This window comes from Panicum hallii, chromosome 5 (genome assembly GCF_002211085.1).
Source record: "Panicum hallii strain FIL2 chromosome 5, PHallii_v3.1, whole genome shotgun sequence".
NCBI classification, from domain to species: domain Eukaryota; kingdom Viridiplantae; phylum Streptophyta; class Magnoliopsida; order Poales; family Poaceae; genus Panicum; species Panicum hallii.
This window is the reverse complement of record NC_038046.1, coordinates 16,125,175-16,177,183: the sequence shown is the minus strand read 5'-3', so window position 1 is coordinate 16,177,183 and position 52,009 is coordinate 16,125,175. Positions and strand designations below refer to the sequence as shown.

The 52,009-nt window shown below is 46.6% G+C and overlaps 3 protein-coding genes and 2 pseudogenes across 3 annotated transcripts; 3 read left to right on the top strand and 2 right to left on the bottom strand.

The window, feature by feature from the left end:
• Window positions 1–4,998: 4,998 nt before the first annotated feature.
• On the bottom strand, window positions 4,999–5,771 carry LOC112892487 (annotated as a pseudogene).
• A 249-nt stretch (window positions 5,772–6,020) lies between these two features.
• Window positions 6,021–8,639, top strand: LOC112892486 (annotated as a pseudogene).
• Window positions 8,640–10,300: 1,661 nt separating this feature from the next.
• Window positions 10,301–13,416, top strand: LOC112894662 (receptor-like protein EIX2). The gene has a single exon (XM_025962435.1). The coding sequence runs from the start codon at window positions 10,344–10,346 to the stop codon at window positions 13,137–13,139; it is 2,796 nt and encodes a 931-aa protein (XP_025818220.1). The 5' UTR covers window positions 10,301–10,343; the 3' UTR covers window positions 13,140–13,416.
• Window positions 13,417–22,540: 9,124 nt separating this feature from the next.
• LOC112894979 (receptor-like protein EIX2) lies at window positions 22,541–25,531 on the bottom strand. Its single transcript, XM_025962832.1, has one exon. It carries the CDS (start codon window positions 25,463–25,465, stop codon window positions 22,586–22,588), a length of 2,880 nt encoding a protein of 959 aa, XP_025818617.1. The 5' UTR covers window positions 25,466–25,531; the 3' UTR covers window positions 22,541–22,585.
• Window positions 25,532–38,322: 12,791 nt separating this feature from the next.
• On the top strand, window positions 38,323–43,444 carry LOC112894067 (inactive protein kinase SELMODRAFT_444075-like). Its single transcript, XM_025961650.1, has 10 exons — window positions 38,323–38,520; window positions 39,465–39,711; window positions 39,970–40,109; window positions 40,184–40,278; window positions 40,369–41,393; window positions 41,617–41,777; window positions 42,159–42,235; window positions 42,328–42,475; window positions 42,662–42,811; window positions 42,904–43,444. Exons 2-10 carry the CDS (start codon window positions 39,492–39,494, stop codon window positions 43,129–43,131), a joined length of 2,244 nt encoding a protein of 747 aa, XP_025817435.1. The 5' UTR covers window positions 38,323–38,520; window positions 39,465–39,491; the 3' UTR covers window positions 43,132–43,444.
• Window positions 43,445–52,009: the final 8,565 nt, after the last annotated feature.

Below are 52,009 nucleotides of genomic sequence, written 5' to 3'. Positions count from 1 at the left end.
CGGAGGCTGTCTTTGGGTATTTCTACCCCGCGGATGGAGGTACGGGTGAGGAGTAGATGGCCGCTGGCTATGAGAAGGGCACTACCGGCATATAGTGTTATCCTTTTTATTTTGTGCTATGTCGTATGAGCGCGATGATAGACAATTCCGCTGCAAAACTCTAAGACTTGTGTTATGTACTTTGAACTTCTTTATTTAATGTGAACTCTATGTATGGATGTACTTGTGTGTGATGATGTTCAATTTGTTGTGCTTGTGGAGTGTGTATAAATCCTGGGCATTGCTCATGACACATTCCAAGAACTATCGGGATTGGTTCTCTTTAATAGAGTTGATCAATGGAGGATGACTCAATTAAATAGAATCAATTTGGGCTAGTTCCTCACACAATAAATCATTCAGATAAAAAAGAGCAGTAAATTAATCCTGACTTTTAAAAAAAATGCAAACCGAACTATTTCTCAATGCAAGATGGTGCAAAAACTGCGATTAGTGCTTATATTATGTATATTTTATAACACAGTTTACACATGGTCCACAGTCAGGAACAATGCATTCTAACTTTCATTGGGGAGTCATGAAATAGTAAATCAACTTTGTCGTAAATGAGTTCAGGGGCTCTCAGAGACAAGTCACTCCTTTAAGACCCCTTCACTCACCTTGGCGTGTGTCTAGGCCTCGTGCTGGAACATTGATACTAGCTACTGGAGCTCTAACTTTCTTACCTGAACATTTCTTTTGGGCTGTTTGGATTCTCTCATTTTGAAGGAATTAAAATCTACTTAATAAACTAGGCTATTTGGCTTAGAATTTGATATCCCACCACGTTCCAACCACTTTCCAAAATTTAGATATAAGTCTATCCTAAATTCATAGGATGAGAGATGAAAATTGATTTTATACACGATCAAATTATATTTCTATTCCGTAACTTATAGCACGCTCTTTGCCTCACTCCTCAATAGTAGAGATATAGTACATAAATATCTCCCTCATATGGTTAACAATAGTATATAATCATATTTCTTAATAGATATTATGATTATTAGAATGGAATGCAATTATAAGGTTCCAAACAGGGCTGGAAAACTACGGCAACCCGGGGTTGCATGAACTTTATTGCCAAAGAGACAAATTACATTGGTAATTAATTACTTCTATCCTAGTAGGAAAAAATTACTCCATCAAACAATCTTGGTCTTATCAGCTTGTTTGTTGCACGTGAACTTGATGATCACTGATTGGTTTTTGAAACCCCAAATAGACGATCCTGATAATAATCAACAGAAATTCTACTAAGGATACATGACCAAAGGGTATATACCGAATACGATTAGTAAATAGCTAACTTCAAAATTAGAAAAATAAGAAAATTAGTACTTAACCGAAGAGTCCATATCGAGTACAATTAGTAAATAGCTATATTCAAAAATAAAAAAATAAAAAAATTAGCATTAGCACTTTATAAACAGGAGTTACCATTAGCATACCATTAGCAGAATAGCTAAATTCAAAACTAAAAATATAAGAAAATTACGGAAGCATGGCGATCACCACTAGCAACAACGAGAAGAACCAAGACAGTGATATTTTGTGATGTAGCATTGTCATTTGTTGATGGTCGCGAGCTAAAAAAATTTAGAAGAGAAGGAACGATAGATGATACAACCACTATGGAGTGATGATGCCAGATATAGAATAAAGCAACTTGAAAATTGATATTTGACATGCACACCCGTCCATAGCAAGCCACGGGTAGTGTTTAAAAGTAATGGCATGCACTATCAATGATGCATCTTCGATTACCATGGTATAGCAGACAAATATTCTTGGGAGCATAATGAAGATAGCTATACCTAAGACAATATAACAGCATGCATTGGGGGATAATGAAAAGAATGTATATTACACTTCTGGTGGTATCTATATTGAACCACTTATCTAAATCTTTTTCTACAAGTCTGAGAATAATTTATTTATCATGCACGGTAACTAGAACACTCAAGAAAAATTGCACATCGTAAGTATTTTTAAAAAAAAGTAATATTGATGTCAAAATAAAATATATAAGTGAAAATTTCTATATAAGCATTCTTTTTTCTAAACTATTATCCAAAGATGTATTTCTATATAAGCATTCATTTTTTTCTAACTATTATCCAAAAGTACACCACAAAATATAATAAAGAAAAACATAAAGATTGCACCTATGTCTGGACCATGACCATCAGGACAAAACAATTATAAAGATACAACTAAATAAAACTATTTGCATTCAACTATTTTGTTGTAAAAAAAGGCAAAATAGATGTTTTAGTCTCTCAACTTTGAACCGAGGGTCATATTTATCCCTTAACTTTCAGATTGGCCAATATAGTTCTTGAATTTTCGTCTTGGGCCAAACTCATCCTTATGTTAATTTTATACTCTACGATAATATGAGTTTTATGAAAAAATCCTCTTTACCTTAGCTCCTTCACCTTCTAAATTCATTTAAGAGCTGAACATCACAAGCAAATATTTAATTTGGAGTATAGAATTTTATTTACCCATATATTGTATTGTACTGTGGACGCATGTAGAGTAAAATTAAAGGTACTTATTGCATAACTACATACCACCTTATAAAATGTTGCGGAAAGTTGAGCGAACAGTTACACAACCAGCGAAAATTAAGGAGTGGAAAAAGAAACAAAGGGTAAAAAGGACTTTTTGCATTTATCTCATGTTATTCTGGAGTATAATATCACTACAAGGACGAGTTTGACCTCAAAATAAAAGTTGATTGATTATATTTGCCAATTTAAAAGTTAAGGGACGAACTTGACCCTTGGGATAAAGTTGAGGGACCAAAATACCTATTTTGCCCAAAAAATCTAAAAGTTTGGAAAAAAAACTAGGTATCCGTGCTATTTGCACGGGGCACCTTGCTAGTGCATACTACCATTTTATTGTGAACTTGTAACAAACTTGATGTCAATACCATCATTTTATTGTAAACTTTCCATAAACTTGATTTTAATACCACCATTTTTATTGTGAACTTAATAAACTTGATATTAATACCATTGCCACTTAAAGTACTAAACTTGCCACATGTAATGTTATTCCCTCTAGTATCTTTATACAATAAATTATAAACTTGTTGTTCATTCTATATTTATATAAACTATGGCTTATTATTTAGATAAATGTATTGTCTCTCTTAAGTGTGTTTAAATTGAAGTATAATTGATAATAAGAAGAATATGCGCGTATTAATCATTGATAAGTTTCTATCATGCCAAGGGTGCAACCAATATGTAGAGAAATTTATCGGTCATGGATGACCCGTGGGTACCTTTTAATTTGATGGGTTCGGATTTGAACAAATTTTATACTTGTTATAGATATGGATCTACCTAATAGTTTTCACAGATACGGGTTTGGGATGGCAAAATCCAATATGCCATCCTAGCCCGGTGTCTGTCAAGGTGCGCATGCCCTCCACGGACGCCACAGAACGCTCTAAGTCTCAACGCTACTGCTTGCTCCCCTGCTTGGCCTCGCCTCCTCAGGAAGCACGTACGACACCTGAACTACCTTCCTTCTGGAACATTCCTTCGATGCCATTTCCGGTTGTAGTGCATCGTGTAGTTAACTGTTGCAAGTCTGCGGGTACCTCTCCGGAGGAGACATTTGGCGCTAGCAATATTCCTATCTTTCCGCTGCGATTCGTTGCAGGATGGGGGCGTTGAGCGTTTGAACCTCGCTAGCTGATCTGAGTGGCCAGCTAGAGACCAACTTAGGGGCCCGTTCGTTTCCGGCCTCTAAAGCCCGAAACCTCTAAAGTTTAGAGGGTCGGTACCGAACGGCCCACTAACCGAGCGAGTACGGTGCCTTTAGAGGTCGCATTTCTTTAGAGCCACCGAGCACTCTAATCCGGTCGCGATTCCCAGCGCTGCCCCCCACCCCCGCGCCGCCCCTCTCTCTCCCCCCACCCCCTGCGCCGCCGCCGCCCCCTCTCTCTCCCCCCACCCCCCACGCCGCCGCCCCCTGCTCCTCCCCGCGCGCCACCGCCCCTGCTCCCCCCCCCCGCGCCGCCGCCGCCCCCTCTCTCCCCCCCCACCCCCCCCCCCCCCGCGCCGCCGCCCCCTGGTCCTCCCCACGCCGCGCCGCCGCCCCTCTCTCCCCCCACTCCCCCGCGCCGCAGCCCCCTGGTCCTCCCCGCCGCCGCCGCCCCCTCTCTCCCCCCGCACCGCCGCCCCCTGGTCCTCCCCGCGCCGCGCCGCCGCCCCTGGTCCTCCCCTGCGCCGCGGCGGAGGCCGCCGAGGCCGCGGCCGGCAGCCTGTCGAGCGCCACCTAGAAGCAGAGCTCGAGGGCGCGGCACTGCAGCGGGTGCGCGCCGGCGGCGGCGGCGGTGCCAGGCCCCGCGGCGGCCGCGCGGTCGCAGGCCTGGAGGCTTGGAGGGGAGCGGAGGCGGGAGAGGCGGAGGTATCGAGAGGTGTAAGGAGCAGGAAGGAGGAGTCAGGTGAGGGCAGAGAGAGAAGGTGAGAAGGGGGGTAAAAGTGTAAATTTACTCACATTAGAGGGCTGTAACGAACAGCCCTCTAAATATTAGAGGTCTAAAATGTTTAGACCTCTAATTTATAGGAGTGTTTTTTAGAGGTCTCTGGAGAGAAACGAACACACCCTTAGTAGGGGTGCTCAAGTCTGCAATCTGATCACACGGCGATCCTCCCTCTGATTGTCTCCAGGTACGCCCGCTGCTCGGATTTATCTCTCACCGAAATTTTAATGTACTGCCGCTGTAGAAACGGGAAAATAGGGTAGTAAGCGCAGAGCCCCTATCTATGATAATAAAATCAACACCTGAATATGCTAAAGATCACTTGTATTCATGAGTAGTACAAGTACTGCAAAATTGATACATACTAAAGTCCCCAAATTGCAAAGGGAGAACTTTCAGGAGCAACTGGTTCTGATTCAGTTCCTACTTCCTAGTATCCATTTTTCTTGTCAGCTAGGACAGCCAAGCCACAGCCACGCATAAACCCAGTCATATGATGTATCGTAGAATGTGAAGCAAACATTTCTCCATTTTGTCTTGAACAAGAAGATGCAGAAGACTGACCAGAGGCCCATCACAAATCCGGAACTCATGCCGAGGAAAAGGAAAATGTTATCGCTTCCATCCTTGTGATCTTCTGGAGCTGCGGGGGTCAAGTTCATTTCAGGACATTTCTTTGTGAGAGGAGGACCGCGAAGGCCTAGGTTGCCAATATAGATTGATGCCTGATCATCGAGTACTTGCAGTTGATTGCTAGATGGTATCTTTCCTGATAGATTGTTATACGACAGGTTCAAGTGGCTTAAATATGTGAGAGCTGATAAGCTTGTGGGGATTTCACTGGATAACTCATTGTGTGATAGATCGAGGGATTCTACTTGTACCAAGTCACCAATTTTTCCAGGAATTTTTCCACTGAAGGCATTCCATGACAAGTTCAAGTTGTTCAGTGCAACAAGTTCAAGTTGTTACAAGATAAATAATCCAGATTTACCATATAGACTATTTCTCCTGTATATGGCTGTTCTTGACCCTTTTTGACTGCAGTGAAATTGTCATTATATTCCACCATTGCATTTGTAACAAATGAGATCCCATAATCCATTGCATCATCTTTTTCGTCTCTTAGAGCCATCCCCTTCCAGTTAACAATAGATTTTGGTACGATGCCTGATAAGTTATTGTAGGCAAGGTCCATATATTGAAGATTAATCAGATTCATGAGCCCCAACGGAATGTGACCGCAAAACTTACTGTGTCTTAACCGCATGAATGCCAAAGATGGTAGCTTATTCCCAATCCCTGGGTCTAAAGTCCAGAAAAATCGATTGTATGATAGATCGAGGAATATGAGTTGCTGGTAGTGTTGGAGGAATAAAGGGAATTCACCAGAGAGGCTGTTGTTTCTCGGGGGTGTTTGGCGGCAAAGAGATGTTGTTTTCAGTGGCTACCAGCAAAAGCCACATTTGAAGGATGTCCTCCAGCCAATTTTGCGTGTTCCCAAGGCCCAAGCGGATTGCAAGTGCTGCAGCTTCGTGGGTCGAGGCGTTGATCCAGCTCGCCCACGAGAAGCTCGGTGAGTCTGCTACGGCGGCGGCGAACTGTTGTTGTTCGAGCTTAGCGAGGCGTGCGGACTCCTCGACGTATTTCTCGGCGTCGTCGTCATCGCGGCGAAGACGAGCTGCTGTGGTGCTCGAACTTGGCGAGGCAGACGTTCTCGGTGCGGCAGTGCCCAATCAAACCTCCTGAGCACAAATCGATTTTGCCAAATCAAGTTCCATGAGGATGCCAAAGGAAGGATCCTGGCGCCGTGCGAGGTGAGCAGCGGGTCCGCCCCTCGAGAGGCGTGTGCGGCTCCAGCAGCCCGTGCGTGCGAGGCTGCGGCCCCCCGAGGCGAGCGCGGCTCCGGCAGCCCGCGCGTGCGAGCTGAGGCCCCCGCGGAGGGGCGCGAGTTGAGCGCGGCGCTGGTAGCCCATGCGTTCGAGCTGCACCCCCCTCGCACGCCCGCGCGGCTTCGGCTTCCCCGAGCGTGCAAGGCGAGCGGCGGCTCTGGTGCCAGCACGCGGGGCCGCGCTGGCTCCGGCGGCAGCCCGCGTGCGTGGTCGCTCCGCGGCGGATGACAACGGGCGCAGCGCCGAGCCGGCCGACGTCCTTCTGGACTGCAAGCGGCTGGACGGGCTGATGAAGTCCGGGAGGCTGGCGGACGCCCTAGACCTGTTCGACCGGATGCCCCGCAATAACGTCGTGTCCTGGACCACGGACATCTCCGGGTGCACGCGGAACGGGCGCCCCGACGCGGCCGCGGCGATGTTCGTGGCCATGCTGGAGTCCGGCGTCGTGCCCAACGACTTTGCGTGCAACGCGGCGCTGGCGGCGTGCGCGGCCGCGGGCGCGCTCGGCCTCGGGGAGCAGGTGCACTCGCTCGCCGTGCGGGCGGGGCTCGCGAGGGACGCCTGGATCGGGAGCTGCCTCGTCGAGCTCTACTCGAGGTGCGGTTCTCTGCGGGCGGCCGAGGAGGTGTTCCGCCGGATGGAGTCGCCGGACGTCGTGGGGTACACTTCGCTCGTCTCGGCGCTCTGCAGGAACGGTGAGTTCGCACGGGCTGTGGAGCTGCTCTGTCAGATGATGAGGCGGGGTTGCAGCCGAACGAGCACACGATGACGAGCATTCTGGCAGCGTGCCCGCGAGTTCTCGGTGAGCAGATTCATGGGTACATGGTCAAGGCAATGGGTTTGCAGAGTGTGTATGCATCAAGTGCACTGATCGATCTCTATTCAAGGAATGGTGACTCTGACATGGCAAAGTTGGTGTTTCAAAAACTCAACTCCAAGAACGTGGTGGCATGGTGTTCCATGATGCAGCTGTGCGTTAGGGATGGACGGTTGGAAGATGCACTGCGAGTGTTCAGCGAGATGAGTTCAGAGGGCGTGGAGCCAACTGAGTATGCATTCTCAATTGCTCTTGGTGCTTGTGGATCCGTTGGTCTGGGGCGTCAAATTCACTGCTCAGCCATCAAGCGCAACTTAATGACAGATATTCGAGTATCAAATGCTTTACTCTCTATGTATGGTAGAAGTGGTCTTGCAGAAGAACTCGAGGCTGTGCTTGACAAGATTGAAAATCCTGACCTTGTTAGCTGGACGGCTGCTATTTCTGCCAACTTCCAGAATGGTTTTGGTGAGAAGGCTGTAGAATTGCTGTCTAAGATGCATTCACAAAGTTTCACACCGAATGACTATGCCTTCTCTAGCGGTCTGAGTTCTTGTGCAGACCTGGCATTGCTGGATCAAGGAATGCAGTTTCATTGCTGGCACTGAAAGTGGGGTTTGGCTCCAAAATTTGTACTGGGAATGCACTGATCAACATGTACTCCAAGTGTGGTCAAATTGGATCAGCAAAGCTTGCATTTGATGTCATGAATCTTCATGATGTCACCTCTTGGAACTCACTGATTCATGGTTTCGCGCAGCATGGAGATGCAAACGTGGCACTGGAGGTATTCAGCGTGAGATGTGTTCCAGCGGTTGCAAGCCAGACGATTCAACATTTCTCGGAGTCTTGGTAGGGTGCAATCATGCAGTTCTGGTGAAGGAAGGGGAGATGTTCTTCAGACTAATGACCAATCAATACGGTATCATACCGACCGCCTCCCATGATTGACATGTTGGGTCGAAATGGCAGATTCGATGAGGCACTGGGCGTGATTGAGAAGATGCCGTTCGAGCCTGATGTGTTGATTTGGAAGACAATATTAGCATCGTGCAAGCTGCACATGAATCTGGATATGGGAAAGCTCGCCGCAGACAGGCTCATGGAGCTCTCGGAACGAGACCCTGCGAGCTACGTGCTGATGTCGAACATCTACGCGATGCACGGATAATGGCGGGACGCTGGGAGGGTGCGGCGGAGGATGGACGAAGCGGGGGTGAAGGAGGAAGCCGGTGAGAGCTGGATTGAGGTCAAGAACGAGGTCCACGCCTTCGTTGCAAGAGACATGTCTCATCCAGACTCGTTGTCTATCTATCAGATGCTTGCAGAGCTCGTGAATGTGATGCAAGATACAGGCTCAGGTGTCCGTATGCAGATGTAGTTGTCAATGATTAACTAATCAGTACCAGAAATTTCTGTGTAATAGCACGTAGTAGCATGTCATAGTAAAAATGGCGGTCACGACTGTTTTGCCAGCCAGCATGTTGGCCTTTACCTCCTTTGAGAAGATGTTTTATAGTCTTCACGGAGGAATGCCTTTGAACTTTTGTAGTAACATGTGTATCACTTCTACTCCCTAGCTTGAATTGCCTTGCAATGCTAATGAAGAGATAGGCTCTGTTTGTTCATCCTGTCATGATCTGAACCTCTCATAGTTTATCTTTTTTTTTTTCTTGCGCAACTTAAACATCGTGGGGTGAGAAGCCGAAGGGTGGTTGTGGTGAAGTTGGATTCTGGGGAGGATGATGCTTTGCCCTCGCGACTAGTCACCCAATGCAATTATTCTCCATGTGTAGTCTGTGCCATGACCATGAATTTATTGTGACGAGGAGAGGAAAAGAGAGGAGAGGAGAAGAGAGCCTGGTACTGGGGCGCCGGCCAAGCTGCCACCGGCCACACCACACAGGGGACGTGTGGTGGCCGGCGAGACGACGAAGTGATCGATCGATGGAGAACACACGAGCCTCGTCCTCTAGTACAAGTGCAGTATTGAGCTGAGCACACTACAAGTACACTAGCTAGTAGCGCCACACTCGCAACCTCATGCACGCCATTGATTGTTAGGCAAAGATACTTGATAGTCACTCGACTAAACGTAGGACGGTCCATGGCATGCATCCACGGCGGTCGCCGGCGGCCAGGTCCTGGACGCCTCAACCCCAGCGGTGGCCCGCGTGCGGCAGCTCATAGGCGGCCCGGAATATTCCAAAGGCACATCGCCGCTTGCCATCTGCGCATCGATGCAAACCATTTCCGACTCGTGCGCGCTCGTGTCGTGCGCAGATGGGTGGAGCCCGTGCTGGGAGTAAGGCGTGACGCCGTGGGACCTGGGCCAGCCCACGGCGGCCGTCGTCGAGCTCGCCAAGTCCGGGACGCTGCCCGGGCGACGCCGCCACCATCCTCGTCCCAGGATGCGGCGCGGTCAGTCCGTCTCCGTCAGTACATGTACATGCACGTGCTTGCATCGCTCGCACGCTCCACCACTCCTCGTCTCGTCTCCATGCATCTTGACTTGAATCTTGATCTCGTATTCTCGTGTGAATCGAGTGCAGGGGTTTCCTGTAGTATAACCGGTTTCGTGGAGTTATATAGTTTGGGTGCTAGGAGGCCAAAAAATACCTGGGCTGTTAGACATACAACTTTTTTTCTTTCTTTTCGGGTGTGTAGCTAGCTAGCTATGGATGTTTCCTAAACGCACGGGCCTTGAAAATGCGAGAGCCTCCCGGCCCACTGCCTTTGGCACACTCCGCGAGCACGGTCACTGGTGGCCCACAACCAGGCATACACGGCGGATCTGAAAGTCAAGGTCGTGATGCACTCGAAGTCTAAAAGAGGGCCGCTCGCTTCACTTTCTTGGGCTTATAATTAAATTGTTCAGTCATGCGTGTACACGAAAGCGCAGATTTGTACCAAGAAAATTAGCTACAAGGCGGAAGCTCGATAACGAATGGGTCAAGAGACGACTTGGCTTGCGTACTCATCATTCAAGCATAAATAGCGATCTACTAGGTTCCATTTCGCGTACAGAATATAGTCAAGCAATAAAAACCAAGAAAAAGAAGAAGGAAAGAACAAGGCTACCAAAATGGCCGCTCCCCTTCTGCTCCTTCTCCAAGGAGAAGCTGCTGCGATATTCGTGTTCGTCCTTTTTGTGACCCAGGCACTGTCGTCGCTCCCTGTTCATGGAAGGGCGATCTCCGGCGGTGGCTGTGTCGCAAGCGAGCGCGACGCGCTCCTCGGCTTCAAGGAAAGCCTCTTGGACCCTGCTGGCCGTCTTTCCTCATGGCGGGGCGAAGACTGCTGCCAGTGGAAGGGAGTCAGGTGCAGGGACCGAATCGGCCATGTCGTCAGGCTTGACCTCAGGTGCCAGAACTCTTCTGAAATGATGATGCTGAGAAGTGGGATGAGCTCCTCCCTGGCCACCTTACACCATCTGATATACTTAGACCTGAGCTCCAATTACTTCAACTTCATAAACATTCCTCTGTTTCTGGGCAGCCTCAGCAACCTAAGGTACCTCGATCTCTCAGACGCGGGGTTTTCGGGGAGCGTACCCCCGCAGCTCGGTAACCTCTCTCGCTTGCAGTACCTTAACCTGAGTGGATATTATGATCTGAAAGTGTCAGGGCTCTCATGGCTGCGGCATCTCTCATCATTAGAGAGTCTCGACATGGGAGGGGTGGACCTCAGTCTTGCAGGGGATTGGGTTCGCATGGTTAACATGCTGCCTAATCTGAAAATCATCTCCCTGATTGAGTGTGGTCTCAATAGCACAGTATCTGCTCTACCCCACTTGAACTTGACACATCTTGAGGTCCTTGATTTATCCAGAAATCCATTTTACTCTTTGCTGCAACACAACTGGTTTTGGAAGGTTACTACCCTCAAGGAGCTACGTCTCAGTGCTTGTGACTGGTTTGGGCCCATCCCTAATGAACTGGGAAACATGTCCTCCCTTGAGGTCTTATACTTGGATATCAATGAACTGTCAGGTATCATGCCGATGACCTTGAAAAATCTATGTAATTTGCAGCTACTGACATTAAGTTTCAACGACATCAAAGGGGACATGCTGGAGAGATTACCAGCGTGCTCATGGAGCAAGTTGCGTGAGCTACACTTGAGTCGTGCAAATTTGACTGGGCAGCTGCCAGTTTGGATAGGAAATCTAACCAATCTCAGCTACCTTGACATCTCTCAGAATATGCTAGTGGGTCCTGTACCTTTTGGGATGGGTAACATGAGGAGTCTAAGTTATCTTGATCTCTCTCAGAATATGCTGACTGGTGATGTACCGCGTGGGCTTGGAGCACTTAGTAATTTGACTTACTTCAGCCTTGGCCTGAATAACTTCAGCGGTGTGCTTTCAAAAGATCTTTTTGCAGGTCTGGTGAACCTTGAATATCTAAAGCTTTCACACAATTCACTGAAATTGGACTTCGGTGAAGGTTGGGTGCCTCCATTCAGATTAACGGAAGGACATTTTGGGTCATGTGACATGGGGCCTCGATTTCCAGCGTGGCTGAGATGCCAAACCGGCATACGCAACCTTGATATTTCAAGCACAAGGATAAATGATGTGTTGCCACACTGGTTTTGGGTTGTGGTTTCTAATGCTTTCAGCTTGGACTTATCAAGAAATCAACTCAGTGGTGATTTGCCGGCAAATTTGGAGCTGCCATTCATAAGAGAAATGGATCTCTCCAGAAACTCTTTAACGGGGAAGTTACCAGCAAATTTGACAGCTCCCTACCTAATGAATTTGCTTCTTTACAACAACAATTTCACAGGCGCCATCCCAACATATGTATGTTATAATTTCTTCGAAATAAACCTGTCAAACAATCAGCTAACAGGGGATTCTCCACAATGTTCAGGAGACACTTCTTTATTGCAAATGGTCGACTTGAAAAATAACAATCTTTCTGGTGAATTCCCTCGTTTCGTTCAAAATGCCAGAGATTTAAGATTTCTTGACCTCTCGCACAACAAGTTCTTTGGAGTCGTGCCGACATGGATAGCAGATAAAATGCCAAACCTAGAGGTGTTGATTCTAAGATCAAATATGTTTCATGGTCACCTTCCTAAACAGTTAACAATGCTTGTTGGACTTCATTATCTGGACATAGCGCACAACAACATATCAGGTAGTCTACCTTCATCCCTAGCAAGGCTGACAGCCATGGTACATTCGTATGGCACAGGTGAAAACAATTATAGTACTGACAGCATATCAACATTCATAAAAGATCGAGAGCTTAACTATACACATCAACTTATTCAACATGTAGTGTTGATTGACATGTCAAGTAACAGTTTCACCGGATACATTCCGAAGGAACTATCTTTACTCAAGGGACTTCGGAGTTTGAATCTCTCTAACAACCAAATAAGTGGACCAATTCCAGATGATATTGGTGTTTTAAGGGAATTGGAATCTCTTGATCTGTCTTACAATTATTTGAGTGGCGAAATCCCCTCAAGTTTATCAGATCTATCATTCTTGAGCTGCCTGAACTTGTCCTACAATGATTTATCAGGAAGAATCCCCTCAGGACAACAGCTGCAAACACTGAATAATCAGTACATGTACATTGGCAATCCTGGACTTTGTGGGCCTCCACTTCTCAACTATTGCTCAGTGAATGGGACAAATCCAAATGTCAGTCAGGAGCATGAAGGTGGCCGATCATATTTGTACCTCAGCATGAGCATGGGATTCGTGATGGGTCTCTGGAGTGGATTTTGTGCAATGTTGTTCATGAAAACATGGAGGATTGCTTACTTTCAGCTATTGGACCAGCTTTACGACAAGGTTTATGTGCGAGTGGCTACCAGCAAGGCTGCCTTTCTAAGGAAACGTGGAGACGAAGAGACATGAGGTTTTTCTTCCGTCTCGCATAATTATTCTTGAACCCTGTTTTATTGTTTTTGTTTCTGTTTCCTTTTTAATGTGGTCTGCCGTGTAACAACAAGCTGAAGTATACCAGCCTTGTAAAGCAGCAAGCATGCGGCTGCTTTGTCATTAAACATTAGATGTCCGTGTGTGCGCCAATAATCTCCAATCACGTAGTTGATTAGCGGTAGCATGATATGCCATTATCTTGAACTATGCTCCCCGTATGTTTTGTATTAAAGTTCTTGTTTTTACTTGCTCACCGCCAGACCAAGCTGTTGGAATTTTGTGATATCGGGATAACACCCAAGATCTTTATTTTCAAATAAGTCCACATGTAAGAGATATAACACAAATCAGTTTCACGCTGTGATCAGCCGGTGCACCTAACATAACCAACTAGGACTCAGCCCCGGCCCTACAGCACTATAAATATGAGATGGAGGGGTACCCTCTGTAACCCTAATTAGTCTAATCTCGCGACTAGCAGAAACGCCAATCAATTAGAGCACTGGAGGGGCTGGAAGACCAACGTCTACATCTGGAGGTTGTTCATCGACTTTTAGATCAAGATCTTCATCAACTAGGAGCTAGAAGTTCCTAATCTGGTGAAGATAACGTCTACTTCATCTACATCAATAACTGCTACGACTACATAGGCAATCTATGGCATCTAAAGGTTCTGGTTAGTCCTTAAGTAATTAATTCCGCATTAAGATTAATTAGTGGTTATGATTAGGCTAAGCAAAGATCCTATTTATGGTTAATTTAGTTCTAACACAAGCCTCCCAAGTCAGTACTGCTTGTCTCCCGGTCTCCCTCTGGACTGACCAGTGACCAGACGCACGTCATCATCTCCTAAAGCTTAACCCGCCCCACCGCGCGTCATGCTGGAACCACCCTGCCAGGTTTGCCATTGCCAATACTCAACCGCCATAGTATCCGTCTTCTTCCGGCAAGTCAAGCGGCGTGCTGCCGACGTGGAACTGCCAATAGAATCCCTTCAGTTCAGTTAGATCGGTTGTGCCACCACTTTCGACTTCCGTTAGATAATATTGTACATCGGCACGAGCTAAAGTAGGGCATAGCACGATAAATTTTGGACTGTACCAGTGAGGATCATGTCATGCCTAGAACCTTGGCTTGACAGGTGAGACTACACATCATGATAGCACGATGCCTTAAGTATTAGGATGTCAACATAAGTAAAATAATCTATTTTAGCTTTCTTCTTTCTTCTCTCATTTTCCCAACCTTTCTTACTGGTTGTGGATTCACCTAATCCCCCGTGGTTTAGCACTCAAGTGGTTTTATGCGGACTGCTGCCAAATGCGTTAGAGTGGAGATCGAACCGATGTGGAAGTCGACATCCAGTATATCCTGTCACACCGACTACCAATCTACTGTGGGCAAGGACAATGCTTACGGTTCAACCAGACAATAGAAGTAGGACCATATCAGATGAGCAATAGTTAACGATTTTTCCACAATATGTATAGCTAATAAAAGCAAGCTTTAAGGTGGGCCCCATATCACAGAGAAAAAAATAAAAAAAACAGCACCGATAGTACACGGGCGGGAGAGGATGGGATTACCAAGAAAGCGGAGAGAGAAAAATATTTTTCTATTTCTTGCGGTCGACCACAAGCTTGCAGTGCATTTTAAGCTATGGTGCATCTTAACAATATATTTTGCCCATCTTAAAATTATTTTACTCTCTTAAGATCACCTTTTTACAATATTGTAGCTGTCCGAGAAGAAGTCAAAGAGGCTGTCAAAAGGCAAAACGTACAGCCCCGGTTGCCTGCTCACTCTGACTACTTTTGTAGTTTTGTTGACTTGCAGGTCAAGCAAGGATGCAAGTCAACAAGACTTTTACAACCAGTTCATACAGGTTGGTTCAAGCTTAGTTTGTATAGAGATACCAAGCTTATGTGCTATCGCAACCTAGTTTTGATTTCAGGGCACAAATAGCCAAAGAGATAGAGAGAGAGAGAGAAGAGGCAAGCTATCGCAAAATGACTGCTCGCCTGCTCCTTCTTCATTGATTCGTCCTGATCCTTTCCGTGACACTGTTCTTGTCGTTTGTTCACGCAAGGGCGGTCATGTGTCATGGCTGTATCGCAAGCTATTGTTAGTGACTTCAACGCTTTGTTAGCTCTGCGCGAAAATGCTACAAAAATAAAGCTTAGCCATATTTGTCAATGGACGTCGCCATCGATTGGGACTCCAGGTCTTTGAAGTCGTCGTTCTGGTGTGCTACATTTCTCCGATCCATCTATCACTGTTCCCGCTTAATTTCAAATCCCTGCAATCAAAGACAAAGGTTCACCGGCGTCCTTTCAGTCTTTGCAGGCACACATCACCGGTAGCAACTAGGAAATTGCATGCACACCAGAGGACAACCAGAAGCATTCCGGGAGAATTTTCTTCGCCAATCTTTTCATGCCACACCAATCACATCGATGAAGAACAGTACCTGCAGACCAATTGAAAGGCCGGAAATAGCAGAGACCAATCACATGGTGCTGGGGACTTCTCCCAAAGAGCGACCCGGGCGGACCGCCGCAGCCGTCCACAGCCTCTTCCCCTCCCTCGTTCCACCTCGCCGCCGTCGGAGAGCCCTCCACGTGGAAGTCCGCCCGGGCTCAAGGATGGCGGCGGCAGGGCCTCCTCTCACGAGCCCTTTTCTCATGGTGTTCTTTTTCCCTCAACTCGAGAATAAGCTTGGCAATCAAACGAGCTTCGGTGCCGACAACCAGCGTTTCGGGTCGGTGTAGGCCAGATTCACACCGTGCCCGACCGGATCTGCCCCCTCCCCTCTGCGGTTTCCTCTCTTCTACACCCTGCTCCTTGGGCTCACCGGCGGCCATGGCCTCCCCTGGTGGAGTGCGAGTTGGGCTTCTGAACGGCGGATCCGGTCCTTCCGGATCTGCGTGGGGACCGACAGCGACGAGGGGCCTCCGGACCCGGTCACGTCTAGCGTGGGTCTGGCCATGGACGGCGTCCCCTGCGCATGCATGGCGCCCGGTCCGCTTCCTCGAGCGCACTGACTATCGAGTTGGGGCACTCGCTACGGAGCGGCAGCCCCTGGCTCTAGGCGCCTCTCTCGCAGGGACAGGCCCCTCCTGCCCAGCGGTGCTGGGTGGATGCTGGTGTGATGTTGCAGCTGCTTGCGGCATGTAGGGCAAGAGAGCTTGGTGAAAGCTATGCCCGCCTCTCCGAGTTGACAACGATGATGTTAATTGGCGCTGTTTGCCTTCAAGGTGTTGTCGTGCTCCTCCTGCAAGATCTCCGGGTGAAAATTCTACTCTACTGAGCAAATAGCAACGGCATCTTCGTGTCGTATCCTACTTGTAGGCACTGTCTTTGGAGGTCTGCCGCCTACTGCAGGTACACTTGTTTTACCTTCTCCTGACTCTTCATTGGTGAGGCTAGCACCGGTTGTTAGCTACCATCATGGTTCGGCAAGTGTCCTCCTATGGCGCCTCTGCTTCGTCGGCATTCTCCTTGGTGGTGCTACTAAATCAATTGCCGGATGGTGTTTCCACCGCTTCTATCATTCCCCTTCGTGGGTTCCTCCACTTGATGGCGCTGAATGGCTGTATGTGGAGGCCGGATGTGGCGTATGTGTCACCATCAATTTCAAAGGAGGTCGTCGTGTCCAGTGAACTGTGGTTTGTGTGCTAGCTCTTCACCACTCTTAGTCCCCATTCTGCTGGGTGGTCGCTCAGACGGGGGCACGGTGGAGCGGAGTAGCTACAAGGAGCGGTGCAGGGAATACAATGGTCACAATGTAGCTGGTAAGTATGTTGCTCGGTGGTGGCACTAATCGACAATTGGTGGTCGTTTTCAGCTTGTGATATGATTTTTCTTTGGTTAGTTAGCGAGTTGTGTACCTCTTTCCCTGTTGTATTCTGTTTGTTCCATGGTGTTTGTGTTATATTCTCACCTCCTATTGTTTTTCCTAAGTTGCTGAAGATCCATATTGTAAAAATTTTAGCTTTCAAAAGTCCTCCGAAATGAAATTTAGGTGGGGATGCCGCCCCCCCCCCCCAACCAACCTAAAAAAACTAAAAAAACAAGGAGCAAATACCGGAGTTCTTGGGCTCCCTCCATGGCTTGAGATATCTTGACCTGTCACCGTCGAGCTTTGTTGGAAGGATACCACCACAGCTGGGTAACCTCTCCAACTTGCGTTACTTGAACCTTGATTCCATTTTTGGTGACACTCATTCTATGGATATCACCTGGCTGTCACGGTTATCTTGCCTTCAGCACCTTGATATGAGCTGGGTCAACCTCAGTACCATCACAAACTGGGTTTTTGTGGTTAACAAGCTTCCTTCTCTTGAAAGCCCTGATCTTTCTTTCTGTGAGCTTAGCGCCAGCCCTGATTCTCTTTTGCACTCAAATCCGACACCTCTTGAATCTCTCAGCATTTCGGATAACAATTTCCACAAGCGTATCGCACCCAACTGGTTGGGATTTGTGTAGCCTTAAGCAGCTTGATGTCTCATTCAGTCAATTGCACGGCCCCATTTCCTTATGAGTTAGGGAATATGACCTCCATGGTGCACCTTCGTTTATCAGGAAACAACCTTATGGGTATGATACCTTCAAACCTGAAAAACCTTTGTAATTTGACAGACTTATATTTGTTCGAAAACAACATCAATGGGAGTATAACAGAATTGTTCAATCCTTTACCTAATTATTCATGGAATAAATTCAGGGCCTATTTAGAATGGAGGAATAGAAAACACAGGAATGAGTAAAAACACTGGAATTGAGTATAGGTGTAGAGGCAAAACCGAGGAAAGAAAAACAAAGGAAATGAATAGGAGGGGGCGTTTGGAACACGGGAATCCATACAGTAGAATCATATTAACATATATAAAGATTAAAATGGTAATATTACATAACACTTGATTAATTAATAATTAACTTGTGAAATGATTGAATGCTTGTCTCCTCTAAGCCTTTGCAGGTGGGTCCCACCTTCCAAGTACTCGGACAAAAATCACGGCACCCCTCATCCTTTCCTACTGTTCTTATACTCTCATTGCTCTGATCCGTCTCCGGTTGCTATTCAGTCCCCACTCTCTGAGTCTCTCTCTTCTGGTCCAAGCAGTAGCATAAAGGGCGGCCACCAGCAAGCGGGTGCGGGGTGCATGCAAGCCATCGAGCTTGGCATGCGCGAGCCTCCATCGAATCGATGGGCAACGGAGGGTAGCGAGCTGGGGACACCCGCCGGTGAGCTGCTCAGGCAGACGGCACAGCTCAACCAGAGCGGCGACTTGGCGGCACCGTCGTCAACGGCTATCCAATTACTTGTTCCGACTCGCCGCACCAGTGCTAATCCTTTCTATTCGCTCTATCCTCGTTTCACTTGCATCGGGCCTTAGCGAAAAATTGAGCTCGGATTGGATGTTTCTTTTCCTGCGTTTTGTGAAGCAGCGGAAACTTTTACAGAGGAACGGCGGCTCTATTCCTCTGTTCCGAACGCTCGGAATTTTAGAATTGAATTCCATCCTATAATCATAATTTAGATATAAATTTATTAATAGAATGTATTTGTATAATATGAGTGAAATACTTATGCGCTATATTTTTGAAAGTGTGAGCCAAAAAGCATGATATAAGTTACGAAATAAAAACATAGTTTGATGGTGTATAGAATCAATTTTTATTTCTCATCCTATTAATTTAGGATAGCCTTATATCTAAACTTTTGAAAGTGGTTGGAAAGTGGTGGAATGTCAAATTATATGCCAAATAACCTAATTTATTAAATAGATTTCAATTACTCCAAAATAAGAGGATCCAAACAGTCCCTAAAAATTGTGAGGTAATTATCCATCAATATATGCCACTAATTACACGAACATACCTCCTTCATTTTTTTCCACCATTCCCTCCAAACCAGCTCAGCAAAAACACCCGCAAGCAGGTTGTCGCCGCCATCTCCCATTGAGCCAAAGGACCCTAGGCCTCGCCTTAAGGAAGAGAGGCTACTTTTTGGCTTTTGACAGTGTCCTTTAGGTTATTATAAATGCAAAGTTTCGTTACGCAGTGTCCAATACTGTCATAGCAATTAAGGATATTTGAGCTATAAATAAAACTAGGTAACCGTGTATGAGTCTCTCTTATCAAAATGTTATAAAATCAGAATATCTAATTTGTTGATGTCGTTTTTTTTTGCGAGGATTGATGTCGTATTTTTAGATACAAATAAAACTAAGTTGCAGTAGGTGTGGACATCGAACCGGTTTCAGCTCGTTTAGATAATGAAACGTTGCTCGGCTCCCTGTAGCTCGAGCTAGTTGTTTAAGCTCGCGAGCTGGAGGGAGAGGGACCGGGTGGTAACTATCGTGATCCCAGTAACTCCAACTTTATTCTTATATATTTTTAATTTAATTCACATTCCAATTTAATTCTTATATATTTTTAAATTAAAATTATAAAAAATTTATAATTTAAAATTATAAAAGATTGGAGTCTAATCCTTTTAAAGTCAGACCTTTAGATTATTATCTAGACTAAAATTTAAAATTTCAGTCCTTCCCACCCCTATGGACCGGAGGACGCGAGGCTGCGGTGGGTGAGGTCGGTCGGCCGTGCTGCGAGAGAGGCTGCGAGGGCGAAGGCCGGAATGCCACGCTGCGAGCAATGGCGCTGAATCTAGCACAAGCTGCAGCAACCAAAGGGATAATAAACGGAAAAGGTAAATTTGGGAGTTTCAGTTCCAAAGGGCAGGAGAATCTTGCGAGTGAATCAGGAAGAAAGGAAGGGAACAGTGGAACATCATTTCGATTAAGAAATGCGAAGGAAACACAGGACCAACACAAAAGCATCGACCTCCCAGCGGAGGATCTCTTAGCTGTTGTAGCTGCCGATCGTCACGGACTCCACGAACACAGGTGGCCGGTAGCTGCTTGCGCTGCTCGTCTGCGCGTCTTCATCGAGGTGGCTTCCATTGCGGACGCCACGGCCGCACAGACAGCAAGGAGCGGCAGGGCGCGTATTGGAGCCGAGACGCGGACGACGGAGGGGGCCAGGCGGAGAGTGGTGGTGCCGTGTGCGCCGCCGCCGCCGGCACCGGTGAATCCCCTGGACGGCTGCTCGATGCGGCGGCCACCAGGCTTTCGATGACTGCTCAAGCGGGGCCGTAGCAGGCCAAAGGAGTCCTCCCTCGGGGTATTGTTGGTCCAGTTAACATTTATTCGAGCTCGTTAAGCTCGCGAGCTCGCTCGTTAAATAAACGAGCTGAGATGCCAGCTTGCTCTCGCTCATTAATAAGTGTCTCGAGCCAAGCCGAGCTAGCCTCCAGCCGAGCAAGTTAATGAGCTATGAATTTTTTATCCAGATCTAACTTGCAGTGTGAATGGCTAACACTCCGCAAGTCAAGGTCTTGTACGCATGGCCCTACTCGAATTGATCAGCGTCATTGGCACTAGTCCATGACGACTTTGGCTTCAAATCCGCTGCGTACAACACGAGCCTGGTTGTGGGCCACAATGCCGCGTACCGCACTAGACAAGTCCTCAAACAGGGAAGACCGAAAAACTTCTTGCCCCATTGGCATCCATGTCGTTTCTCTAGACCTGTTCACCAATCACCAGTGACCGTGACCGCGAGTGTGCCGAAGGCAGTGCCAGGAGGCTCCCGGCTCTCAGAGTCTCAGATTTCTAGAGCCTTGCTTTGCTGTTTGTCCACAACAGCGAAATTAGGCGGTCCTTTTTTAAGCACTCCACTCCATATATAAAGTTCAACTCCACTGCCAAATATTCAAACCAAACATTACTATAAGGGTCGTGTTTGGATCCGGTGACTAACTTTAGTCCCGTCACATCAGACGTTTGAACACCAATTAGAAATATTAAATATAGACTAATTATAAAAGTAATTGAATAAATGAAGACTAATTTACGAGATGAATCTATTAAGCCTAAATAATCCATCATTAGCATATATTAACTGTCAAATTATGGACTAACTACCTGCGCAAATAGCACGGGTACATAGCTTTTTCCCCAAACATTTGGATCTTTTTTACTTTAAAAGAAATGAATGCAAATAGTTTTATTTAGTCGTATCTTTGTAATGGTTTTGTCCTAATGGACCAGACATGGGTGCCAGGTGCAATCATTATTTTTTCTTCGTTATATTTTGTGGTGTATTCAAGAAGCTTTGTTCTAAATCTCGCATCATTACTCCACAGTAGTTTTATCATCTATGGTTTCTTCTCTTTTAAATTTTTTTTAACTCTCGGCCATCAACAAATGATAATGCTACATAGCAAAACACCACCATCTCGATGCTTCTCGTTGTCTCTAGTGGTGATCGTCATGCTTTGGTAACAGAGACAATGCAATCCATGTTAGAGTAATCATCATCAACTTGGTGATGGGGCTAATAAGAGTAATCATCAACTCAAGTTTGTATTTTTTTTATTATTTGTATTCGACCTATACTATTTATTTAGCTATTTCCTTTCTATTTACTTCTTAATCACTATACAAATTAACTACTAATTTTCTATATTTAAATTTTTGGATTTATCTATCTATTAGTCATATTCGATATGAATTTTTTGATCAACTGCTAATTTTATTATATTTTTAATTTCGAATTTAGCTATTTTGCTATCCTTTTTATCAAGTCTAATACTGATATTTTTTTATTTTTATAATTCTAAATTTAGCTATTTACTAATCATATTCCACATGAACTATTTGGTTAAGTTCTAATTTTCTTATGTTTTAGTTCTAAATTTAGCTATTTACTAAACATAGTTGGCATGTACACTTTGGTCATGTCCTTATTTTCCTTTATTTTTTAAATCCGAAATTAGCTACTTATTAATCGTATTTGATATGGACTGTTAAGTTAGTTTGGACCGTTAGATCTTTATAAAATTTAACGGTGCAAATCCTTCTTCTTTTTAGATTAACGTGAAAATTTCTAGACCCTCTCGATGAACATGATGCCTTTTTTTAACACTCTATTATTAATATAATAAAAGATTAGGTTTAATGAATTCGTCTCGTGAATTAGGCTCCATTTGTGCAATTAGTTTTGTAATTAGTCTATATTCAGTACTTGTAATTAGTATCAAATATCCGATGTGACCGGAATTAAAGTTTAGTCGGGTGATTCAAACAGCCCCTAACTCCAGCTCTAGAAAGAACGCTGACCTGAATTTAGTGAAGCTCGGCAAGAGGTGCTCAATAGAGCATTGTTTCAAACATTCTCAAAAAGTTATAGGGTGATTATTGTGCTGATCCTGATCTCTGTAAAAAAATATACATACTTCTGAAAGCAAACTTAAATTTATCGAAGATATAATTGCTAGTGCATGAAATCTACATGTACGTGAGATGGAGAGCGAAGAACCACCAGGTGCTGTTGTTATCACCTATCAGCTGCTAAAGTTTTCTCCGTGTCAAGAAAACCCAGCCCAGAGCGACTTGCACATAAACCCGATCATACAGGTGGTCAGAGAACGCAAAACAAACAGCTCTCCAATTCTGCTTAAATAAGAAGAGACAAAAGATTGCCCAGAGCCCCATTATGTATCCACAACCCATGGCAAGGAAAAAGGAAATCGTATCACCTCGTTCTTTGTGTCCTTCTGGAGCAGCTGGAGTGAAATCAGTTTCCGAACAATTTCTTGAGAGAGGAGGACCGCAGAGACTAGGGTTGCCGATGTAAATGGATGCTTGATCATCAAGTGCCTGCAGTTGATTCCCTGATGGTATCTTCCCTCTCAGACTATTATAGGATAGGTTCAAGTGACTCAACGATGTTATTTCCGATAAAGTTGTCGGGATTTCACCAGATAATTCATTGTGAGACAGGTCAAGTGATTCCAGTGCATGTAGTCGACCAATGCTGCCAGGGATGATCCCACTGAGATGATTCCATGATAGGTTCAAGCTTTTCAGCGCGGCAAGCTTACCAATTTCGCTTGGAAGTTGCCCTGTCAGGCTGTTGCACGACAGATCAAGATTTACCATGTACATGATCTCTGTCGTGAATCCAAGCTGTTGTCCTTTTGTAACCACAGATAAAGTATCAGCATAAGGAAGAACAACATCTACTTCATCAAAGCTCTCTCCATAAGTATTATAATCTGAAAGCGAGTCATTGTCTGCAGGACTGCGAGTCATAGCTATGAACTCCACAAATGATTCTGGAACGGTGCCTGAAATATTGTTGTGTGCAATGTCTAAATACTGAAGATCCTTAAGGCTGGCAAGCTGTAGAGGAATGCCTCCAAAAAACAGATTTGAGCGCAAACTTAAAAATGCCAATGACGGTAACTTATCCGCAATCCATATTGGCAGGTTCCCATAGAATTGGTTATTTGCCAGATCAAGCAAAAACAGTTCTGGACAGTTCTGGAGGAATACTGGGAATTCTCCAAAAAGATTGTTGCCGTTCAAGTTCAGCACTTTTAGTTGCTTAGTCAAATTTCCTGTGTTTGACTGCTCCCTGCAGTTGGGGAAGGGCCCTTCTAGTAGGTTTCCTGACAGGTCTATAAATTCTATTTCTTTCATGTGACAGAATGTGTAAGGAATTCTGCCGGAGAGTGAATTTCTGAAGAGAATAAGCGCTGATAACATTGGTGCCGTGAAATCTGATGGTAGCGGACCTGACAAATTATTTAAGGAGAGGTCCAAGTATTCTAATTTTGGAGAAAGCTTTGGAATGGAACCGACTAAAAAGTTACCACTAAAATCCATAGTACCTGCCTCCATTTTTCCGAACATCTCTGGTGATAGCCTACCACTGATTTTATTTCTTGACAAATCCAAATGTCCTGCCCTGGAAAATGTAATCCAAAACCAATGAGGTATTGGACCAGCTATGCTTGTATTCGATATAGCAAGAGCATATATACTATTCTGTGACCTTAGCCACTCTGGAAATTTAGGCCCTAGATTACAAGACCGGAAGTCAGCTACCACTAGTTTAAATGGAGGTACCCAGCTCTGTTGGAACACCATAGATAATGAGTTGTCACATAACTGTAGATTGCTTAGACTGGCTGTTTTAGCAAAATGCATTTCAGTGATTGTGCCTTCAAGATTGTTGAAACCGAGCAGTAAATCTGTCAACTTTGTCAGCTCTGATATCCCAGTTGGTACATTTCCTGAAAGCCCATTATTACTAAGATCAAGACGGGTCAAATTTCTAAGATGTCCAAGCTGATTCGGCAGATTCCCACTCAAACTGTTTTCAAACAACAATAACTCTTGTAGCCTGTTTTCAGTAGGCAGTCTTTCCAGTAATACCGCAACAGGCCCATTGATGTTATTTCCATATAGACTCAACTCTTCCAAGTTGTGCAGGTTCTTGAAGGTTGTCGGTATGGTTCCAGTTAGGTTGTTGTCACTAAGATCTAACCTTGTGATCGACGTCATATTTCCCACCTGTTCAGGTATTGATCCTTGGAGGCCGCACATCCCCATGTCAAGGTCAAGGAGCCTAGGTAGGTCCCAAAGTAAGTTCTTTGCTCCAAGTGATGAGCTAAAATGGTTACCCCCAAGGTCAAGGTGCTGGAGTGATGTCAGATTAACATGCACTGGTGATGGAATGACATTTTGGAGCTCACAGAAGCGCAGATTAAGTGTGACAAGGGAAGGAAGCCTGTTGACCACATGGGCCCAATCAGTCGCTTTGCTGAGGTTCACCTTGCTCAGATCAAGGTACTTCAGTGCCGTGAGGCGTGACAACCATGCCAGATCGGCCGAGTAGATATCGGCATCGCCATTGACTGTGTTCAGATCAAGGCAGAGCAGCTTGGACAGGTTGCCAAGCTGCGGCGGCACCCACCCGCCGAACTTCGAGTTGGAGATGTAGAGGTACCTCAAGCTCCTGAGGCCGCCGACGAACTCCGGGACAGACGCGCCGTCGAAGTTGTTGAAGCGAAGGTCCAGTGTCCTCAAGCTCTTCAACTCTAGCAAGGGCGAGCTCCTCCGACCTCCCCGGAATCCGATGCTTGAGTTGACGTCCTCCAAGCTCCGGAGCCTGAGCTGCACGACACGGCCGGTGCGGTTGCTGCAGCGGACGGCCTTCCACCGGCAGCAGTCTTCGCCTCGCCATGACGACAGATAGCCGTCAGGATCGGTGAGGCCGGCCCGAAAGGCGAGAAGAGCATCCCGCTCGTGGGGGACGCAGCGGATGCTCCTCCTGGTAACCGGAGCTGCCGGCGCCGCAGCGGTAGGTTGGATTTCGAGGAACAGAAGAAGGAACCATGCTGTTAGGAGAACCAGAACATGGAGGAGATTTCGCTCGGCCATTTGTACTGTGTTTTTGTTGCAATTGCTAGGTGAAAATAGTCTGCTCGATCGTCAGAAGTACTAGGATTCAGAGTGTTCCGTTTCTCGGCTATTTGTAATTTGTTTATGAAAGGGAAAAGGTACAAGGCTGGAGCAGCACGTAAGCTTGGACTCTTTCACTCTGGTCCGTTTGGCATAGGTTGAGCTTCTTTTAAAACAGCTCATGAAGCATAGTTTGAGCTTTATTTAAAACAGCTCATGAACCAGCTTCTCTAGTAAAGTTAAAATTATTTTCAAAATTTTTTGACGAAACGTGGGTCCGCAGGAGAAGCTGGACGAAGCTTCAATTTCCAGCTTCTCCTTCCCAGTGTAAATCGGAAACAACTTCATGATAAAACTTCTAGAAAAATATCTTTTTGTCATGCGAAGTGTTTTAAAGCACTTAGAAAGCTGTGGTAAAGGGGCTGTTTGTTGGTACACATGGTACGAGTCTAGTAGACTTTTTTTTTGAAAAACTATGTAGACGTCCTTGTTGACCCATTCGTTGGCTTCAGGCGGACCTTGAGGTCACTGGCTCACTGCATCAGTCAGCGAAAGTAGTCGAGCGATCGGTCGTGCATTTGGACTCTTGTTGACAGCCGGCCTCACTTTAGGCAACAGTCAAACGAATGGTTCGAGCGGCCGCCGTACTTTTGGACTTTTGGCATCTCGGTGGTGAACTGGTGTCTGGTGGACTTGTCAGAACATCGGCTACCGTTCGAAGATGTTTGATTAGAATGATTAAATTTTAGCCATACCAGATAATCTTGTTATTTAAAAATATTAAATAAAATCTAATTATAAAACTAATGAGCGATATTAAGCTATGATTATAGTTACTATAGTATCACTATAGCAAATTATGAATTAGTTAGACTTATTAAATCCGTCTTGCGAATTAACATCCATCTGTACAAAAAAATTTTGCAAACATATTTTATTTAATACTCCTAAATGGTAAAATTCCCGTTTGATATGACGCAACTAAAGTAAACTATAGTAACTACTCACTTCGTCCCGCAATTCTAATCTTTTTTCACACAGATTATTGGTGGTATGAAAAAACTCATATACCCTTGTTTGTTTGCCATATGCGGTTAGTTTTGGTATGCAGATCAAATCACTTAATTAGGCACATTTAATTAGGCAGGTAATTAAAATCCAACTTTTTAGAATTTTTTTCAAACGCCAGTACTGCGCTTTTCACAGAACGGAGGACGTAGAAACCAAACGGGTAGTACTAAACTGTACCGTACCGGTCTGAATCATGAGTTGGGCCGTGTACGCGGCCGCATTGCTGCCTGTATATACTACTACTACCAATGAACAATGAGATGGGCCGTGGCCCCGTGGGTATTGATCTATGCTGCTGCTCGAGTTCTTCGGCCCAATAAGCAAACAATAATACACCTTCAAAAGACTGCTGATTGATACGACTGCCCAGCGAGAGAATCCGGCGATCCGCAATCCATACTCGGCTGCCTCGGCTGCTACTTTTCCTTGGCCCATCCATCATCATCACAGGATGATCTCACTATAATTGAGATCCCGGCCGGCCTGAGATGAGACGAACAAGCCACAACCCACAAGCCAGGCCGAAGAAATCAATCGTGTAGCTTTCATGGTCCGTGGGCTCCATCCATCCATGATGGGCTTGTTGATTGATTCACGTACGTGCGTGGGCATGGGCCTTGGACCGACGGATCTGACGATCTGTACCTAGCGCAGCTTCGTCGGATCTCGGCATCCTATCCATCCATGATGCTGGTGGCAAGAGACGACGATGCAGGATGGTTTTGACTTTAACGGCAGCGTCGCCCCCGGTTGGGTAGCTCGGCTAGTAGGTAGGCTCGTACGGCGGCGAGAACTGGCGGTGGCCCTTGGACGCCGGAGTCCGGTCTGCCGGCGGCGGCATCTTTGCACGTGCCGCCCTCATGCGCCTACAGGTGTGTGCTGGTACAGATTTGTGTGCGCAGCGAAACGAAACGATCGCCCCGGCTTGTTCAACAACCGGTACTGAGTTACTGATCGAGCAACGGAGCTCGGATGCCAGGGACCAGTCCCGGTCACACCGGACACTTGCATGCCAATTAGAAGGATTAACTATAAGCTAATTATAAAACCAATCGTATAAATAGAGACTAATTCACGAGACGAATCTATTAAGTCTAATCAATTTATCATTAGCATATAGTTACCGTAGCACAATATTATCAAATTATGGACTAATTAGGTTTGATGGATTCGTCTCGCGAATCAGAGACCATTTATACAATAAATTTGTAATTAGTTTATATTTAATACTTATAATTGATGTTCAAATATTCGATATAACGGGATTAAAATTTAGTCCATGTAAACCAAACATGCCATAAGACTTGTCATCAGTACTGGTGCTCAAGTCTGAAGGCAGGAGGCGAAGTGGTCTGCGCCAATGACAGGTTCCCCTCGTGCCGGCCGGGCGAGAACTGCACCCCGATTAAAATCGACCAGGAGCTGCGGACCAGGCACTGTAGCTATGATAGCTAGCCCCAGCTGCGTAAAGAGGGCAGCCGGATCCCAACGGCCAAGTGCCGCCGGTAGTTGGGCCGTGCGCGCAGTGCAGGCAACGCTACCCATGCATGCATGTGTTGCCGCTGATAGCCTGCCTCATCATCAGACTCGCCCATGCGCGACGCCATTGGCCATTGCCACGGCGCGGCCGCTGGTCCCGGCCGGCCGGCCCGGTCGTCCCGTCCCGGCCAGTGGACACGCACGTACGACGGCATACGGGCAGGAATGGACCGTGGATCATACGGACTATACTCATGTCAGTTGTCACGCTGGTCCAGGCCGGGGAACATGTACGCCTGCCTGCATGCACCAGCTGCCAGTGGACAGACAGCACCAGTACGAGAGCGGCCGCCCGGCACGCAACGCAGGGCAGCTCGGCGCCTCGCAGGACGGGGCCGGCGGAGCCATGATCCCCGGTCGGAGGGCTGCCGATGGCGCCCTGGATGGAGATGGAGGAGATGGACCAGGGGTTGTTGGATCGCGCACGTTATGACCTATGGATAGCATCCACTTCCCAGTTCGCCACCCGGCGCTGTGGAGCTGAGCGCGCGGCTTCAAGAGCGTGCTTGGATCAAAACGGCGCCACAACTGCAGCGGAAATTGCTAGCTGGGAGCACTGCTTTTTCCGTGGCTGCCTAAAACTGCTGACCAACCAAATAGGAGCTTCAATCGAGGTGGCAGCCACAGCTGTGGCGTGCAACCAAGCATGCCCCCAAGTCCAAGTGATTGGGTACGCGTTGGCCGCTGGCTTCGCCCGAGAGGACACGGCCGGGAATGTTGCCGGCGGCGGCGTGGCATGCTCGGATTTGGCGATGCAGCAGCAACTTCTGTCTCTTGCCACTTTTCTTTTCACCCGTTCGTCCCATCCTTTCTTTTGATGAGACCGATCGATCGCGGCAGTGCTCAACTGCTCATGATGCTTCTGATCAATGATTGGGATGCTGATCCAAGTTTTAATTCGCTCCGGAAGCGGGCGGTCAACTGATACAGAACTCGCCACTATGCTTCTAATCTGTCGGTATGCGTGCATGCCAAGTAGCCACCTGACAATCATACACGGATTGGTGGTGGTAATTTTTCTGCCGCTCCAGATGTCTTACCCGTCGCACAGAGGGTTAGGTGTGTGCACTGGTAGTGGTACACAGCAGAGAAACATGTGCGCCCGCCAAACTAGGAGTACGGAAATATTCGGGCAACCAAGATCAAAAAAAAATTATTCGGGGAATCAGGTCTGCCGCCGTCTGCATTGTGCATCACAGTGCATGGCTGTATGCTTGACAGAGCTACACGAAGCTCGTGTTTGCGTCCGGACGAAAATCAGGACGCCACGTTTCCCTCGAGCGGTGCTGGAACTACCACTCTCACTATTGTACTAGTACTAGTAAGAGAGACCATGTGGCAAACTTCTAGGTGATCTGCATCGAACCTCCTCCTTGTTGGCTTGATCCATCAATCAAAGTTTTAAGATTCCGAAGTAGCCGTGTAGTAGTCCTCTGCATTTTGCACCCAACAAAGGGCAGCTTCTCCAAGCAGCTAGCAAATGTTGGTGCTGTACTAAAACGAAAACTCAAAAGAAAATTTGAAAGAATTCAAAAATGTTACACGAACCCCCCCCCCCCCCCCCCCCGCGTCCCATCCCAGGAGAGTAAAAAAGGACCAGTACGGATTTGTCACCACTCGGCACTGGTAGTGCAAGCAGACAGAGGGCGCCAGGCAAAAGAATCCATGGCACGACGACGCTGCGAGCGAGCAGACAGATTCAGACAATCAAGTCGCACCCAAAACAGGCCAGGCCAGGGCAGGGCCGCGGCCTCCATCCGCGCACATCCCACGCACGCACGAGAGGCGAGACCAGACAGCGGACACGGGCACGCACGCTGTCCGCATCCCGAGCCCGTGCGATCCGCGCCCGGAAGCGCACAAAAAGGCCACACAGTTCACGGCCGCGTGCGGCCGTTTCAACGAGACGCGCGGCTGCCCTGCTCGTGCGACCGGCTCGGCAACGGCAAAGCCGCCGGGCGCGGGGCCAGGACAAGACCGCGCGTGCCTTGGCCCTCGTAGTCTGGGCGCGGCACCCCGTCGCCGGCGGCGGCGTGCGTTCCGTTCGGCGACAGTGGGCGCCCCCGGCCGCCGTGAACGAGACAAGACCAAGCTGGTCTGGTCTCGCCGCCGCGCCGGTTTAATTAGCGCCGAAACGTCCCGGAGAAGCGAAGCGGGCTCTGCTCTGCCGCCCTGGAAATGCTCAATTATTGTCAGCTTGCTCGGCCTGCCGCTGCAGAGCGGTGACGAGTCGCATTCGGCATTCGGTGCTAATTAACTGCCTCCGGTTTTTGTCCTCTCCGCGCCGAACACCAAGCCATCAACGACTCGATCGGAGCGTGACATCTTGCGCCGGTGCTCTGGCCGCGACGCGTGCGGTCTGGGCTTCGGCATTCGCGGCTGCTGGTACGGCGCCCCGGTCTTCCTCTTTGACTAGATGCTGTGTTAGTTTCCGAGCGATGAGTGCGTGGCTGATTGGGTGAATCAATGACTTGTTTTATATTTTCAAACAAGTATTTCAAGCTATGAGCCTCCTCCTACACTCCAGTATGTGAACTCTTGGATCTTGGGTTTTTAGGCTTACCGACTTCGGGCTAGTTCAAATTACGATCTTCCTTTATCTTCTTTCAAAATAGAAGAAACTGCAAAATCTCAACCACAAGACTTTGTAGTTATGAGAGAGACATGCTTGTTCGGCTGCCCTTCTGCTGCAGCCGCAGCTGCAACGCAGCCACAAGAAGGACTTGAACTTGATACCTAAGACTAGAGAACCATGCTTAGCTTTCTGGGTTCACTCTCATGGATAGAAATAGGAAACAATGGATTGTCATGAGTAGCTTAGAAAACACCAATGCGATGCTGGTGAAGATTTATCTAATGGTATCTTAGTGCTACTATGATATTCTTATAGGTAGTCACTTGTCGTCTGTCTACAAATGTGCCACTTTTGGATCTCAAATTTTGTCCATTAAGGGCCTGTTTGTTTGGACTTATAGATTATACTATCCAGCTTATTTGGTAGATTATATAATCTAGCTTATTTTTTCTGGATTAAATAAGCTGAGTCTTACTGTTTGTTTGCCTAGCTTATTTGGCCCAGCTTATTTGTCCTAGACGTGTAAAGACAACAATGCCCTTAGCGTGGGGAGCCAGCCAGGGAGAGGGGCGCGTGGGGAGGGGAGGAGGGAGTGGGCTGGTGGGATCCAATGGCAATTGCGGGTAATTTGCTCCTCTTTGCCATGGGTAGTGGGTCTTTTGGGTAGAAATAAATTGAAATAAGCTCCACTTGACTAGCTTATGAGATTATGGTGTTTTTGACTCTAGATTATATAATCTGAGCAAATAAGCTGCCTGTTTGTTTCCTTTACAGATTATTTAAGTTGGTTTGTATAATCTACAGCTTATTTAAGCTCAAACAAACAGGCCCTAAAGAGCCATCGTCCACTTATGGTACAATCATACAATACACTCAGATATCCTAATGGCAACCTGCCTCCAGCCCTAGCTGATCCAAACCTAACCTCAGTTGATCTTTTTTTTTTTCACCCTTGTAGCACTAGCAAAGAACTCTGAAGGCCACAAGAGTGAAAGCAGTGCATGCTGGGCTGCCGACAGAGCCCTAGCTATCCTAGGTTGGAAACACAAGTTGGGGAAAAAGTAGAATCCGGAGCTTGTTTTTGGCACACGAGACAAGATGCGAGGACGGACGTACCCAGTCCCAACCTCCGAGGTATGAAAGCAGCAATAATTAAGGAAAGCCCTTCCTCATAATCCAAACCGGACCCCGCCTTAATCGCCGTGCCGCGGAAGCAAAACCCCCTCGAATTCAGCGGGCTGTTCCCGCGAGAGTTAATTACTCCCCACGCCCTCCCCTCCTCCCCCCGCGTCCATCCGGAACCACGATCCGCGGCGCCTGGTTGGCTGGGCCTGGCGCGTGACGCCGTCTCGGACGGACGGCGACCCCGACGGCGACGGCGACGGCAGTTATGGCGGAGCGGCGCGACGGGGACGGCGTGCGATGCCGGCGGTCTTTGGGGGGCGGACGAGGCCATGTCACCATGTGGGCCTCCGTAGCTCGTTCAAACTGTGCGTGGTGAAAGCCCACGGGCACGGGGTAAGAGCCCAGGCGGTGCCGGGTTATTTACGGGGGGATGCCACTTCTCTGCCGTTGCGTCTTGCGTGCGCTGCGCTGCGCCCCGCGCCCGCCTGGCGCCTGCGCGGGAAGGTGTGGCGCAGGATTTAATTAGGGCAAGGAGCCTCATGGGCGCACAGTTTACGCACGCTCTGCGATTGGTGTCCGCCCAATTTTTAAGTACCCTTTTTTTCTGTATTTTAAATGTGGTTTTTAATTGCTGGTGGGTGCTGCTCGGAGCCTGGGACGGCACCGCCGGCATCAGCATGGTACGGGGCAAAATCGTATGCGGAGCTGTCGTCATCCCTGACGAAAATGCACCTCCAAACCTCCTTCAAAGCGCAATCATTTTATACTATTAAAAAAGTGCAACCATTTTACTATTAAAAAAGTGCGACCATTTTACGAAGAAGAAAAATGAAGGACTGCTACTTCTAGTAACCAATTTTGAAGCAATTCGAAAAGGCTCGAAAATCTTCTGCGGGACTGAATCTGAATGCTGCCAAAAGTCCAAAGATACGCTGGTGCGCCATCCGGCTTTACGGGCGGAGCAGGTCCTGCGCCTCCATTTTGGATCCATGTCTCTCACGAGCGGGGCAGCGCCGCCGCCATGCACGCCGGCTGGCGCGCGCCAGGCCGCCCGAGGATCGGACGGAGCCCCAGCGACGGCGACGATGGCGCCCGGCCGCCTGGGACAGCACGCGCGCACGACGGGCGCGCCCACACCGTGCCCGACTGCCCGTGCACCCTGCACGGTCTCGGCCAAAAAGGAGGTGTAAAAGCTGATGACTGTGACCGACTGACTACCCGGCAAAGGTCAGGCCGGTACTTCTCGGACGGGTTTTGGTTGACGCTCTTGTCTCTTGTTCCTCTTCCTCCTCGTCGTCGTCGATCGCTTTTCCTTCACACTCGCACGTACGGTGCTCTCTTCAGCCTTTGCGCAGCACGGGGTTTGGCTAGTGGAGCACGTAGTTACTGGTGCTCCGTACATTGGTTTTCACTTTTCACTGCCCTCGTCGCGTACGGGCCCGGTGATGCAGTGAGAGCAAATACGCGTGGGGGTGCTTCAGCAGGTCACACTTTTGCTTGCTTGGATCCGCCATGAAATAAACGCTAGGACCTGCTTGTTAACCTCGATCGACTGACTTCAAAAAATCTCTATCGACACATGGCCCGTACTGCTACTAGTGCGGTCTCTTGCTGCATACGAGATTTTTTTTGACAAATTGCTGCATACGAGATCGGGCAAGGTTCCTGCTGTTTCATAAAGCATTCGAGTCCATGACAAGGCTGCTGCACTGTAGCAGCGATGCGTTTCCAGCACAGTGCATTTTACCTACCATGCATCGTACTTTTGCTAGTACTAGCTATTTACTTGCATGACACATCGTTACTCTTCTCTCTTTTCTTCTTTTTCTTTCTTTAGTAAAATATATGAATGGCCATTGTACTTATCAACATGTTTCAATTTGACTATCAAAATCAGAAAAAGTGTAAATTATGGCTATTAGACTTGTTGACGTAATTCAGTTTAGCCATTCTACTTAGTAAGCTGTGTAAATCTAGGCCACTGGACTTGCCTTGACTAATCTAATATAACAATTGGCTTCTCAATACTACACATTTGGATGATGTGGATTAGGTTTGACCATGTCGTACCATCTACCATGACTGACATGGATTGGGATATCGTTTTCTTGTTAGGTGTATAGTTATAGGCTTAAGAAAATCAATCTCTAATTGTTTACTGCATTCATTGCACTTGTCCTCTTATTTCTATTCGAATATTCTATCAGCCCATCTATTTTTCCATTCATTTTTGCATCAATGTTAGAGCTGTCTCAACAGTGAAGAGCTAAGAGAGCTCAAGCTGTGGTAAGAGATAGATAAATAGGCGGGATATGCAGGTGAGTCGGAATCATGGTCAATAAGTACTGAATCTTGCCTCATATCACCTACTCCGCATGTGAAATGTTAGAGAAGAAAATTAAAAGGAAGCAAGGAAGAGGATGGTGTAAAAAAAATAGGACATCAATAAATACATGTGACCTGTGATCTACCACATTGCATGATAAGAAGCGAAAGTCTACTCTACATCATCTAAATATGTGTGGTTAACCATTAATGAACCAATGACCGTACTGATATAGTCGGGCAAATTTAATCGCTATGATTTATATTTTCTTAAGTATAATGACTAAACTGAAACATGCTGACAAGTACAATAGCTATTCTTGTATTTCCTTCGTCCTCTAATATAAGTTACTCTAGCAATTCTAAGACATATTAAATAAGAGAACAAAAGACGCATATACCCTCCGAGAGCTCTTAGTTTACCAGCCATAATTAAAGTTATTCCTAATATTAAGAAGGGGAGAAAGGAATAGAAAAGGTAAGTATGCAGCTAAGAGTTAAGAAAAATTATATGATTTTCTTTAATACTTTTTCAAAAGTTCTAGAATATCTTATATTATTAATATCCTATATTTCAGAATGGAGAAAGTATTTTACTCTCTCCTTTTTTTACCGTGGAGCGCTTTAACCTCAGCGTGTGCAACGAGCTGTACACATACTATGCTCAGAGGACACACACTTCGTACAATATTAGTAGTATTTACCTTGCATCTTTTATATTTATATATATATATACACACACACATACTCGACCCGATCCTTCTGTCATGGCAGATGCAATCGGACAACCGACCATGATGATTCAAAAAAAACTGACGGTTTATTTGCAGGTACACACGACGATGGCCGGTCGGTATACAACATTTAATTTACTGGTTTGTTGGCGACGAACCACTTGCCCAGGGGCCAGGGGGGCCATCATGGATAACTCATCATCATGTATGTTTTGCTGTACAAGGTACAGAGAAGTAGGTGGTTAGCAGTAGATACAGGTTGGTGGCACGTACTCAACAACCCTGCCCGTGCGTACTAATTACCAAAGTTTCCTTAGTAGATAGTAATAGTGTGTATATATATATCATCAGTCTTTAAGCTAATTTAGTTAAGAATACGGCCACTAATAACAATACACTTGGTCATTGCACTACTATAGAACACATCATCCTTACTGGTTATCTTTAATAGTACATATTGCTGGCTGCGGTAGCCTGCACAGACAAATATATTCATGTGATGCTTATACGAGGCAGCATGAATAGTCAGAATAATAATTTGTAAACTGAAAATAGTAAATAAAAACTCTAGGTCTGGAGGGTCTTGCACCTCCGCGCTACCCCAATATTCAGTTTTTAAACCCATGAACTCAGGCAATCCCTGCTTACCGTCCCACCTATGTGTTGTTGTTGCACGCAATAGGTACCTCCTTTGGGCATTTGTTGTCTAAAGCTTTGTTCCACTATTTGAAAATCTGAATGGCTTTAATTAAAAAATCAACTACAAAAGTTGTAGATCTAGTAGAAACGTACAATTTTCATATAAAAATTGTCTCCATCTAAGTTCATATGCAAAAGTTATGAGCTTCCTAATACAATTTGAAAATCGAATTGCAAAGGTAGAAAATTACCCGACTCGGCTCTATCTGATAACGCTGAAAATATTTGTGCCTGGAACCGACACGAGTAATCTATTATCTATGGCGGTTATTGTTGAAAGCCGCAGGATCCTGGAAGTTATTCGTTTAGCCAACACATGACTTATCCGTGCTACCTCCCAAATGGCCGGCACAGATGAGGTTCTCCTCCTTTCTCATTCTCTAGTAGAGTACAAGGCAAGACATGTTGTTGTGTACTATTATGTGCAATGTACTCCATCTGAAGGACTAAAATCAATGTCAGGACGTACTAAGATATTGACGCTTCGTAATAACACACCTGGTGGTACCGTGGCATAGTAGGGATTCAGGGGGTATCTGGATCAGAGACTAAACTTTAGTCCGGATCACATCGAATGTTTGGATACCAAATAGAGGGATTAAACATGAGCTAACTATAAAACTAATTTCATAAGCATGGTGCTAATTCATGAGACGGATCTATTAAACCTAATTACCTATCATTAGCACATATTTATTGTAGCATAATATGGTCAAATCATGGACTAATTAGGCTTAATGCATTGTATGGCGAATTAGTCTCCATTTATGTAATTAATTTTGTAATTAGACTATATTTAATATTTCTAATTAATATCCAAACATCCGATATAACGGGATTAAAATTTAGTCCGAGCGAACCAAACAGGCCCTCGCTACTAGCTATCTACTTGGATGTAGGACTATACAGTGTAATCAGAGCTAGCTCCACCGAGTTGTATATGGCGATTCATGATGGATAAATTGTAGGCTTCCGAGATGAACAATTTATCGCTGGTCTCCAAGCGAGCATACAGGACAACCTTAGGGTACGTGTAATGCATGTTGCTTAAGTTTCACGGTAAACAATTCAGGAATGACAAATGTACAGCTACTTCATGTACTCTATAATCAGATCCAGTGCAAGTTAAACTGGACATGCAACGAGGTGGATCGTTGCATGGATTCTGAGATGAGCGTGTTGCTAGAATCCAAATAAACATGCATGACATGTGACAACTTTGGGGTACGTGCAATGCACGTTGTGTTAGGAGGTAAGCAGTTTGCGTATGGGACAAATATATATGGGAAAGCCAATTATAAAACGGATATCTGAGTGTTTTTTCCACTCCACATTTGTTTTTTTTCCCTCTCTACCTTATGTAATGCGGAGTGTCTTCTCCACCTCCATCGAGGCTCTAGCGAGAAAGGTGGCAGTGGCAGGGGCGGGATCAAAGGAAGGACGATGGCTGAGCGGGCCAAGGGCAGGAGGATGGTGATGAGTGGGGCTAACAGTGGGAGCGAGTGGCAAAAGAAACACATGCCGGATTTTGGCAGCAATGGATCCAAACAATAGAAATCTATACATGTTTTTAGAAAAATGGAGTAAGAACCATTGTCAGTCAAAGTTTTAAAAGTTTCCAGAATTTAGTCAGAGTGTTAAGCACTTATGACCAGCAGCAGTGCTTGAAATTGGTAGTTCTATTGCAGTTGAAGTGGACCCTAGTTTTGTCTAGACTAGCTTTCATGGTTGCCTTGTTTAAAACCAACCCATCCTCGTTTGAACCACTGTCATAGACGCTTAGACAAAGACCTTGCAGTTTAAATGGGTTCAATATTGGTGCGATGGCAATCCATTCTCCTTTTGTTCCATTACTAGGTGGCGTTGATACTTAATTATGTTCACGAGGAGCTGCTGTCATGTCATATAATCGAAACAAATTTGCTCCTTGGGATAAAAAAGAGCTGTCCGGGTACCGTGAATAAAACCAACAACTTGCACCAAATCTGTGGAGGACCAGTAAGGCAAGAACCAAACATGGTGGGAAGCACACCATTTTTAAAACCCTCTAGGCCTTGGCAGCCTGTACATTTTGAACCACCTACACATCCTATGCTCCAAGACAAAATGCCTAGCTAGGCTCATCTTCTCTCAGGTCACGTCGCCATTCAGAAGTACACGTGACCACAAAAAACGGATAAGCGCCCGCGTAAACCCTAGAGGCCGTCTCCCCCGCGTCGAGCCAAGGAGCCTGTAAAAAGGTCCAGACAAAGCTTTTGGCGAGCAGCAACAGAGACCAGATCGACCCTGGGGATCCAGCGGCGGCAGCCAGCAACTGCAACATGCAGCGCTGGGCCGCCGCAGCCAGCAGCAGCTGGAGCGAAGCCCGCCCTGGACCACGTCCACGAGGACCATGTCACTAGCTGAAGGGGACCTGAGCCCGCCACGAGCCCACGAGCCCTCTCTGAACCTGCCAGGTGGTCCCCACCCGGGACAGCCTGCTCGTGCTCGCCCCACGAGGACACACCCTGGGCGGCATTTACGCTACTCCGGGGGACTTTTCGCCGGCCGTCCGATCGGGAACCGACGGGCGGGCCGCGCTGGGCCCGGGCCTCCGGTCCCAGCGACCGGTTTTTAAATGCGTTTCCTCATTCGGGCCGTAGGGGCAGAGATGTTAATCAGGTGGAGGTTGGAGGGCGGAGCGGGAAATCCCAGCGATCGACGGCGATCGGGGCGCGCGGTGGAGGTGGAAGTGGAGAGGTAGTAGTAGACTAGTAGTAGCTGAGGAGGTTAGCGCGGAGCCATGGAGGTTTAATTGCTTCGGCGCCCTGGCTCTTTAATGGCCACTCCTTCCAACGCCTCCGCTCCGGCTCCCACGCGCTCGCCCTGAGCGCTAGGGTTTGCGCTCGGCGCTCGGCGAGGAGGCGAGGCGGCGGCGGCAGCAGTTTGTGAGGGCCGGAGGTCGTTTGTTGCCGTCGCGTTCTCCGGTGCGTATCCCATCGCCCCCTTCGGCGCCGCCGGTTTCCGGTTCGCTTTCTTCGTTTTCGGGTGTTTCGATTTCGTTCGCTCGAATGGGTGCTGCAGAAATGCAATTGGACGGTTTTGTTTCCCCAATTTTTTTTTCCAGCCGTTCGTTTATGGAAGGAAATGCTGAGCCGAATCTCTCATCGCGTGTGTTGCTCGCGTCGCATTTGGGGGGTGGGGATTTTCCCCTCGGGGAGGAATTTTCGATCCGGTCTTGCTTGCTCCCACATGGAGAGAGGCCAGTTTCGAGGCGCGAAGCGCGGCGAGATCTGCGAGGACTGGAATAGTTTGCGATGGTGGGATTGCTGCGGCGTGCCGGGAATCGTGTTGGCAGGCTAGGCGGGCGGAGGACGAGGCGGCACTGTGCAATCTGACCCAGCAGCCGTCAAAGCCGAGGGGGAGCGAGCGGGGTCGCCCTTCCCGGCTACAGTGGCGGCGAGGACGCTCGCAGCGCAGGCGCGGCGCAGCGGTGGTGCCCCGCCACCGCTGCGCCGCCACCGTTTGCGGCCGCCCATAAAGGCTGCGATCTTTCTCTCAATCCGCGGCCTCGGGCGGGTCGGGACCCAGCGCCACCCAGCCAGAACAGGGGGAAAAAGGCCGCCTCCTTTTACCGCAATCATCTTTACTGGTCTCCGGTCGTGTTGCTCGCCTTTTTGGTTCAGCCTGCCAAGCTAAGCAGGTGCAGCGTCGAACTCTGGTCGCAACTGCCAGCGGCTCGGTACTCGCTCCTATCGCCGTTGCCATTAAAGTTCCCCGGCGCGGTTGTTGTGTTGTTTGTACTAGGCGGGCATCACTTCCAGTTCGCTTTAAGCTGCTGCTGCTTTGGCTGCTTCTTCTTGGGGTTGTTGAGTTCTTGCTTGGGCACTTGGGCAGCTGGGCTGGTGGCTGAGCGCTTCTGGATTTGTAGGCATTGCTGGTTCTCGAGGGGAAGGAGATGATGGTGGGCTCTTCCCAGCAGCAGCTGCTGCAGAGGAAGGGGAAGGCCGTGGATGAGAAGGGCGCCGCCACAGCTGCGGCGGCGGAGAAGGTGGTGGTGGCCGTGAGGGCGGCCACGAGGGAGATCTCCACGACGGCCATTGTCTGGGCGCTAACGCACGTCGTGCAGCCCGGCGGAAGCATCATACTGCTCGTCGTCATCCCGGCGCATACCTCTGGTACTGTTTCCTTTCCTTGCGTCCCTATGGCAATCAACTGTTATCTGCTGCTGTGTTTTGTTTCCGTATTTAGCTTTCGTGTTTGCTACACCAGGACACCAATAAGTGTTCTTGTGCACGTTTGCTTGCGCTACTAATCATACCCATTTTAGTTTCATTCATCACCTAATTTTGTGGACTTTGTTCAGTAGCGTCGTCAACTTTTGCCAAGGTTGTGCATTAGTTGCCTGAATTATCTGCACTTCTCCTTCATTTCAGGCAGGAAGTTCTGGGGCTTTCCGCTGTTTGCGGGTGATTGCGCTAGTGGCCATAAGTCGTCTATGTTGGATCAGAAATATGATATCTCAGAGCAGTGCAATCAAATGATGAATAAACTTAATGTGTATGATATAGAGAAGGTTTGAAGCTGGATCTACTGCTTATTTATATGTTTAAATATCTCGTTGTGTTTAATTTACTTCCATTTCTGTAGATAAATGTGAAAACTAAGCTTGTTTCTGGCTCCCCTTCTGGTGCTGTGGCTGCTGAGTGCAAGCGTGCACAAGCAAGCTGGGTTGTGCTAGACAAGTAATGGTCAACTCCTACAACAATACTTTCTTGAACACATCATACTTTCATTGGTTTATGTTTGCTTAATTCTATATTGCTGCTGCTCAGGGAGTTGAAGCATGAAGAGAAGCGTTGTGTAGAGGAGCTTCAGTGCAATATTGTTGTCATGAAGCGTTCTCAGCCTAAAGTCCTCCGCTTGAATCTTGTGGGATCTCCTGATAAAGAGTCTAAATCAACCTGTACAATTCCACCTGTGTTGGATGGTTCTACTGGTAAAACCGCTACTGATGTTAAGGAGGCACGAAGTTCAACTCGAGGACCGGCTGTAACCCCAAATAGCAGCCCAGACTTGGAGACGCCTTTTGGAAGTACTGAAGTGGGAACATCCTCTGTCTCAAGTTCAGATCCTGGTACATCTCCATTTTCTGCTTCTGAAACAAATGGTTCTCTGAAGAAAGAAGTGCAAACAACAAAGGATCAAATTCAGCATTCAGATGTCAATATTTCTGATTCTGACAGTGAATCACTGAGCCCTCCTGCAACTTTCTCGCTTCAGCCATGGATGGCCAACATTCTACAGGGATCTGCATCCTCAAGATCACTTGGAAAAGGTCCAAGGAAAACTCGTACTGCAACTGCGGATGCTTTACTGGAAAAGATCTCCAAGCTTGATCTCCTGAATGAAATTAGTGCCATGAGATGCAGGTCAGACTTAAACTTCCGTGGAGATGTTAGGGATGCTGTCTCATTGGCAAGGAATGCGCCTCCTGGACCACCTCCTTTGTGTTCAATATGTCAGCACAAGGCTCCTGTTTTTGGAAAGCCTCCTCGGTGGTTTACTTATGCTGAATTGGAACTTGCAACTGGTGGTTTCTCCCAAGCAAATTTCTTAGCTGAAGGTGGATTTGGGTCTGTTCATCGAGGTGTCCTTCCTGATGGCCAGGCAATTGCTGTTAAGCAACACAAGCTTGCAAGTTCCCAGGGTGATGTTGAGTTTTGCTCGGAGGTGGAAGTTCTTAGTTGTGCACAACATCGAAATGTTGTAATGCTGATTGGTTTTTGCGTTGAGGACAAAAGACGTTTATTAGTTTACGAGTACATCTGCAATGGATCATTGGATTCACATCTTTATGGTAAGAACATTTTCTGTTGCATTTATGTATATAGAACTGTTAGTTTTGGTTATGGTACTTGCTGTCTGCAAGTTCATTATGCACCTAAACTACTTTTGTGTTCCTGAATTTTTTTATTTCTCTCCCGACTCTTTCTGTTTCAATTGTTTGCACCAAGAGTCGCACAGAGTTAGTGATGTTGACATAAATCTGTCCCTTAAGCTATTCTTGAAATATCATTCAGGACGTAATAGAGAAACATTGGAGTGGGCATCGAGACAAAAGATTGCAGTTGGTGCTGCTCGTGGGCTGCGGTACCTTCATGAGGAATGTAGGGTTGGCTGCATAATCCATCGTGACATGAGACCAAACAACATCCTTGTCACACATGATTTTGAACCACTGGTATGGTCTATTTCACTGATTGGAGTGTAAAGTTAAGCATTGTTCTTGTATCTTTGGCATTAGGCTCCTTTCCATATATAGGTTAAAGTTTCTGTATCCAATACAATGATCTGGCAATATTTATATTGACTGATGGTGGAGTATAGTTGCCATTAAAATTTTGTGATGATAGTTTGGGTATTGTTATTTATGGAGGCCAATCATCTTTCTTTGCTATTATACTTCTCTGCATGATAGGACAGTCTTATCTTGTGTGGATCTTCTTTAGATTGATCATATATTGTCTGCTGAACTCTGCTATCATCCAATCTTTTTTTGTGGTTCCTGTTGACCTCTTAATTTCATGGTATGATTGTAAGCTCTGCAATAATTGCCCGACAGGTTGGAGATTTTGGCCTGGCACGATGGCAACCTGATGGTGACATGGGTGTTGAAACAAGAGTCATTGGCACATTTGGGTAAATATTGAAACTTAATCTATGAATATATCATCATAGGCAGTTTCAAGTTTCAAGTGCAGCTAACAAGAGAACTTTATGACTTCCTGCAGTTATCTCGCACCCGAATATGCGCAGAGTGGGCAAATAACAGAGAAAGCTGATGTGTATTCTTTTGGGGTTGTGTTAGTGGAGCTTGTCACTGGGCGGAAGGCAGTTGACATTAACCGACCAAAGGGGCAGCAGTTTCTAACTGAATGGGTGAGTTAACTTATTTGATCCAAATTTCTTTCGAGTCAAGTCATTTTTGGATGGATAAGATACTCGATGCTTTTTTGAGGATTTTATATGTTCTGATGACCTCCACCCTGTGTACAGATAAACTTGTTTTATGCAATCTGCAATCTGTAATTTTGTGTTCAACTCATAATATTTGGATTGCACCAGGCACGCCCTTTCTTGGAGTCTTATGCAATTGATGAACTCATAGACCCGCGTCTGGGGGACCGCTACTGTGAAAATGAAGTGTATTGCATGCTGCACGCGGCAAATTTGTGCATAAGACGAGACCCACATTCAAGGCCTCGCATGTCCCATGTTAGTGACACCATCTGCAACTCTTTCTCATTCTTTTAGCCACTGATAAAACTAGATTGTGTATGCTTACCCCTTAAAATGTCTTGTGAAAGGTTCTTCGCATACTTGAGGGTGACATGGTCGTCGATTCTGGTTCTGTTATGGCCAGTAGCGATTCTGGGAGCAGGAGCTGGAGAATGCTGAACGAACAGCAGCATTTCCAGGAGTACAGCAGCCCGGGTCAACAAGATTCGCAAAGAGCTGTTGATGGGAAACGCTCCTACAATGCTTTGAGGGCCTCTTGGGACCGAGACAAGCAGAGCATCTCCAACAGATATTAGTGCTACTCCCATAATGTAGTGAAATGGAGATGTTCAAATCTGTATTATTCCCTGCCCCTACCTCCCTGTCTTTTTTGTTGTTCTTTTGCCTTCACTTCCTATTCCTAGCAATGGTAGGCTGAAAGCTTTTGCGGGTACATTGTGCCGGTGTATAGTGGAAATGGTAATAGGTTACAAGTATATTGAGCTCCGAGGCAGCTCTTGTTTTGTGTATGATGTTTCGAGGAAATGCGATGGCAAATTGGCCGTAGTTGTAATGGTTATTAGTATTCTCAGTAGCTTGATCATATCCACAAGGCAATGGTTCTGTAAAGATTTCATGGTCTTTGCTATGATCACATTAGATTCGATGCTTGATGATGTATAGAGACTGGCACACTAGATTTCGGTTGACACAGGGAGCAATTATTCGGGATTTGGATCTCGACGTGATTGCTACACTGTTGCGCACACTTTCTTGAAAGTGGCGCTGTTGCACATACAGACGTACTGACATACAGAAACCGGGTGGTATCTCCACGCTGTTCTTGTCAGTCGCGGTGTTGCGTCCGTCGTGCTACAGGTAACCCCGCTGGTACGCAATAATGCCACATGAAGAGTGGTTGGCCTCACAGGACAGGGCCAAGTCAGCCGCCCAAAATTCCAGGATTTACCATCCAAAATTCATACAGCGTGCGCCAGAAATTGCTGCCCTACACTGTACGCCTGTACCCTCCCAAACCAGCCGGGCTGCCACGGCGCCCCCTACCCTGTACAGTGCCGCACTGTAACGGCCGCGCCTCGCTGCAGCAGGCGGGCAGCCGCAGGCAGGCAGGGGCCTCCCTGCTGCCAACGGCGGAAAGATGCTGAACATGTAGCGCCGAGCTCGCCCTGGCGCGATGGATGGACGACGGCTGCTGGCCTGCTGCCGCTCGCTCTGCCTGTTTCTGCGGCTGCGGGGGCGCTGGGCGCTGGCCTCGCCGCAGCACCTTTCAGGTACCCTGTCAGGGATGCAAATTATATATATATTTTGGATATTTTGATGTAAAAGTTGATAAAATAAACTATAATAGCATTTTGTGTAGTGTAAATAATTTAGAAGGAAAAATAAACTAAAATAATATAATATTATAATTAATTATCTGACTAAAAAATAATATTGAATACCTACTTGCATCTTTTAGCGGAGGCCGGCGTGACGTCGAATGGGCACATCACGCGCCGGCATCGACTGCCTGCCAGAGCGTGGCTCATCATTGCCTGGCGTTCCTACGCGCCGCGTCAGACGATGGCCGGCCGCCGGGGGCCACGGCATCGGCATCTCCTTGCCGCCGTGCGTACGCCGGCATGTAGCAACTCGTGTAGTGCTCCGGCTAGCTGCCGGTGGCTGGGCTGGGCTGGCTGGCTGCGACTGCGAGCAACGGGAGGCCACCAGGCCACTGTGCCGCGGCGTGGTGGTCCGTGCACGGGCGCGCGGGGCATGAGCGAGCAATCATGGCGGAACAGGGGGCGCCTGGGCTGGGCTGTTTCTGTTTGACCGGTACGGTGGTCGCGAGAAGAGAACTGGCCGGACCGGCGGTCCAGCCGTCCTTGGGGGCGTGCTACTGCTGTGCTCCGAAGATATGCTACCAGCTAGGAGGGTCTGGTCTATTGGGACTGTAAATGTGCTTGGGAATGGCAAATGGTTAAGAAGGAAAACTCGGTAAGAAAAGAGAAGAACGTTGATTGATTGTCTCACCTAGGTACGGAGGGTCTATCCGCAACGAAGCAATATTTGGGGTCCGTTTGCCGCCCCAAGATCGCCGCGCCCCATGTCTGGCTGCGCCATACTTTGTGGCGGGCAAGTCGCTCATTTAACTTTTAGCAAATCTTTATAACAAATTCAATGGATAAGCACCGAGAAGAGCCCTAATCTAAAATTTGGCGCGTCAAATCTTTGGATGTAAAACAAATGGTGGCCTAAGCGAGTGTGGCATGCCGAAATTTTGACATGGCGAATTCCGGACGCGAACCAAACATGCTCTTGATTTGGCTTTTGGTTTACACGACCAGTTACAGCAAACGCTTGTCAAAAGATCTTTTTTAACTAATTATGTAGGGGATTTTGGTCTGTAGTTAGAAAATTTTTGTTGTCTTAGTTTATGGGTAGTTTAGAGTTTTAGCTAATAACTGGTTTCCTAATAATAGGATTGATTTTTTACTTACTACTTTGTGTGCTTTTTTTATTTTTCATTATTCCTTGGCACAATTGCAAAAATCTACACCATCCCTCTTCACCATGGTTACCCTATGCTATGGAAGGACCCACTCTCACTTCAGCTCTTATACACGCACCAAGTATGGTTGCTGTGAGAATTTTTCTTCTACCTCTACTATGATCACCTTCAGTTAATCGGTGTCGGGGTTAGCTACCACGTCTATCCCAAAGAAAGACCTTCAAAGGCTAAAGAAGGAATCAGCCAGCCCCTATCATGCAGATCGGCCCGCTGAGATAGGAGTACGACCGCCACCGGCCCATCAGGCGAAGTGGCAACCCGGAGGCCCGACGGTCGATCCCCAGGCATGTGGTGCCTCCCCAACCCGCGACAAGTCCTGTGGAGTCAGGAAGCCAGCGCTGATCTGGCAACCGTGCCAGACCCCTCGGACCCTCGTGAAAGGCGTGGGGAGGAAGGAGGCACTAAATGCTCCTCCCCGTGTGACGTGCATGCGCACCCCCCGCCTGACAGCCGGGGTAGGGCACCGCCCGTGGATCGGAGGATTAGCGGGTGCATCCCGATCAGCCGGGCCACCATGGCACCGCGGATCCGCAGGCATGCCGGCTGCGCCAACCCCATCAGATTGACGGACGGGCCGTACCCGGTCACTCTCCACCATCGGGCGTAGGGCGAGGCAGGCACACTGAGCTAGCAGGCCCCACCGCGTACCATCGTGACCAGGAATGGGGTGCCTGGACCGCGACCCCTCGCAAGGGAGGTCGATCCTGCTAACGGGACAAAAGGCCCGCCCCCGACGGATCGTCGCAGGCGTGCCACAAGTACAACGGTTACATGCCCTGCTACGGGCATGTCAGATAAGATCGAGGCCACGTCGGGCGCCTTCGCGAAACGGACGAGCAGGACTTGGCTTCAGGATACGAGGAAGTGTAGCCGACCAAGGGCCCCGGACGGGACATGTGTAGGGCTGCCGACATCTTCACCGGGATGCCAACCCCGGGGTGAGACACCCCTTCTCTCGTATTGTAGCCCAGCCCACCGGACTATATAAGGTGGAGCTGGGTCTTCTCTCGCTCTCCGAATACTTTTCGATCCACACATACCGTTTGCAAGCGCCCCGTTGTAAGCACCAGCATTCGAACTCAAGGAACACGAAGAACACCATCCATACTGGATGTAGGGCAGTTGTCCAAACCAGTCTAAACCCTTGTCTTTGAGTATTAGTCATCGAGCTACGGAGAAGAGTGGCACTAATTTACTGGCCGGTGATCAAAATACCGACAATCGAATTGAACAGAGACCATCTCCAACTTTTAAGATTTAGGGTTTATTTTATTTAAAAAATCTAGTGCTGAGGAAGCTTTTGCTGAATGTTCGGTGGCTGTTAGTCTTTTGGAAAAAAAAATCAGGGCCTGTTTGCGTGCCAAGGTCACCACGCCGTATGTCTGGCTGCACCACACTTTGTGGTGGACAAATCATCATTAGACTTTTAGTAAATCTTAGCGACAAATTCAATGGACAAGCACGGAGAAGACGCCTAAGTTAGTGTGGCGTGCAAACTTTTGGAGGTGAAACAAAAGGTGTCCTAATAAGTGAGTGCGGCACACCAAGTTTTGATGTGGCGAGTTCCTAACATGAACCCCTTGATTTATCTTTCATGATCACTTTCAGATAATCAGATTGCATGGTTGATTATAACTCTCTGAGACCATTTTAAGTAATAAGTTTTAGCTCTATGTTTTTTATTTTAAAATCTAGTGTTGAGGAATCTTATGGCTTATAGACATCTACCTTACCTTGTCTTGCACCTTTTGCACTAGAGTCTAGAGGGGGACCTTGAGCCCCAAGGCAATATATCGCGCTTGGTTAATGTAAGTTCTTGCTCTCGGAGTTTCATATCCCAAAAGTTTTTAGATGTACCTGCTCCATCGGCCTGGCTACAAGAGAAGATAAAGCCATGGTGTTGCTTTGTAATTGATATGGATCACATTTCCTATCCATCTTTGGAAGGATCTAGGCTTCATATCTCCCCCTCTTTGATATTAGTGCGCTCGACCATACGGTTAGGCTCATCTTCCTCCTCATGGTTTTCTTTGCTCCCGAGTGCCGACCACCACTGTTGCTTCCGTGCGACTATTGAGAGTTGGGGTTTTTAGGATGGAGGTAGGAGGTTGTCCTGTGGCTGCAGGTTTAGAGGGAGGCATATGGCGGTTGGTTGATCCACCGGTGGAGGCGGGTGAGACAACAGGAGCCGCCGACCATAGATAGTGGGAAGACAACCAGATGGGAGGTGTTGGTAGCGAGGGGGACACCCTCGATTAGCGACGATGGAGATGAGATGACAATGATGGGCGCAAGGTGGCGCGGTGAGGCGGGAGGAGCCGCTGGGTGCATATGGAAGAGGAGAAGAGAAAGTGCGGGAGGCTGCTACTGTTGATCGATAATACCCCCGGAAGAGAGATGTTACAACAGCCCAACACCCTCGGAAGGGTTCGCTCCTTATTACCGTTCTGAAGCCCTTAGCTCTATTACCAGGTTGTTACCACGAAATCCTAACTACAGAAAAATAGACCACGAAAACACCAATAAAAGCATAGCTAATTGTATTGCTTCATATTAGCTTGTCCCATCATGTACAGGATTCACCGTATTTATAAGGGAGCCAAATCTATACATCTAGCGCATGCATTATGCCCTTTTACCCCTCAACCGTTACATTCCCTCAAATATTCCGGGGCTCCACCGTAATTTCTATCCTGCACCCAACTACTTTACACCTGCCAACTCGTACTCGTCTGCCTTCAAGCTTCGTTTCCGCAGTGAAGCCCTTTCCACCCTTCGGTCTCCATCCTTATCAGCATGATCGTCTTCGTCTGCGAGCGGTCACCGCCTTCGGAGCCGATGGCCTTCGGCGCTGCACTGCGACCGCCTTCATTCTCTCCTGCAATCATTAACCAACTCGAGAACCGGTTAAAACCCCACAGACCCCTTCAGTCTGGTGCCAAAGGTGGCTTCCCCAACAGCCGCAGCACCAGAGAATGCATGTGTAGTAATGGAGGGGGCTCGTTGTATGCATGTCATCAGAGGAGAAGAAGGTGGTGGAGTGGGCTGCAGGTCAACTTGGAAACTATTGTTGAGCTGGTTGTGCTGGGCATCAGAGGAGAAGAAGCTGGTGAGATGGGCTACAGGTCGACTAGGAAACTATTGTTGGGCTGGCTAGGCCGTGCTTTGGGTGCTTTCCATCTTCCCTAAGATAGAGATAGGAAGTCCTGATATGGGCTGGGTGATAGCTTGGAGTCTGGTGTGGTGGCGGCGTGAATTTGCAGCATTGAAGGCTAAGATACTAAATACAGACAAGTGACAAGTGGTAGCAATTCACCTGTACTTGATCTGGAACCAGCTCAGACTATGCTTTTGTGCTTTAATGACCTACATGCCCATACCAACATCAACGTAACAACAACTGTAAGTATAGCCAACTAAGATCTGCTATGTGTGTACATTGGAATCAAAGTATTATTGTGTAACAAGTGATTACCAGCTTGATATAAAAACGTCTATACCAACTGTTATTCTAATTCCACAGATCAAATTATTCAATTAAAAACAACACAGTTCAACCCAACCTGGGTTGTTTGTTGGCCAGCTCTGGTTCAATTATGATTGCATTCGACATGTGAAAGGTAAAACAAAACCTCCATAGAATATCTTGTACAAATGAACATTTACTTCACTTTCTAGCCATTTTAAAATTTGAATCCACATGCCAACTATTACACTAAGACCTATACAGTTCAAACTAACCTGGATCTTTTTTTGGCTAACGCTCTGGTTCAAACGTTAACATATTCCACATGTGAAAGGAAAAAATGACCTCCACATATATTTTGTATGAACGTTAACATCCATGCATTAATTATAAAAAATGACCGTTGCTCAACTTTCGTCGGACCCGGCCTGGACTCTCTCTATAAGAGAAACACCGCGCTAGGGTTAGATTCAAACTCTACCACTCCCTCCCACCAGTAATAGTTTATCTCATCATTTTCCCCTATGGCATCGTCTCGTAGCTTCTTCTCCCCAAAGTCCATCAACTCCTCCAATGGGTTTTCCACCACCAACCATATTGGATCTGGCGGTCATAAGCTCTCGATCTACCAACAACAAAGACTGCTGTTGGAAGTGCAACAACGCAATACCATGGTGGAGAAAGGACGTCTCCGGCAGCCTCGTTCTCTTGTGCCTACCTTTTGCATTAAGGTATGAATGCAGTTTCACCATATTTCACTATATAAAATTATCCCTATGCATAAAAATTTATGATGCACTGGCCATTTCTATTTCAATCTCTGCAGGATGTTCAGAATTACCACCCTTCCTATGTGAGTACAACACATAGGATCCCATCTACGATGCTGCAACCGTATGCCATAGATGGAAGGGAACGCATAGGGGGCTCTTCACCTACAGCAAACCCAACTCGTTTTGGTGGTCATGCACAACCAGTAACAACGATCCATCTCGCCATGCCAAAACATGTGTCAAGCGGCACCATTTTTGGATACCACCATCAGGTCTGACTATTCAAAAACATGTAACCATCCATATTTTCAATTTATCGCCATATTTATTAATGCATTTTGTAATCGGTGATATCTACTATATTGTAAGCTTGCACTCAAATGAGTTTGTTTGTGTGTTTCTTGTAGAAATTAAAGAGGAAAGCTATAACCACAGATGTACCACCCAGATCATCCTTCGATGTTGCCCTTGAGTCAGCAACAAATGTGTTCTTCAGTTTTGACAAGAATTGTCAGGTGTAGCATTGTAACTTTCTTATACGTTATTATGATTGCTTAGATGTTCATATTCATATTCATTAAGCTATTGATTAGACTAATGGACCTTTGGCATTTTAAAGGACCTTGATTAAGCTGTTGATTAGATTAATGGACCTTTTCATCATGGAAAAATGAAAAAAAATAGGGCTTCTGTGCATGCATCCATTACTATATTGCCCAAGAAATAAAAAAATAGTGCATAAAAACATCCTTCATGCTAGTTTTCGCAAACTTCCCCAAAATATCATTTTCAAACTATGCAAGTATGTATCTAATTCTTTAATCTATAGAGATGTTTTATGCCTTTATCAATAACACTTCTTGTTAGAAAATGTATTGATATTTCATAATTATTTGAAAATGTAGGAGGTACAGATGCACGTAGCAAAGAAGAAGAAGAAGAAGAATACAACCATGAATTTGCCCCTTATCAATGAAAATGATGCTGATGATGCTGCGGAGAGGGCTGCAAGGGAGATGAAGTTCTTTCCTCTAAGCTTGAACCATGGGCTACCTCGCAGTGATTCCGAGTTTTCTGTGTATGAGATGTCCTCCGTGAGTGAGGGTGTATCTGATGTGGAATTGGATTTATCATTGAAGCTCTCCCCATCGAGTGGTAGATCTGGCATCACAGTCGACCTGTCCTTGAAGCTCTAGAGTCTACTAGGCCCCAAATGCTCCATGCTCCTGTTGTTTTGTTCTATGGATTCTTGTTCATTAGTTTATGTTCTTGCTATAGGTCTAAGAATCAAAAAAATTTAAATGTTGAACTTCTTGTTTTTTTGCAATGTGGCATGTCCTATCATATATAATTTAACATTTATTTTATATTAAGCTATCAAGTAACCCATTCAAGCAACATGAATTTCTAAAATTGCTTTTCCTTTGGGATGTAGTATTAGTGACCACTTTTCAATCGGTATCAAGTTCAAAACTAGCCAAAGTGTGATGGACTCGGCCCAATTGTGGGGGATTCGATCCAAGAAGTGTATGGAAGAAGATTCCATCACTACCGCCTAGTTTTATTCATTTATTTTATTTCTTTTTTGAATAGAACATGTTTATCTACAGTGTTCACACCACTAGATCTAAAGTTGATTGTGTCCCCAATATCTTTTGAATTTCTAAAATAAGTTCAGTCTAGTTTATTTCTTCAAAAATCATATTAATTCATTTGAACTCAGAAATATGAAACTAGTTTAATTTTTTTTTCTAAAATTAAGCACTTGCTCTTTGTTGCTAGGTTGGAGTTGTTTGGATTTTCTATAGTATTGAATAAATATTTATTTCATGTCGTATCTCATGTATGCTCGTAGACTCGAGATGTGACCAGGACTCATACGACACCAACTACACCTAACGCAGCCTCCAAAGTCACACTTTGACCTCGTAGCTATAAAATTAGCATCATATGAACAAATTCAATCATATCAAATTCGTATAGTATAATTTATAAATTCTTATAGTAAACTTCGGTTCATGCTTAAATTAAATGTCTCAAAATTGGATCAGGGTGGCGCCTTACATTTCGAGATTGAGGGAGTATTATTTCTTGGAAATCCCTGCTTCTCGTCTCTCTATTGGGAAGATGGAACGGCTGGAGTAGATGGAGCTCAGACGTCAAGCCGCCGCCATAGGTTGGCAGCAAGGACTACCAGCACCCCCAGTTCATAGTTAATATTGCTGTCGTCTAATAGACGGTTTGATACAGTATCACGTAACTTTGAGATGACTTAACAAACTATCTCTACAATGGATTGTTTTTTTATCTTGTAGTTATACCATATTCTTTAATTTTTGAGCCAAAGAAATAGTATTGTGAGCTGCATGACAATAACAACTCGT

Excerpts from the sequence above, each read along its gene's own strand:
- LOC112894662 (XM_025962435.1), top strand. The coding sequence starts at position 10,344 with ATGGCCGCTCCCCTTCTGCTCCTTCTCCAAGGAGAAGCTGCTGCGATA.
- LOC112894979 (XM_025962832.1), bottom strand. The coding sequence starts at position 25,465 with ATGGCCGAGCGAAATCTCCTCCATGTTCTGGTTCTCCTAACAGCATGG.
- LOC112894067 (XM_025961650.1), top strand. The coding sequence starts at position 39,492 with ATGATGGTGGGCTCTTCCCAGCAGCAGCTGCTGCAGAGGAAGGGGAAG. Across the intron at positions 40,110-40,183 it reads ATGTGTATGATATAGAGAAG|ATAAATGTGAAAACTAAGCT; the intron begins GTTTGAAGCTGG and ends CCATTTCTGTAG. Across the intron at positions 42,812-42,903 it reads CAAGGCCTCGCATGTCCCAT|GTTCTTCGCATACTTGAGGG; the intron begins GTTAGTGACACC and ends GTCTTGTGAAAG.